The 65,286-nt window shown below is 41.0% G+C and overlaps 1 protein-coding gene and 1 pseudogene across 1 annotated transcript; both read left to right on the top strand.

Moving 5' to 3' along the window:
- Positions 1-11,045: 11,045 nt before the first annotated feature.
- LOC113621266 (52 kDa repressor of the inhibitor of the protein kinase pseudogene) lies at positions 11,046-12,462 on the top strand (annotated as a pseudogene).
- Positions 12,463-17,356: 4,894 nt separating this feature from the next.
- On the top strand, positions 17,357-35,352 carry IL26 (interleukin 26). Its single transcript, XM_027108243.1, has 5 exons — positions 17,357-17,562; positions 17,648-17,704; positions 17,874-18,008; positions 34,813-34,878; positions 34,966-35,352. The coding sequence occupies exons 1-5, from the start codon at positions 17,392-17,394 to the stop codon at positions 35,047-35,049; spliced, it is 513 nt and encodes a 170-aa protein (XP_026964044.1). The 5' UTR covers positions 17,357-17,391; the 3' UTR covers positions 35,050-35,352.
- Positions 35,353-65,286: the final 29,934 nt, after the last annotated feature.

Below are 65,286 nucleotides of genomic sequence, written 5' to 3'. Positions count from 1 at the left end.
ACAGGCTTCTTGGTGGCGGTAGCAGCGGACTTAGCGTCTCATGTCTGTCTCTGGGGTCCGCGCTTTTAGCCGCGGCTCGCGCCCGTCTCTGGAGCTCCTTCAAGCAGCGTTCTTAATCCCCTCTCCTCGCGCACCAGGAAATAAAGAGGGAAGAAAAAGTCTCTTGCCTCTTTGGCAGCTCCAGACTTTTTCCCGGACTCCTTCCCGGCTAGCTGCGGCGCACTAACGCCCTGCAGGCTGTTTTCATGCCGCCAACCCCAGTCCTCCCCCGGTGCTCCGACTGAAGCCCAAGCCTCAGCTCCCAGCCCCGCCCGCCCCGGCGGGTGAGCAGACAAGCCTCTCGGCTGGTGAGTGCCGGTCGGCTCTGATCCTCTGTGCTGGAATCTCTCCGCTTTGCCCTCCGCACCCCTCTTGCTGTACTCTCCTCCTCGGCTCCGAAGCTTTCCCCCTTCGCCACCTGCAGTCTCCGCCCGCGAAGGGGCTTCCTAGTGTGTGGACACTTTTCCTCCTTCACAGCTCCCTCCCGCTGGTGCAGGACCCGTCCCTATCCTTCCGTCTCTGTTTATTCTTTTTTCTTTTGCCCTACCCAGGTACGTGGGGGGTTTCTTGAGTTTTGGGAGGTCTGAGGTCTTCTGCCAACGTTCAGTAGGTGTTCTGTAGGAGTTGTTCCACGTGTCGATGTATTTCTGGTGTGTCTGTGGGGAGGAAGGTGATCTCTGCGTCTTACTCTTCCGCCATCTTCCCGGAAGGCCCCTATAGACTTGTTATGTTGATTCAGCATGTGATTCTGAAAGGAAAAAGGTAAGACATTGTAAAGAATCCATCTGCCTCATTAGCAGTTTGCTAAAAGGAAGGAGTAATGCTGCTGGGGGAGAAATATATGTCGCCTCTATTGCTGTAGATGAACTGCTTTTAGTTCTATGTTGAGCTTGTTAGGAAGGTCATCCTCCAGTTTTCCTGTAAGTCAGGGAGGTAAAGGGGAAGCCGACTGAGTCTGGGGAGTCTTATCTGCTAGTGGAGTTTAGCCCTGATAGAGAAGTCTGTGAGTGGAAGATGAGCAAGATATCATGAAGCACACATGAGGGGGGAAAGCTGGATGTCTTCAAGATTTGTACAGTGGTACAGAGAAGAGAGAGGAGAGATAGAGATAAAAGTTGGGCTAGTTCTGTCTAGAATAATGGACAAATGACACCAGCACTGAAGCATGTATAGGTCTTTCCATAAAAGGCGAAAGCCAGTGGTCAGCTGTCTAAAGTGTTTCCTTCTCCATAAAATCAGGAACCCTGGGACTATTCTACAGGTCACTCACCAGTTATTTGCCAAGTTCCTGCAGGATGAGGTCAAGACTGGTGATGATTAAGTTATAGAGAGCAAACAAGTGGTAACCCGTGGGGAGGGGGAAGAGGGGAGGGGCAATGTAGGTGTAAGGGAGTAAGAGGTGCAGACTGTTAGGTATAAAATAAGCTACAAGGATATATTGTACAACATGGGAAACAGTGAATATTTTATAATAACTATAAATGGAGTATAACCTTTAAAAATCATGAATCACTAGATTGTACATCTGTAATTTATATAATATTGCACAGCAACTATCCATCAATTAAAAAAGACTGGTGGTGATTGTGAGCACAAATGTAAATTGCACATTCACTCGTGGATAAAGCGGAGTTAATACTTTTGGGTATGGGCTCCAAATGCTTAAAGGTACCAAAGCTAAGCTTCAGGGTTGATGGGATGAGAATTCTTTCTGGGATAAGCTGAGGTTTAGGATTCTTTCCTCTCTTCTTCCAAATGAGTCTCAGTGTAATGATTTGAGAAGAATTTGGTATCGTACTTATTTTTGACCAGTCTTCTAGAAATCGAGCCATAAATGGAAGAATACCTTTAAAATTGGATTCCCAAATGCTTCCGTCCTAGGACAAGGAGTCTGAAATAAAGAGATTTAAAAGTTCCGAATGCCAATGGACAGAAGTCATAAGGTGCCAGGATCCTCTTCAGGTCTGGAGGGAAGTGCTGATCAATTTGGCAGCGACATGAAATAGTTCAAATTCCTCACAGGGAGTCTTGACGTAATCACTGGCAGCTGCTCTGGCATCCGTGGCAGTGGCTAGCATTTGGCTGGCACTGTCAGCACTGCTCTTGTTCTTGGCATTGGCAGAAGCCTTGGATGCCTCCTCCCCCAGCGCCAGATGGTAACACCCAGGTATTTCAGAAGACTAATTTGTGAGCTTGTGTGAGACTCAAGCCCCCTGAGACACAAACCAGCATTTAGGACTGAAGAGAAGCCATTGAAGGGTTTCAAGTGTGGGAAAGACTTGATATGACTCATGTTCCATAAATATCACTCTGGCTGCTGGGTGGAGAATAGGTCTATAGACGGGGTAAGAACAGAAGCAAGGCCAATGCAATCGTCCAAGGAGAAAGTGGTGATTGTACTGAAGTAGATGGGGGTAGAGCCAGAGAAAACTCGTTGTGACTGTGACACTCGGCTTGGTTGCCTGGGACATATGAGCTACGTATGGATCCGATTCACTAACAGGAAAAGTGTTAGTTTTTCTTCTGGTTTTTCGTTTATACTATAGTATTCATTCATATACAGTGCTTCATATAGGAATGAAAGTAAAGACAGTGATTTTGCCCTGAAAGCAGGTTAAAATGTTAAGATTTGAGTGCAGACAGTTAAACGAGGAGAATGCAGTGATACCAAGGGTTGAAAGCTGAGGTCCTATGTCCCAGAGGCAACCATCAATATAGTGACTTTATCTTTAAAATCGACTTCAAGGAAGTTTATTGTTGAAAAAAACAGGTAGGCAAGGCTGGGATGACTGATCCTAATTGCCAAGAGAAAACTGTATTACTGCTACACCCTGAGGGCTAGGTAGACTGTAACTGGACCAAAGGGGTTCATTGGATTGTCTTGTCAACTTGCTCAACAGTCTCATCAATGAAAAATTGCATCAACCCAAGAGAGACAGGATACTCAAGAACTCCATTTCTATAGGAATGAGGTTTAGTCATTTTCCCAGGTGAAGGACTCCATCCAGTGAAGGTGCAGGCAGGAGGTAAGAGGAAAACGGAATGGGTGGTGGAAGAAGGAATTCATGATTATTATTTTACGTCCTATGAACAGCTATAAAAATAGGAACTATAGCAGATATGGTTTCTGTTATTCATTCTTTGTCCTTGTTTCTCCTCCTCCCTCCCCTCTTACATAAAGAGTGCTAATGGGGACTGATATTTCAGTTTTCAGGTGGAACTATGACCACATTTACATCATCCCTACAGTGTAGTTGATGAGATTCTGAGTAGTTCCTGTGCTGGAAGTAAGCATTTTTCACCTGCACAAAGAAAAGAGTGGGTGCTGAGGACAGGAAGAATGGATTATGCCAATCTGGCCCTCTACATCCATCCTCTGTTCTTTCCCACTCTACTTTGTCCCCAGAGAAGCTAACATACACGAACTGCCCCCTATATGTGCTGGCTGTCTGGCTTTTGATTGCATTTGGCAAGTGAAAAGAAGTTAGCAGGAAATTGAAGGAAGAGAATAAAGTTAGAATATGTATTCCTCTGGAACCCTCTGGCCAAGTTGCCATGCAGGTTGGTTATATATTCTACCCAAAACCTCAGCTCCTTGCAGACAGCCCTCTTCCATGTAGTTCTCTTTCCTGGTTCCGGAAATTGCTCTCCACCCTGTTCACTAACAGGCTTCCATCTATTCTTAGCTTCAGGGCATCCCATTACTTCTTTATAGGGTTCCTTAAACTTTTTCCACACCTTAAAAAAAGCCAATCCCTTATTAAACCTTTTCAAATGCAATATTGTAAATCAACTATACTTTAATAAAAAAAAATTTTAAACATAAGTTGGTGCAACCACTATAGAAAACAGTATGAGGTTCCTTACAAAACTTAAAATAGAGCTACCATATGATCCAGCAATCCCACTCCTCGACATTTACCCAGAAGTGATGAAAACTCTAATTTGAAAAGATACATGCACCCCAATATTCATAGCAGCATTACTTACAATAGCCAAGACATGGAAACAACCCAAGTCCCCATCAACAGACGACTGGTTTAAGAAGATGCAGTATATACATACAATGGAATGTTACTCAGCCATAAAGAGAGTGAAATATTGCCATTTACAGCAACATGGATGGACCTAGAGATTACCATATTAAGTGAAGTAAGTCAGGCAGAGAAAGACAAACATTATATGATATCACTTATGTGTGGGATGTAAAAAATAAAACAAATGAATCTATATACAAACCAGAATCACAGACATAGAAAACACACTTTGGGTTACCAAAGGGGAAAGGGAGGGGGAGGAGGGACAAATTAGGAGCATGGGATTAACAGGTACACACTACTATACATAAAATAGATAAGCAAAAAGGATTTACTGTATAACCCAGGGAACTGTATCCAATGTCTTATAATAACCTATAATGGAAAATAATCTGAAAAAATATATATATAACTGAATCACTTTGCTGTATACCTGAAACTAACACGATATTGTAAATCAACTATACTTCCATTAAAAAAACAACTCTTTTCCATTACCCAGTTTGAGTGTAACGTATGTTTTCTGCTGGGATTCTGACCTATATATCTCTGTTCTCTCTTCCATTCTCCTCCCAGCTCCCACCTAGTAGTAGGATGGAGTCTGCTAGTTTAGATATTGTTTATGGACAATAAATAAAGCCAGTTTTTGGCATATCTAAGTCGTGTGCAAATGTTTGACCCTGTAATGAAGCAAAATCAGTGGTATTTTGGTTTCTAAAATCAAAATAGTTTTCTTTTTGTTTGTTTGTTTGTTTTGTGGTACGCGGGCCTCTCACTGTTGTGGCCTCTCCCATTGCGGAGCACAGGCTCCGGACGTGCAGGCTCAGCGGCCATGGCTCACGGGCCTGGCCGCTCCGCGGCATGTGGGATCTTCCCGGACCGGGGCACGAACCCGTGTCCCCTGCATCAGCAGGTGGACTCTCAACCACTGTGCCACCAGGGAAGCCCTGAAATGCTTTTTTGAGTTGTTGTTTCACCTGTGACATTTTCATCTTGCCATCGCTGCAGATGCTATTTTTTGGGCACCATGAGTGCGCAGGAACTTTATGAATCTTTATGAAGCATGGCTGCTTGACTCACTGACACCCTTAAGCATTTCAATTCAATGTAGTTAATTAAGCAACGATTTAAATCATAGGGTATGCAAGATCTTCTGCTCATACAGCTTAATATCAAAAAAGCAAATAACCCAATCAAAAAATGGGCAGAAGACCTAAATAGACATTTCTCTAAAGAAGGCATACAAATGGCCAACAGGCACATGAAAAGATGCTCAATATCTCTAATTATTAGAGAAATGTAAATGAAAACTGCAGTGAGGTATCACCTCACACCAGTCAGAATGGCCATCATCAAAAAGTCTACAAATAATAAACGCTGGAGAGGGTGTGGAGAAAAGGGAACCCTCTTGCACTGTTGGTGGGAATGTAAATTGATACAACCACTATGGAGAACAGTATGGAGGTTCCTTAAAAAACTAAAAATAGAGTTGCCGTATGATCCTGCAATCCCATTCCTGGGAATATATCTGGAGAAAGCTCTAATTTGAAAAGATACATGCATACCAATATTCATAACAGCACTATTTACAATAGCCAAGACATGGAAGCAACCTAAATGTCCACCAACAGATGAATAGATAAAGAAGATGTGGTATATAAATACAGTGGAATATTACTCAACCATATAAAAGAATGAAATAATGTCATTTGTAGCAACATGGATGGACCTAGAGATTATAATACTAAGTGAAGTAAGTCAGACAGATAAAGACAAATACCATATATCACTTATATGTGGAATCTAAAAAAAAGTTACAAATGAACACATTTACGGAACAGAAACAGACTCACAGACATAGAAAACAAACTTACGGTTACCAAAAGGGATAATGGTGGAGGGGGGAGATAAATTAGGAGTTTGGGATTAACATATACACAATACTATGCATAAAACAGGTAACAAGGACCTACTGTATAGCACAGGGAACTATTCTCAACATCTTATAATAACCTATAATGGAAAAGAATCTGAAAAAATATATATAGATAGCTAGATAGCTAGATATAGATATGTATAGATATAGATATATACATATACATATATGTATGTATGTAACTGAATCAATTTGCTGTACACTTGAAACTAACACATTGTAAATTAACTATATTTCAATTTTTTAAAATGTCTTCTGTGAAATTTTCTCTTTTTCTTCCCTTTTACAACCTAGTCATAGTTAATTGCTCCATCTTCAGGACTGGCCAAGCATAATCTGCATCTCTCTCTTAGCATTTATCACACCAAAGTTTAATTATTTACGTGTCTATGTTGAGAACATTTCAAGGGCAAGAACTATTGTTCATCTTTGTATTCCAGGAACTAAAAATGCCTGGCACTTTACAGGTGCTTGGTAAATGTTTGGTGGATGAATGCATAGAGGATGAAATAGGATTCTGGGCCCAAGGACCTGGAAAAGCAAGGGGTTGGAGACATGAAAGGGGACAGAGGGCTCAGGGGAAGGTCAGAGGTCCAGTGTGGCTAGAACTCAGGTTGCGTGGGCAGATGTATGAGGCACCTGGGCTAAGGCAATTCCTTCTAGAATCTAAGCTCCGTGAGGTTAAGGGTTTTGGTTTGTTTTGCTTACCATCTGGAGTACTGCCTGGAACATAGGAGGTGCTCAATATATATAAGGTCTGCATATATGCATATATATCTCCTATCTTATTGATAAGATCTGCTATGAACAGTAGAATGGTGAGTGTGTGTGTGTGTGTGTGTGTATAATTTTGAAGGAATTAACAAATATACTGATTCAGAACAGAATCACGGAAGACATTAGCAAAACAAATCTTTAGGAAGGATAAGAGACCTCTCACTAGCTGGTTCCTGTCATCAGAGAACACCCAGGCCTGTAATACAAAAACACAGATACATTTAAAAGCAGTAAAGCGAACAGCTGGTGTGTAGGAAGTTATGAGAGAAAGGTACAGAACAAAAAGCAGTAGCCAGCACCCCCCAGCGCAGAGCTGCATGAGAGGTTCCCATCAAGCCCAGGTGCTCAGCTGATCGGATCCTCCTACGCATCTGCTTTGGTTTGAAATGAAGAGGAGAGACAGGAAACAATATCAAAGGCAGAGGAGGGGATGCCCATTGTGAGCTCTGTAGATTTCATAGGCAAAATGAGAAGATAAAGAGCTGCTTGTGGCTGCCCAACGTGGCTCAGAAGTGGGTCAAGCTCTCAAACCAGAGTTTATTATCTTTATGTCAGCACCCAAACTTCTCTCTCCTTCCTCCTTAGAGCCCTGACTGCCTTTTGGTCTTCTCTCATCTCACAGGGCATTCCATGGTGATGATGGAGGTGCAATCAGTAATCCAACAGTATTTACTGAGCACATACCATGGGCTAGTCTGTTTGGAACCGAGGCAGCAGCAATGACCAAGCAGAAAAAAATTCCTGCCCTGATAGAGCTTAGATTTTAGCAAAGGGAGATAAGCAGTAAACAAAATGCATAAGTGAAAGATATGTAAGATAATGGTAAGGAGTTTGGAAAAATATAAAACAGAAAAAGGAAACAAAGGAGCAAGGAGTAAAGTTAATTCTCATTAGGGCACTGTATTAGTCTGCAAGGGCTGCCATAACAAAGTACCACACAGGCGGAGTGACATAGTTCTGGAGGCTAGAAGTCTGACTTCAAGATGTCAGCAGGATTGTTTTTTTTTTGTTTTTTTTTTGTTTTTTTTTGCGGTACACAGGCCTCTCACTGCTGTGGCCTCTCCTGTTGCGGAGCACAGGCTCCAGACGCCCAGGCTCAGTGGCCCAGCCGCTCTGCGGCATGTGGGATCTTCCCAGACCGGGGCACGAACCCGTGTCCCCTGCATCGGCAGGTGGACTCTCAACCACTGCGCCACCAGGGAAGCCCCAGCAGGATTTGTTTCTTCTGAGGCCTCCCTCCTTGGCTTATAGATGGCCACTTTCTCTCTGGGTCCTCACATGGTTTTTCCTCTGTGTATGTCTGTGTCCTAATCTCTTCTTATGAGGGCATCAGTCACATTGAATCAGGGCCTGCCCGGATAGGTAATTAACTTGATTACCTCTTTAAAGACCTACACCTCCAAACACAGCCACATTCTGGGGCGCTGGGGGTTAGGACTTCAACATATGAATTTTGGAGAGACAACCTTCAGCCCATTAACAGGTATCCTAGGAAAGCCTAGCTGGGAAGGTTGTATTTAAGCAAAGACTTGAAAGACTTGAAAGACTTAAAAGAGCTGGCCATGCAGATATCTGGGGTGGGGTGGGGTGGGGTGGGGTGGAGTGGGAAAACATTTCAGGTAGAGGGAACAGCCAATGCAAAGGCTCTGAGCTACAGGCGTCTTAGTGAGTTTGAAGAGCAACAAGGAGGTATTGTGGCTAGAGGAGGTGAGCAAAGGGGAGAGCAGGAGGAAAAGCCAAAAGGCAAGGAGAATAGCAAAATCAGACAGGCCCTTAGGCCATTGAAAGGATTTGGCTTTTACTCTGAGTGTGACAGGAAGTCCTTAAGGGAGAAATCATGCTTCTAGTGGCTGCAAGTTCAGGTTCAAGTGCATTGCTTAGTCTGAGTAGAGTCTAACAGACACTTATGCTGACTGCCCCAGAACCACAGGGCTGAAGAGATGGACCAATGATTAATACATTTTGACAGAAAAGATACATCTATTTCTAGGACTCTTGCTATTGTGTTTTCTAAACTCTGTCTTGATTCTTGCAGTTATTACTGCCAAACTTCTTTTTGATGCACTTAGAAAATGAGGTAAAAGGCTATTTTTAAGTCACGTACTTTGATAAAATTTTGGAGGATGCTTGGATTGATGTATCCATTGTGTATCCTTTTCTTCTGTGGGGCTAAGAGTGAGGGGGACAGCAGCAGAGGTCTATTTCTGTCATCCATTGTGGTGGTTACTATGGGAAATCTGCTTCTGACTTCTTATTTTTTATTTTGAAATCATGGTTAGGGTACCATATTCTTTGCAGTTTTTAGGGATGACATGCCTTTCGTTGCCGGAGAATAAATGGCCAGTATGTACGCTACCATCATGTCAAAACTGAAAATGCTAAGATAACCCAAAATCTACAAAGCTATGAAGAAGATCGGTACTGCATAATAGCTATTGGAATGGATAATACTTTTTTTGTATTTGTGTGTTGGTTTATTCTCACACTGCCCATCAGAAGATCTTGGACTCATACATACATAATGTTTATTTATTAACCCAGAGTCAAAATGGTACAGTGGAAATACCACTGGATTTGCTGTTCGAAGACATGGGTCAAACCCAGGTGTGCTGCTTCCTGTCTTTGTGCCTTCAGACAGCCATTTAACCTCTTTCAGTCTCAGCTCTCTTACCTGTGAACTGAGAAAAACAAGACCTTCTTTACCTTTTATAGAAATGTTGGGAAGACCAAGTAAAGGAAAATCTTTATGAAGTATTACATAAAATTAGATATTCCTGTAGTGAATATGCAAGGGCTATAAAATATCACAAAAATTTCATTTTACTATTCCTTAGGTTTTTTTCTTTTTGCTCCTTTTTCCTTAAGTCTCTGTTTTCTGTGATCCCCACCACAGCCTCAGACACTCCTTGTATCCTGCTCTCCAGTGTGGAGGGAGGCTGCACAGGGAGTGGGAAACACATGGGCCTGGAGTCTTAAAAACATGGATGGAATCCTCTGCCTTTTTGAGCTGAGTGTCACTGGGCATGTGATTCAACTTCCCCGGACCTCAGATTCTTCGTCTGTAAAATGGAATAATACCAGATGCTCTAATCCTAACTACATTCTCAAGTATAATGGGAAGCATTTAGTTATACCTCGAACTTTAGGATATAAAAACATTCTCCTCCCAACAAGCTCCAGTAAGCCCGGGAGATGACAAGCACTCAGTTTAAGTACTTCGTGACTAAGTCAATTAATGATGAAGGGTGAAAACACAGAGTACCAGCCAGCCAGCACAGGGCCGGGAACATAGGCTGAGACTGTCAGTGAATTTCCACGCATGTTTCCTCTTCATGCTGCTCGTGCATCCAACCTCAATAGCTCCCTCTTTTCCCGTGCAGACCATTGACAGCACTCTTCTTTCCCTCTCTAACCTGTTCTCATCCATCCCTCTGAGGATGTAAACATGAGATAAACAGGTTTCCTGGGTGGAAGCGTTCAACAGAATGGGACCTACCATTTCTCAGGGGTCAAAAACCAAGCTATCATTGTACTGAACATATTTATCTATCTATGACTATTTCTTATCTATATCTTCTGGATCTATCCTGGGAAAAACATTGGACTTCAGTGGGTTTTGGGGGTTTTTTTTGGATGAGTGGTTTAAATAGATCCATCTGCTTCTTATTTACATCTGTGTTGATTTTAGGATTTATGATCCTGAGGAATTATACCAATCACTGAGGTCATTAAACATCGTATTTCAACAAATTTAAGATACAGTATATTGGAAGTTGCAGCATTATTTCATTTACCACTAAGAAAGGGAAAAAAAATGTTGCTGAATAAACTATGATGCAACGCTTTCTTAACATTGAGCACTTGGCTGTTGCTTTGCAAGAAAACATGTATTTTTGGTCATTCCTCCAAAGACAAATATTTGCTTCTCTAAAAGCAGATTTGCAGTCCACTGCTGTTCTGTGCCTTTCTGTGAACACATTAACTTTAGTTTCAATGCCAAATCATAGGGTGTCTTTCCAAAGGCATTTGAACAGCATGTAAACTCAACACCCCCAGTAACAACCATGCACGCAGTTCAGCGGAAGTGATGACGTCATTAGGGACCGCCCAGAATGGACTCCTGACTCGGTGATATAATTGTAAGACTCCGTGGATTATAAAACAGGCTGGGTCCCCTCCCCGGCCCCCGACGGGCTGGTGGGCTGCCCTGAGGAGGCGGGGAGGGGAGGGCTGGGCCGGCCGGCTGGCTGACGGCGATGCCGAACTTCTGCGAGGACCCCAATTGCACGTGGAAGCGCACGCAGTCGGACCTGGCTTTTTTCAGGTTCCTGCGGGCTCCAGCCAGATGCCAGAAGTGGGTGGAGAATTGTAGGAGAGCAGACTTAGAAGATAAAACCCCCAATCAACTAAATAAACATTATCGATTGTGTGCCAAACACTTTGAGACTTCTATGATCTGTAGAGCTAGTCCTTAAAGGACAGTTCTTCGAGGTAATGCAATACCAACAATATTTGATCTTACCAGCCATTTGAATAATCCACACAGTAGACACAGAAAACGAATAAAAGAATTGAGTGAAGATGAAATCAGGACATTGAAACAGAAAAAATTGATGAAACTTCTGAACAGAAACGAAAACATGAGGAAATAAACAACAGCAATGCTCAGAACCCCAGTGCAGAGGGGGGTGAAGAGCAGGAGGAAGACATTTTACCTTTAACCCTTGAAGAGAAGGAAAACAAAGAATACTTAAAATCTTTATTTGAAATTTTGATTCTTATGGGAAAACAGAACACACCTCTGGATGAACATGAAGCTGATGAAATCCCAGAAGGTCTCTTTACTCCTGATAACTTTCAAGCACTGCTGGAGTGCCAGATCATTTCTGGCGAAGAGGTTCTGAGAAAGTGCTTTGGGACAACTGCAGTGAACACATTGTTCTGTTTGAAAACACAGCAGAAACGGATGCTAGAGGTCTGTGAGAGCTGCGGTAACAGATTTTGATTTCATTGTTACCATTGTTGTTCTTAAAAATGTTCTATCTTTTACAAGAGCCTTTGGGAAAAATCTTCAGGGGCAAACTTCTGATGTCTTCTTTGCAGCCAGTAATTTGACTGCAGTGCTGCATTCACTAAATGAAGTGATGGAAAATACCGGTTTATCATGAATTTTGGTTTGAGGAACTCACAAATTTGGCAACCAAACTTTATATTCTGATAAAACTCCCAGGGAAATTTCACAGAGCTCAGCACAATAACCTGGAATCTCAGCTAACCTCTGAGAGTTACTATAAAGAAACTCTAAGTGTTCCAACAGTGGAGCACAGTATTCAGGAAGTGAAAGATATATTCTCAGAACAGCACCTTAAAGCTCTTAAATGCTTATCTCTGGTACTCTCTGTCAGGGGACAGTTCAAATTCAATACATCAGAGGAGCATAGTGCTGACATGTACAGAAGTGATTTACCTAATCCTGACACGCTCTCTGCTGAGCTGCATTGTTGCAGAATCAAGTGTAAACACAGAGGGAAAGATACAGAACTTCCATCCACTAATTATGAAGCCCTTCATCTGCCAGACAACAAGATTTTTCCTAAAGTTAATGCATTGCTGAAGGTCCTATGTATTCTTCCTGTGATGAAGGTTGAGAATGAACTCTATGAAAATGGGTGAAAGGGTCTCAAAGCATACCTGAGGAACACTTTGACAGACCAAAGGTCAAGGAACTTGGCTTCGCTTAACACAAATTTTGATATAAAACACAATTTGGATTTAATGGTGGATACATATATTAAACTCTATACAAGTAAGTCAGAGCTTCCTACAGATAATTCAGAAACCACTGAAAATACCTAAGAGACTTTTAAAATAGGCTTTCTCTTATATTTGATATTTGAAAAAATCTGTAAGAAATTTGACACTGTCTTACAGAAAAGTTATAAGGTGTACGTAGGCCACTTAATCACTGAATATCTTGACCTGTAGGCCTCCCATTGAGTACATTAGTCATTGATAATCTGCCTGTTTAAATGGCCGGTTTGAAGTCCCATGCTTTGGAGACCTAACTCTTCTTCCAGAAGATAGCGTTGAAAGTACCACGTTACTTTCTGTGTGATCTGTGTGATCTCTGCTAATGGCACTTTGGACTTGTATTAGTTAAGTCATTTTACACATAACATTTATCACTGTGGATCTAGTTGTCAGGTACTGAATTATCGGTTCTTTGAAGAAATAAATTTTGAGGAGGTATGGGAGCAAGGAATACATTTTACAAAACATTACAATGAAGCTCATGACTGACCTTTGAATAGTAGAGTTTTAAGTATGCTGTTAAAAATCTGTAAGGGACAGTTAAGAAAATTATCAGACTGTAAGAGAAACATGTGAGCTCGCCAAACAAGGATTTCAGTGTAGATTTTGTCTTTATCAAATGGAGTTAAAGGAACAAGTTATAGTTAAAGTTTGAAAGGAAGAGCCTGCCATTGTTGTTCCACATCTGGTTGTTGCTGTTTACATTCCTTTATTGAGCCTCATCTTCATAAGGTTTTTGGCAGGTATATGTTGAACGCTTCTGTTTCATGGTCAAGACAGGATCAGAGGCCATGGATACTGACAACCGGTTTGTCTGTTTTCTTCTGTCTTTTTCCATGACTGTATCTACTGCCTCATCTTGATTTACAAGCAAAACCTAGAAACTACAAAAATAAATGTTTTGTGGTTTATCTAGGAATAATGCAGAAAATATTGCCATTATTTTTGGTGAAGAAAATCAATTTGGTATAGCTTATTTCAACCTAAATAAAATGTGAATTTTGTTTTTTTTTAAAAAAAGAAACAGACTGGGATTTCAGAGATACTAACGTGTGGAAGGAATGCATCTTAGAGTCAACAAAATGGTTTAGCAAATTAAAAATCCCCAATTGTGGGCTTCCCTGGTGGCGCAGTGGTTGGGGGTCCGCCTGCCGATGCAGGGGACGCGGGTTCGTGCCCTGGACCGGGAGGATCCCGCGTGCCGCGGAGCGGCTGGGCCTGTGAGCCGTGCCCGCTGGGCCTGAGTGTCCGGAGCCTGTGCTCCTTAATGGAGGAGGCCGCGGCGGTGAGAGGCCCGTGTACCACAAAAAAAAAAAAAAAAAAAAAAAAAAATCCCCAATTGTTTTTTCCTCCAACAGAGGGGCATCTGCAAAGTTGTATCATCGAGGACTCAAAGTGAGCTGTGATTCTCTGCGTGAGCTGGTGTGCTCATTTTGCTTATTTGCACGTGCTTGACCATCAGAGAGGGCTGCTAGCATTCTTCTGGGTAGGAGGGGACTTAAATTTCAAGGGCAATGGCTGTCATGCTGGCATTTGGGAACTGGGGCAGTCAGTTGTGCTTTGGGGCAGAAAAAGCATTTGAATGTTCTCCTGTATATTACATAGGAGTCGCAGCCCTAAAATGCCCACTTAATTGGTTCTAGTCTGCCTTCTGGATGTGTGTGGGATAAATGGAGCTCCTCAAGCCCACACACTGTGACATGTCAGATCGTTGCCCGTCCTTCCCTTTTTTTGCTTTCTTCAACCATTTCCCAAAGCTTCTCAAGGATTGTAATGAACTTGAATATTATACAGGTATTACACATGCATTTTGCTATGGTCTGAATGTTTGTGTTTTTCTCTCTTGCCCCCAGTTCATATGTTGAAACCTAGACCCCAAGGTGATGGTGTTTTGGAGAGGTGATTAGGTCATGAAGGCAGAGCCCTTATGAATGGGATTCGTGCCTTTATAGAAGAGGCCCCACCATGTCAGGATGCTGTGAGAGGCTGGTGGTCTGCAACCCAGAAGAGAACCCTTCCTAGAATGTGACCATGCTGACATGTTGATCTTGGACTTTCCAGCCTGAAGAACTGTGAGAAATCAATTTCTGTTATTTGAAAGCTACCCAGTCTGGTATTTTGTTATAGCACCTAAACAGACTAAGACACATTTATTGTTTAAAGAATAAGAATGAAATAGCTACCACTTGCAGAGTGCTACTATGGCTGCCATCGTGCTAAGTGTTCTATTTATATTGCTGTATTTTTTGCTCATGACAACCCTCTGCAGTAGGTATAATTACTGTCCTGTTTAATGATGACAAAAACTGAGGCTTAGAGAGGATTAGTAACTTTCCCAAGGCCATACAACTAATGAGAAGTGGATTTGAGTTTCAAAACCAAATCTCCTTGTAATTAACAGCAATTTTTATACAGTTCTGGATAAGAAACTTGTGAAAGTGGTATAATAAAAATCGATCCAAATGAGCAGGAACTTCTCTTTTAAATTGGTGCCCGAAGGACATTATGTACTTATTCCAATAGTTCTGTTATTCAGGACACTTTTGGAACCCCCTTTTGGAATTGTCTTCAGGGCCTGCGCTTTGAGTATCCTATTCAAAAGGATAATCCCTATTCATCCTGTGAGGTGAGATTTGACAGTTTAAAGGACCCTAACGAGGCAGGTCTGCTGACTAAGGCGTAGGATGACTGTGATCAACGGGGCGACATACTCTTCAGTCATTTAAGAAAAGACCACGGTTTTCTTGAGTTGGGTGTAAACTGAAGCAGAAACATCCTTGGGATGTGTATGGTCTTCCTTGGATTATGAGGATTTGAGGGATATAAGACATTTATGGAAATGCAACTATCAGAGGTGAAAAAACAGTCAGCACCCACACTGACTTTCTTTATCAATATTAGCAATTTGAGTTGCACTTACATTTTGTTGGTACATATCAGGGGCCCCCAAATTTTAGTTGCTCAAGGCAGTATATGGCTCCTGGAAGTATTCTGTGTGGTGCTTTTATTGTACCCACACAGTGTGTTAATAGGCTGTATAATTGGGCAGATTTTAGGTTTGGTGGCCATATAAGCAGTTTAGTCTTGATTGTCCTATGTCTACCCACTCAGGGTGCTTATCTTATGTTAATCCCACGCCCACTGAAGGCATTTGGACTTTTGATTCCTGATGTTCACATTCTTTTGTCTAAAAGAACTCTGAACAGTAAGTGTTACTCTGCTCAAAACAAAACAAAACAAAAAACCTTAGGATATTTCATGTCCCAGTTCCAACACCCTTTAAGCTAATCCCAGCTAAAAATAATTCTTCCTTTTCCCGAATTTCTATAAAACTTCAGGGATCCTCACTTTGCAGTCTTGATCAGCTGTCTTCTGTCGTAGCTCTTTAGGAAGGGTTCCTGTCTTATTTCAGAGGGAGTGTCCTTTATCAGCGGAGGTGCTCCTGTGGAAATGACGCTTGGGCTTGTCAAAGAGATCCGCTTATTACCTGAAACAGCCAAAAATACTTCCATGTGTTTGGACCTTTTACTTTATACTTTCTCTTTGCTCCTTTGCCAGCCCTGGTTGCCTTGATTTAGAAATCAGTCTTGGGTTCTGATGCTTTATTGACGCTGCCTAGTTTTGATGAATCACTTACTCACAACCAGAGTCCTCGTGTTAACTTGCCTGGGATGATGTTGGCTCCATTCATTCAGCGCTTTGGTGACTTAGCTCTGCTTCTCAGTATATGATCCTGAGCTGTGTCCACGTCTTATCCTGGGGATGCTACACGAAAGGAACCATATTTATCACCATGGGAAGAATTGGGACAGAGTTGAGGATGGGAGTCCTGCTTTCGTACATAGTCCCCTGGTACCAAGCACTGTTCTTTGTAGACAGATCCTTGATAAAAATTTGTTAATGGAATAAATGAAGAAACAAAGCAGTTATAGTAGCATCTCATGATGTGGGAAGGGAAGTACAATTCATCTAGTGCTGAATATGCTTCTTCTTTACATGAGGCATCGTGGTAGGCACTGAGAATTCAAAGATGAAAAGGTAAGGAGTTGGCACTCTCCTGGAAGTCTAGAGTTAAAGGAAAAGTGTGGGTGGTCAGCTAGGACAGAGATGATAGAGAACCTATTAAATTGTAGGTCTTAATCCCGGGTCCAGGTTCAAAAAAGTCTTGAATATGTTGGGGGGGGGTTGCAATTTCCGAGCTGGAAAAATTCTTGAGGACTTGGGTCTTGATGCCAGGCTGCAGAACGATGGCTTCTGAGGGAAGAGGGGGGCAGGTGAAGGATCTGGCAAAGGTTAAATGTCAAACCCCTTTGAGGTCATGAGCAGGTTTCCCAGGGCTGCTCATTCTACCTTTTGGTCAAATTTTCCTGGGCTACTTGTTAGAAAAGGAGATTTTTTTCATATTTAAAAAAAAAAATCACATGGCATCCTGGAGAACAAGTTCTTTTACTAGCATGACATGACTTTTAAAGTACTGAAATCTGTTGTGAAGCGCAGCGGAGGTTCTGAATTCTTTTTGGGAAATGGGGCCCCAACCTTACTGGTAAATTTGTGCTTTTACTTAAGATCACAGATGATGTGGTCAGCGTTTTTTGATTATGAAGCAAGCTCTAAGAAAATAGAACAACTGAAGTGATCTTCCTCTCTCTAAACTGTAAGTTATCTTTCACAGCATCTCATTGGAGAGGCAACCTTGAGGGCTAAAGTAACTAGGTTATCCTCTCATCTAACCAACACGAGGAACTGTCTGGCTTCCGTGAGTGACATGAGCCCAGAGTGGGGTGGAGGGAAATGTGGATGTATTGCATTTTGAGGTCTGGGTTGCTGTTTGTCACTCTGTCTCTTGCCATTGCCAAGCACAAGCAATATTCCTTCGCCGCAAGTTGCTACCCAAGGGGAACACTGTCCCAAGCTGTTGATACGCTCTATGTCAAGGCAGCAAGGCTCAAAGCAACAATTCCAGTAAGTATTAGGCTCTGCTTAGAATGATGACCAAAGGGACGTTTGAAATTCTGGATAAATCTTATTTCTCTTTGTTTTATTGTAGGAAGATCGCATAAAAAAAGTACAGTTATTAAAAAAGAAAACAAAAAAGCTATTTATGGTAAGCCAGAGGGTCTTTTTCTTTCTCACGTTTCTACTTGTTGGATGCTTTTATTTCCTTGCATTTTATTTTTTCCAGATGGTCATGAAGCATCGGGGGATGCTTCAGTGTCATTTTACGAAAGCTACTCATAGTTTACCTTATGCAATTTATTCTATCTTATTTATAGAAAAACTGCAGACTCCAAGAACAACTACTGTCCTTTTTCATGGAAGATGTTTTTGGTAAACTCCAATTACAAGTTTGCAAGGAAATACACTTTGTGGAAGACTTTCACAGCCTTAGGCAGAAATTGAGCCACTGTGCAAGTATGCATAGCAAATAAGGTGAATTTGATCCCAGACATCTATCCAGAAAACAGCATGTAGGAAGTTGTCTTTACTCAAAGAGTGGGTAAAGGGGTTTTCTAATTGTTGGCTTGTAGTCCAAATGGAGAGTCCATCACCAGGGAAACAGTATCAAATAACTCTGTATAACTTGTAATGCTACTATGTATTATTTCTTAAGGAATGGCACAGAAAACATGTTGAAGAGAGCTAAAGTGACAGGAGGTGCTTCTCAAATGAATATCTGTTTTTTCAAATCATTCTCTCTTGATGTGACTCCTAACTAATTCATTCATTCATTTAACAAATATTTCTTAAGCACCAACTATGTGCCAAATGCTATTCTAGGATATTTTCTTTCTCTCTTTCTCTCTTTTTTCTCTCTTTCTCTTTCTTTCTTTCTTCCTTCCTTCCTTCCTTCCTTCCTTCCTCCCTCCCTCCCTCCCTCCCTCCCTCCCTTCCTTCCTTCCTTCCTTTCTTTCTTTCTTTCTTTCTTTCTTTCTCCTCCCTTCCTTCCTTCCTCCCTCTGTCTTTCTTTTCTTCTCTCTTCCTGTCACCTCCTCTCTTTCCCATATTGATAAGAGCTTTTAGATTGATTTTTTAATCTTATTTTCATATAAGTTTTTAGAGTTGTACCCTGTATAAGGCAAAGTCTCAATCAAAACAAAATGAAAAAAAGAAATGTGTCTTCTTTGGTACCTAAATTATTTGATGCCGCAGTGTGGTTGCTGTCACCCTAAGCAATGAGGAATTAATTAAGAAGGTAAAAGTGAACACACTTTTCTGTGAAAGCATCCACAATATTAAAGATTGGTACAGAAAAACAAAACAAAGCAAAACAACCAGGCCAGGGTCTGTGCAGTATTAGTTGGCTTGCTTGTGGGGAGTGTTGAATCTTTTCTGTGAGATTGTTTGGGCTCCAAGTATGCCTTCTCAAACCTTCTGTGGTTGTACTTGAAGGTGGTACAAACTGGGCTGTGGGCTGCTGATGACTATCACAGTCCTGGGGTTGCCAGAAGGAAACGAGCTTTCTACCCTTGGGCATCAGGGCTACAGGGACTTGAACTCTGGGCAGTTGCGAGTGGAGTTTTAGTTTTTAAGAGTTAGGGCATCATTTTCTTGTGGTCCATGAAAGTACTCAGTAACCCAAATTCCAGTCTATAGTGCAGAGGTATTTTTGTGAGGGTGAGCTGCTCAGTTAGGTAAAAAAATTCAACAAATTTATGTTCTCTTTGCTTAGTCTGTGTTTAAGTTACGTCCTTGTTTGGGACTTGGGTCGCATAGTTTTCCATGAACTCTCCTATTCCATTAAAATAACAACAAGCATAAAAATTACAAACTGGTACCTCTTGGCAGAACACGGAGAGAATGCTCTGGGCCAGTTCCCTTGCCTGAAATAATGGAAACATCACCACTTATCTTTGGTGTATTCTATACTTAACTTACAAGGTCATCTTATTAAGACAGTGAATAGTATAGTCTCTCTTTTTTTTAATAGATCTCTATCGGAGTATAATTGCTTCACGGTACTGTGTTAGTTTCTATTGCACAACAAAGCGAATCAGCCATATGCATACACATGTCCCCATATCCCCTCCCTCTTGAGCCTCCCTCCCATCCTCCCTATCCCACCCCTCTAGGTCATCACAAAGCACCGAGCTGATCTCCCTGTGCTATGCGGCTGCTTCCCACCAGCCAGCTATTTTACATTTGGCATTTGGTAGTGTATATATGTTGATGCTACTCTCACTTCGCCCCAGCTTCGCCCTCCCACCCCGTGTCCTCAAGTCCATTCTCTATATCTACCTCTTTATTCCTGCCCTGCAACTAGGTTCATCAGTACCATTTTTTTTCTTTTTAGATTCCATATATATGCGTTAGCATACGGTATTTGTTTTTCTCTTTTTGACTTCACTCTGTATGACAGACTCTAGGTCCATCCACCTCACTACAAATAACTCAATTTTGTTTCTTTTTATGGCTGAGTAATATTCCATTGTATATATGTGCCACATCTTCTTTAACCGTTCATCTGTCAGTGGACATTTAGATTGGTTCCATGTCCTGGCTATTGTAAATAATTCTGCAATGAACATTGTGGTACATGATTCTTTTTTTTTGTTTTTTGTTTGTTTGTTGTTGTTTTTTTTTTGCTACGCGGGCCTCTCACTGTTGTGGCCTCTCCCGTTGCAGAGCACAGGCTCCGGACGCGCAGGCTCAGTGGCCATGGCTCTGGGCCCAGCCGCTCCGTGGCATGTGGGATCTTCCCGGACCGGGGCACGAACCCATGTCCCCTGCATCGGCAGGCGGACTCTCAACCACTGCGCCACCAGGAAAGCCCCCCATGACTCTTTTTGAATTATGGTTTTCTCAGGGTATATGTCCAGTAGTGAGATTGCTGGGTCATTTTGTAGTTCTATTTTCAGTTTTTTAAGGAACCTCCATACTGTTCTCCGTAGTGGCTCTATCAATTTACATTCCCACCAACAGTGCAGGAGGGTTCCCTTTTCACCACACCCTTTCCAGCACTTACTGTTTCTAAATTTTTTGATAATGGCCATTCTGACCGGCGTGAGGTGATACCTCATTGCAGTTTTGATTTGCATTTCTCTAATAATTAGTGATGCTGAGCATCTTTTCATGTGCCTCTTGGCCATCTGTATGTCTTCCTTGGTGAAATGTCTGTTTAGGCCTTCCACCCATTTTTAAACTGGATTGTTTGTTTTTTTGATATTGAGCTCCATGAGCTGTTTGTATATTTTGGAGATTAATCCTTTGTCTGTTGTTTCATTGGCAAATCTTTTCTCCTATTCTGAGGACTGTCTTTTTGTCTTGTTTAGGGTTTCCTTTGCTGTGCAAAAGCTTTTAAGTTTAATTCAGTCCCATTTGTTTATTTTTGTTTTTATTTCTGTTACTCTAGGAGGTGGGTCAAAAAAGATCTTACTGTGGTTTATGTCAAAGAGTGTTCTTCTTATGTTTTCCTATGTTTAGAGTTTTATAGTGTCTGGTCTTACATTTAAGTTTTAAATCCATTTGGAGTTTATTTTTGTGTATGGTGTTAGGTAGTGTTCTAATTTCATTCTTTTACATGTAGCTGTCCAGTTTTCCCAGCACCACTTTTTGAAGAGGCTGTCTTTTCTCCATTGTATACTCTTGCCTCCGTTATCAAAGATAAGGTGACCATATATGCATAGGTTTGTCCCTGGGCATTCTATCCTGTACCATTGATCTGTATTTCTGTTTTTGTGCCAGTACCGTACTGTCTTGATTACTGCAGCTTTATGGTATAGTTTGAAGTCGGGGAGCCTGATTCCTCCAGCTCCATTTTTCTTTCTCAAGATTGCTTTGGCTATTTGGGGTCTTTTGTGTTTCCATACAAATTGTAAAATTTTTTGTTCTAATTCTGTGAAGAATGCCATTGGTAGTTTGATAGAGATTGCATTGAATCTGTAGATTGCTTTGGGTAGTATAGTCATTTTCACAATGTTGATTCTTCCAATCCAAGAACATGGTATATTTCTCCATCTGTTTATGTCATCTTTGATTTCTTTCAGCAGTGTTTTATAGTTTTCTGAGTACAAGTCTTTCGCCTCCTTAGCCAGGTTTACTCCTAGATATTTTATTCTTTTTGATGCAGTAGTAAATGGGAGTGTTTCCTTAATTTCTCTTTCTGATTTTTCATTGTTAGTGTGTAGGAATGCCAGAGATTTCTGTGCATTAATTTTGTATCCTGCAACCTTACCAAATTCATTGACTAGTTCTAGTAGTTTTCTGGTGGCATCTTTATGATTTTCTATGTATAGTATCATGTCATCAGCAAACAGTGACAGTTTTACTTCTTCTTTTCCAATTTGTATTCCTTTTATTTCTTTTTCTTCTCTGATTGCCATGGCTATCTGCACTTTTGGTTGGAATGTTCTATAAATATCAATTAGATCTATCTGGTCTGTTGTGTCATTTAAAGTTTGTGTTTCCTTATTTATCTTCTGTTTGAATGATCTTTCCATTGGTGTAAGTGGGGTATTAAAGTCCCCTATTATTAATGTGTTACTGTTGATTTCTCTTTCATGGTTGTTAACATTTGCCTTATGTATTGAGGTGCTCCTGTGTTGGGTGCCTAAGCATTTATAATTGTTATATCTTCTTCTTGGGTCGATCTTTTGATCATTATGTAGTGTCCCTCCTTATCTCTTGTAACAGTCTTTATTTTAAAGTCTATTTTATCTGATATGAGTATTGCTACTCCACAGTAGCATTTCTACTGTGGCCTGAGGTTCTCTCTTAGTCCAGTGGTTCGGCCTTGGAGCTCCCACCACAGGAGCTTGGGCCCGACCCTGGCTCATGAACCAAGATCCCACAAGCTGCGTAGGGTGTGAAAAAAAAGAAAAAGAACAATAACAAAGTAAAAAATAAAATTAGACTAGAAAACTGATGTTATATGTTAGAAAGAGTATAAAAATAAAAATATAGATGAATCAACAACTGGAAGGTACATGAGTACCACAATAGTAAAAAAGAGTAGGAGGGAAAAGAAAAAAAGGAGGGGGGGAAGGCCTTGGCTGTGGAGGGTGGGGCCTAAGCAAGGGTGAGGTTTGGGTGGTGGGCGGGGCCAATGCTCAGGACCCACAGGGCTGGAAAAGGACCTGGGGGATGTGCAGGGTGGGGCTTAGGCTCAAGGAATAGAAGGGGCCCAGGCGTGCCCCCCAGCCCTGGTCTCAGAGGGCAGGGGACCTCACCTGGGAGCCCAGCGGGCTTCCTGGGCTCGAGTGGGTGGGGCAAACACCTTCCTCTCCTCTCCTGCTCCTCTGGTCTGGGAGGGCCCCTCCCGCCCGCCTCTCCGGATCTCCCTGGCCTCCCTCCTATGCCCCCAGGACTAGTGCAGCTGGAGGGGGCTTTGTAGGGCAGGGGACTGTCCTGGGAGCTCAGCAGACTCCCCCTCCCGCTCCTCCCGGATGGCTCTTCCCGCCTGCCTCTCCGGATCTCCCTGGCCTCCCTCCTATGCCCTCAAGGACCCACGCGGCCTGGAGGGCGCTTTGGAGGGCAGGGAACCGGCCTGGGAGTCAGCAGGCTCCCGGTACCCGAATCAGTATAGTCTCTTTATTTAAGTTGAACGATTATGTAATTTTATATTTCATTTTACCACCAGCTGATTAGGTCATTATCATCCCCAATAAGAGTTTTCACTATGAAAAGACTTGAAGAGGAGAATAATCCATTGAAGGACTTGATATTGGGGTAAATAATGAGACCTATGGCAGTCACTGTAGGCCAAAATGGAGTCTTCCTAAGGAACAGTGAGCTGGTTTTGTTTCAGTATCTGGAGACGAGGATTGTCTTCAGAGACCCCACCCCCCCACTTTTTAAAGCACCTTCTGTATTTCTTTTTGCTAGTGTCCTTCGTTCCTCTGTGCAGGTGCTGTCTGTTGCACTAGCCATACAGTTTAATGTAATATTATTCTAAATGAACTTTGGTAATGATGACAAGGCACTAGAAATCCTTGCCTGATACAGTACAATATATCTGGACACCTGGAAGCAACAAAAGCCATGTCTGTTTTGACCATTGATTTGGTTCTTCAGTTCAAATAGCTAGAAAACACATAATAGTTATAACCTAAACCAAGCAATGTTCTAGATGAAAAACTTAGAAAACATAGAGCTATCTAGGAACTCTGGTTTTCCTTGATTTGTTTTGGGAGAAGTTATTTCCTGAAGGGACCTTAATCTGTCGAGAGATGCTTTTTTCAATGCCTTGGACCACAGCGCGATGGAAGCAGGCGGTACCTCTCAGGCTGGTCGTGGAGGCTTTCCAAAGCGGCTGGCTCCCCCTTGCGGCCAAATATGAGCACAACCACCCGCAGCGCCACCTAACTGGGCTTTCCTTCCTACATTCTCCCACTCCAGGACAGCCCTTGTTAGCTTCAGTTACTTTGTCTCACAAGCTAAGGCATTTATGTGCTGGAGTAAACCAACCACCTCTGTGAAACTGTAAAAAAAGAAGTCTAGGATTAGCCTGAGCTTTAGAAAGTCTCCACAGACATTGCTTTAGGGAAATAGGTTTAATTTTAATAATAGGCCTTGCATTTAATCTTTCTGCCAATTATAAGTTTATATTTTTGGCCACAGAAGCTTGTATCTGTTTAATATAAATTAACCGAGCATTTGCTCTGTGTGGAATTCTAAATTAGTGGTTGGGGCGGAGTTTAGGAGGGAGAAGTTATAAAATGTGAAGTAGGTGACATTAATTTACATGTGATATTTTCTTTTCTTCTTTTTTGACCATTTGCTTTAATTCGGGGAGACAGGGATCCAGGCAGCTTTCCTAAGCAGAAGCAGCTGTGCCTTCCACCAGATGTGTAACTGTCATATTGTTTCTCTTTTCTCTCTTCATTCCAGGGACCTCAGGCTATAATTAATTCTTGAATATGGCAATGAATCAAAGCTTTGCAAGTTGCAGAAAACTTTTCTCCCCCTTCCCAATGGTTCTGCTGGTTGCTTTAAAGCTCTCCTCTCTCATACTGTTTCTCTAACCATCTGAAACTTGGGTGGACTTTCTAGGAATGGATTCCGAGACTAAATCCATGTCTTGGTCTATAGAATTTGGAGTTGAAAAATAAAAATAAAACCAGAAATAGCATCTATAACCCAATCTGGGTCATCTCATTTTTTACTGGATGCAGACACCCCCCTAGATGTGCTGATTCTGAGTCAAGAATGACTGCACCGCAAAAGGCAAACAGGTCGCTCTCAGCAGTGGCTGTCATTTCCATTTTTTTTTTTCAACCTCTTCCCTTTGTTCCCTCCATCCTGGAGATGGTAACTGCTTCCTGCATTTACTGCCTCTATGATGTCTCTCTTTAGCCTTTTAGTTGCCTAGTTAACAACTTTATATCTAATTAACTGTTCTTTAAAAAAATGAATATAGTCATTGAATATATTTATATTCATGAAGCATGTTTCCATAAACAATATGTCAGGAAAAAATAACTTATGAAATAATTTGAAAGATGTGTCCATGAAGAGTTTTTGAAAAAGAACATTTTAATAAGAAAACACTAATGAGGAAAATATTTTAAAACGATTAATGATGAAGAAAATATTCATGAGAATGTTGCTCATCTTCCCTCTCTCTGCTGCTCTGGTTGGACTGTTTTGAGATGTGATATTTTCTTAGTCAAAAAGGGACAGTAGGGTTTCCCTGGTGGCGCAGTGGTTGAAAGTCCGCCTGCCGATTCAGGGGACATGGGTTCGTGCCCCGGTCTGGGAAGATCCCACATGCCGCGGAGTGGCTGGGCCCGTGAGCCATAGCCGCTGAGCCTGCGCGTCCGGAGCCTGTGCTCCGCAACGGGAGAGGCCACAACGGTGAGAGGCCCGCGTACCGCAAAAAAAAAAAGGGGGGACACTAAATATAGTCAATATAGAAACAGCCAATACATAGAAAATAATTAACACTTTTTGTATTTCCCCTGTTGCCCTTGCTATTTGGGGTATTGTGGGAAAAATGAGTAACACAGACTTTACCCTCTAGGAGATCTGCACTGTGTGTGTGTGTGTGTGTGTGTGTGTGTGTGTGTGTGTGTGTGTGTTGGTAGGAGGGTTCTAGGCAGAAGGAAGGGGATGGCAAGGTAACTTCACAAACAATTATAAGAGGAAGAAAGGAAAAGCACCATAATATTAGTGCTAACAAAGCCCTGGGGTTTCAGAGCAGAAATACTAGAGTCTGGATGGAGCAGGTAAGTTTTCAAGAAGGAGGGACTTTGAGAGGGGCCCCGAGTTCTGCAGGTTCTATTTCTGCAGAACCTCGACACGTTTCAAAACTGGTCCAAGGCTTCTTCCATGATCTGGAAACAGGAGGAAATGGCCCAGGCCCTGTTTCCAAGACCCAGAATTCTAGAATAATGCTTTGGTTATGTGAGGCTTTAGGATAAATAGGATTCTGAGGGGTTGATTAAAAAACCAGTGTTGCATTTATGATGTTGCTTCCAGAGCTCTAGACAGTTAACTTACATACAGAATTTTGGCATATAGTAATTTGTTTAATGTGTTCACTTACTTGGGATTTGAATTTATGCCCGCCATAAGCATTGGTGTTTGCTCTTCTGAAAACCGCCCCCCCCAAAAAAACTTGTAAATAGCAAAAAACAGCAAAATCTATGATACAAATTGCTTTCTATAACTTAGAGGATCCAACAATTATTTATTTTGTATCTTAATAATTGAAGAAAATATTAAGGAGTAAGGATTACTACAGCCTCTTTATAAATTGTATATAGTATTTTTAAAATACTCTGATTCTATGTGGATGTTTTATTTTTGGTGATACTTTTTTTTTTTTTTTTTTGCCGTACGCAGGCCTCTCACTGCTGTGGCCTCTCCCGTTGCGGAGCACAGGCTCTGGACGTGCAGGCTCAGTGGCCATGGCTCACGGGCCCAGCCACTCCGCGGCATGTGGGATCCTCCCGGACCAGGGCACGAACCCGTATCCCCTGCATAGGCAGGTGGACTCTCAACCACTGCGCCACCAGGGAAGCCCATTTGAGCACTTTTAAGGTAGGCTAAGCTAAGCTATGATGTTTGGAAGGTTAGGAGTATTAAATGCATTTTTGACTTAACAATATTTTCAACTAACAATAAGTTTATCGGGACTTAACCCAATCGTAAATTGAGGAAAATCTGTGTATGTGTTACACTCTTTAATGTCTGACTTCTTCCACCCAGCATAATTATTTTGAGATTCATTCACGTTATTGAGTGTATCAATTACTTCTCCCTTTTCACTGCCAAGTAGTATTCCATTGTAATGATATACCACAATTTATCTATTCATCTATTGATGTCTATTTAGTTGTTTTTCCCCAGTTTTTCACTATCACAAATAAAGCTGCTATTAATATTTATATACAAGTCTTTGTTTGGAGAGATATTTTCATTTCTCTTGGGTGAACACCTAGGAGTGGAATGGCTGGATCATAGGTTCGGTGTAGGTTTAACTATGTAAGAAACAGCTAAACTGTTTTCCAAAGTGGTTGAATCATTTTACATTTCTACCCGTAGTGTGTGGGAGTTAAAATTGCTCAGTATCCTTGCTATCACTTCATATGGTCAGTGTTTAAAAATGTTAGCCAGTCTAGCTGGAGTGTAGTGGTATTACATTGTGTTTTCAATTTGCACTTCCCCAATCATTAATGAGGTTGACCATCTCTTGATTTACCTATTTACCATCTATATATTGTCTTTGGTGAAGCGTCTGTTCAAATATTTTGCCCATTAAAAAAAAATGGATTGTTTCTATGTCTTGGTTATTGTGAATAGTGCTGCTATGAACATAGGGGTGCATGTAGCTTTTCAAATTAGCGTTTTCTCCAGATATATGCCCAGGAGTGGGATTGCTGGATCGTATGGTAACTCTATTTTTAGTTTTTTGAGGAACCTCCATACTGTTCTCTGTAGTGGCTGCACCAATTTACATTCCCACCAGCAGTGTAGGAGGGTTCCCTTTTCTCCACATCCTCTCCAGCATTTGTCCTTTAACAGATCTTGTAGTACAGTTCTACTGGTGATGAATACATTCAGTTTTTTATGGCAGAAAAAAGCCTTTATTTCCTCTTTCTTTTTTAAATATATTTTTTCTGAATATAGAATTTGGGGTTGATAGGTTTTTTCCCCAATACTTTAATGGTGTTGCTCCAATGTCTCCAGGCTTGTTTCTGACAAGAAATCTTCTCCCATTCTTATCTTTGTTCTTATGTCATATATTTTTTTCTCTGGCTTTCTTTCTTTTTAAAGAGTTTCTCTTTATTACTTGTTTAAAGCAATTTAATGATAATGTGCATTGGTTTGTTTTCTTCATGCTTTTTGTGCTTGGAGTCAATTGAAATTCTTCCGTCTGTGAGTTTATAGTTTTCATCAAATTTGGAAGTTTCGGGCCATTATTTTTTCAGAAAAAAAATTTTTTCTGTACCTCCTTCTATCTCTTCTATTCTTGAAATTCTAATTTTCATATACATTAGGCCATTGGCAATTGTCCCACAGCTCTCTGATTCTGTGTTGTTTTCCGTGTTTTTCTGTGTTTCATTGTGGATAGCTTCTATTGCTACATCATCAAGTTTATAAACCTTTTATTCTGTAGTATCTAATCTGCTTTAGTCCCATTCAGTATATTTTTCAACTTAGCCATTGTAGTTTTTATCTCTAGAAATCTGAATTTGGTCTTTTTAATATTTTCCCTTTTCCTACATAACATGATCAATCTTTCTTTTAGCTTCTAGAATGCACTATATGGCCTCTATTTCTATGTTAGCAGTCATTGATAATTATTGTTTTGATCTATTAATTCATAAAACTGAAAAATGATGCTTTTAAGATTCTATTACGCCTACTTTATTTATAAGTGGGGATAATTCTGTAAAGAGAACTTACCCCTTACTATTTGGCTGTCCTGAGGAACTTATCATATAAGACAGGCAGAATAAACATGTAATTCTTTTTCTTTATTTCCCACTTTTGAATATAAGGAATTGATTTTCTAACATTCTTCCAGGGTGATCAATGAGTTGTTATTTTCTCTTAGTTTCATTATTAACTCATGGATTTAAATTATTTTTTATTTTTGAGAAGTCTTTCTGATTCTATAAGCTACCTGCCTTTGGGATTTCTTTAAAAGTCCACTAAGACTGGCATCTTTTCGAGCTACTCTTAAGACACAAAACTACAGTGATTTTCGTGATAGACCCCAAGGTCTGGAATCCCAGTACCACTGTATTTGAATGTCATCTTATTGTTTCTGAGAACATTCTAAGAATTTTGCAGCACCTAATAAAATATTACATATTTCCACACTCCTAATGCAGGGTGCACAGGTTCGATCTCTGATCGGGGAACTAAGATCCCACATGCCACAGGCAGGGTGCAGCCAAAAAAATAAATATATAAAGTCACACAGATCTGTGCTTAGATGCTGAAAAAAAAAAAGAATAAAATGGATAACCTGTATAGCACAGGGAACTCTGCTCAATATTCTGTAACAACCTAATTGGGAAAAGAATTTGAAAAAGAATAGATACATGTATAAGTGAATCACTTTGTTGTACACCTGAAACTAACACAACATTGTTAATCAACTATACTCCAATATTAAAAGAAAAATTAAAAAAAATATTAGTCTGATTTGGGTAATTCAGGTGTATAACTGTTTAAAGAAAAAAGTTATGGATAACATAAATATATTTATTTTTAATCTTTGTTAACCACGGTATTTGCCCTAATGGTATTTGGAAAGTTGGTATATGTTAGAAGACATTTTAAAGATTCTTATAGAACTCAAGACTCTCAGACTTGAAAGGGAACTTAATAGTTGCTTAGTTGAATTCATAAAATAATTGGCCTAATTGCTAGTGATCAAAGTTGAAACTGAAAAAAATTACATTAGCTTTCAAGATTTCATCATTTACTTTAATTAACATTTTAAGAGCCTGAATAGTAATTGGTAATTAAAGAGCTCCATTTCTTTACATTAATTGTATGTAATTAATTTTAAAGTCCAGTAAGTCTTGGCAAATAGAATATTTGTGTCTCCAATTCCTGTAGGATGTTTGATAAGTAATTTGTATCCTCAGTTGCAACTAGCTTATCAAGCTGTGAAGCACTGCCAATTATTTCGCCTTATAATTTCATATCTTTTAAAAATTGCAATTGCTTGAACTGATAAACAGAAGTAGGAAGTGAGACAAACTCTGTTTTATTCTTTCATTAAGTGCAAAGTCCTAAACCTGTTTTCAACAATACCAATAATCTCATCTTGTTGTTGTTAGAAGAATTAAGTAAGGTAATATATCAAAGCACCTAACAAGTAGTAGTTCTGTAAAATTGTTACTGTCTTTTCTTATTGCTTTCCATACACAGAACACTAATTTTCTTCCAATTACATTTTCTCAACAATTTTCAACGGAGTGGTTCTCTTAAACAATCAAATACATTTTTAGTGCCTAATGTCAGAGTTTTATTTACAGTATTACTTTAACTGAAAGATAAAGAGATCATTTATGAATCATTGGTTTTAATCTTGGTAAGTATATTTTCTAATTATAATATTATAGAATCTCTTTTCTGACAAATTCATTCCTTGGTTAATGATATATAACTTTTCTGTCAAAATTATGGGGCATAGCTCTACCATTTCATGTGAAAAATTGCATGGATTCATTCTGTTTTTAAATTGAGGTATAACTGACATATAAGGTTGGGGTTGGGGTATAATTGACATATGAGGTTGGGGACCATATCATAGATAATTGAACCTGAGGATTTCAGCTGAGACCCAAAGGGTGTGTAAATCATCTCTGCTCTCTCCAGCCTTGGAACATCGTGCCTCCTCTGCCTACTTGTCCCTTCTTTCTGCTTCTCCCACTCCATCTTAGTCACCCTTCAAGATGCAACTCACTTGTTTTCTCCTGGAAGTCTTCTGGCATCCCACAGTTGGGTTGCCTCTGCTCCGTCGCCAGAGCAGTTTGTTTCTTTGTTTTAAATCACAGTATTTATCACTTAGTATTGTAATTTTGCTTCACTGTCAGTAGATTATGAGCCATCCCTTGTGCCCCAAGGCAATTTTCACCATGAAAGTTACTTTTATAAATTAAATAAATCTCTGCTATGTGGGCAGAGACAGTATTTCATGCCTAGCGTATAGTAAGCATGCAATAAAAACGTATTGACTTAATGATGAATGATTAGCCTGTTGCCTTGTGTTTGTTATTCCATGACTATCTCACACTTTTTTTTTTATTTTTTTGAACCTGTCTCTGGTTATTCCAGCCCTACTAATAAATTGCCTCTAGTCTAGATCGTGTCTGCTTTGGTTGAGTTTGTCAAATCATTCAGCCATTCTTAGAAAAAAACTGCTGCCCTTTGGTTGTGCCTCCTGCTTTCAGCAAATGGAACTATATACGCTGAAATATAAGGTAAAGGAAATCATTCTTTCGTAAATTCCTCCTTCCAAGCAAAGCCATCTAGATTACAGCAGTAGAATCAGGCTGTCCTACTGGGTCTGTAGACATATTTACAAAAGTGAGGAAAATGAAAACCTCTTGCATCAGATCTTTACTAGGGGTCAAGGTGCTAGAAAGCATCCCATAAACCCATGGAACTCTGGTGGCAACACTGGCACTGTTAAGTGATTTTTTTGTTGTTTTGATTTTTGTTTGTTTGTTTTTTTGCCCGACCTTGTTTTTCTCCTTTTCTACTCTCCTTGCTCTTCTTGGGGTAGCTTGTACCTTAGATGAAGTCAGAAGCCTTTCTTGTATTTCCCACCATGCTATGGGAGACGCTGCAGACCCAAGTTCTCTGGGCAGAGGGCCTAGTCAGCAGGAATGCCTTCATGATATTCAGCTTCTGTAACGTCCAGAATTTGGGTGGCTTCTTTGGTATCCCATTCTCCGTGTGAAATCTTTAAAGCTCGACACAAGCGTATCTGATGTTGTGCCCTGTGACTTGCTTATTTGGTGCTTTGTGATGGATCTTCGCATCTAAGAACTTTGATCGAGTGTATTGGAGTCAGCAGATATTGATTCTCTTTGTGAAGTCCTCTTTGTTTTCCCAGTTGCAAGATTTGGGCCAATTACTTTTTTTTTTTTAGTATTTGACAGTTTATTAAAATAAACCTTTTTCCTCCATACGGATTTTTTTTTTTTTTTACATCTTTGTTGGAGTATAATTGCTTTACAATGGTGTGTTGGTTTCTGCTTTATAACAAAGTGAATCAGTTATACATATACATATGTTCCCATATCTCTTCCCTCTTGTGTCTCCCTCCCTCCCACCCTCCCTATCCCACCCCTCCAGGCCATCACAAAGCACCGAGCTGATCTCCCTGTGCTATGCAGCTGCTCCCCACTAGCTATCTACCTTACGTTTGGTAGTGTATATATGTCCATGCCAATTACTTTTATATTAGATAATTTCTGACTAGAAGGATTTAGCGTCTAATCAAACTCTCCATTTAAAACATAGGGCAGAATTCTCTAAATTTTTTCCATAGCTACTCTACTTGGTTGGAACTAGACTTGGTATTTCTAGAATTTGCTTTTGCAGTTCCAATCTGAAAAACAAATGAACAAAGGGAAACACATGCGCACACACAAACGCACAGAGGATTTCTTCTTTTGTTTATTATCACATTGTCCATTTTCAGGTTGAAATCTCTCTCTCTCTCTCTCTCTCTCTCTCTGCCAATCAGCTTAGTCTTTTAGAGGCATTTCCAACATTTCCCCTGGACTCTGGAGTCAGAATACTTCAGATCTCAGCTCTGCCACTTACTATGTGAAAATAGGCAGAATTTTAACTTCTATGCTTCGCTTTCCTAATCTATAAAATGAGGATAAAAATAGTACTTACCTCATAGGGTTGTTGTGAGGACTGAATGAGTTAATATCACTAAAGCCTTCAGATCAGTGCCTGATACATAATACTAACAAAATACATGTTGACTGCTATTATTTTTATCTAACAATCTTCTTAGTAGTTCTGTCCTCACATGAAGGGGAATTGGGATAAAAAGGAAAGCTCCTGGAACTGCTGGATTTTTTATCTTCTAATATGGATCTTGTATTTTGTTGATTTTCCTGTCCACCACTATTCTATTCACTAACTCTGTTTTGCTCGTTGTTATGTCTTGAGTGCCTAGCACACGATCGGACACTTAGTAGACACTTCATGAATGCTTGTTTAATGAAGGAATGAATTCCTTCTGAAAGTATGCTCTGACACTGGCTGCCTGCATTGTTTTTGCCTCACAGGATCTGGTGTGGGAGGAAGTGTCCTCTTAATTCCCGACTCTTCATAAAAAGGAACGAAACTGAGTGATTTGTAGTGAGGCGGATGGACCTAGAGTCTGTTGTACAGAGCTAAGAAAGTCAGAAAGAGAAAAACAAATACCGTATGCTAACGCGTATATATGGAATCTAAAAAAAAAATGGTTCTGAAGAACCTAGGGGAAGGACAGGAATAAAGATGCAGATGTAGAGAATGGACTTGAGGACCCGGGGACGGGGTAGGGGAAGCTGGGACGAAATGAGAGAGTGGCGTGGACATACATATACTACTACATGTGAAATGGATGGCTAGTGGGAAGCAGCCACATAGCACAGGGAGATCAGCTCGGTGCTTTGTGACCACCTGGAGGGGTGGGATAGGGAGGGTGGGAGGGAGGCACAAGAGGGAGGGGATCTGGGGATACATGTATACATATAACTAATTCACTTCGTTATACAGCAGAAACTAACACACCATTGTAAAGCAATTATACTCCAATAAAGATGTTAAAAAAAAATCCACGGCTCTTATCACAGGGAGGTCCAGCACTTGTGAGTCCTGCAGACTAAGCCTTCACCCGAGTATTCTGTGTCTGCAGCTCTTCTGTGCCTCATCATGAAAGCCCCTTTCACAGGAAGAATCTCTTCCTACGCGGGGTCTGACCTGAAGGTAGAGTCTCCACTTGGGCAGAGTCATGACAACATCACCACCTTCAGGCCCCTGCAACAGCATTCAGGAGATAACTGTCAAATCGTTTCAGTTATTTTCTCTTGATAAGAGAAAGACCTGAATGTTGCCCCTCCCCTGTCCCCTCTTCTCTTCTGTGTTCTGGTCTAAAGGGACCTGTGGGTTGATGTTGGCCGTGTTTTATTTGTTTTAATAGGTGTTGTCATTTAGCTGCTTCCATTTCTCGAGTTTTGATTACGTATTATCTTTATTGATGCACCGACACTATTTCATCACGAGGTCAGGACATCCTGGGACACCTTGGGCCTTGGTTTCCTTTTATGTAAATTGAGAACAATTGAACCATATAATGTCCTTGGTCAATTCCAGCGCTAAGGTTTTATGAGTAAAAGCTAAGTAGATAAATTAGACACTTTCACCTTTTTCTTCCCTTCCCTTTTCTCTATTTAACCTTATGGAAATTTGTGGAGTAAAAAGGATGATGAAGAATTTCCTCCTACCTGACTCCTAAGCAATTCTTGTGCTCAGATGGGGTTTGAAAATTCACCTCCTCAAAGGCGACTGGCAGTTCCCCCCCTGCCGAGGTACAAGCCATCTTCTCAAGACATTAGTTTGCTCCTCCTCCTAATTTAGAAACTAATATTAATTTCCTGTTGCTTTCTCCTGGCAATCAACACCTGAATATTGTACTGTGCAACGTATATAACAGCCAGGGTGATTTTTCAAAAAATAATTTTTTTTCTTGTCATTCTCACATCTCCTATGCTTCCCATATCTCTCTTGCTGCAGCCATGCTTTCTTTCTTTCAGTTTCTGGAAAGCACTAGGTCTTTCCTGCCTCAGGACATTTGCACACTTTTCACTCAGGTTACCTGAGTTATTCTCTCCTTTGCATCCTCCCCAAACCCCTATTTTCTTTCTTCACTTCCTCATATAGCTGGCTCCTTCTCCTTTTCCAGATCTTAATTTAAATGTCATTCCTTGAAAGAACCATCTCTGACCACCCAATTGAAAGCAGCTGTAAATTCCTATCAGATTTTATGCATTACAAACACAGCTTTAATTGTAATTTGGAAATTTAAATTTTTCATTTGTTTTCTTATTTATCATCTCTCTCCCCCATGAAACTATAAGCTCTGTGAGGACAGAGACAAGGTACTATATATTTGCCAGTGTATATCATGCCCAGTACATTATACCTGCTCAAAAAATGTTGGTTGAGTGAATGGAAGAGTGAGTATTATTAGCCCTTTTTCAACAATATTTTCTGTATTTACTTCTGATTTCTTAGATTTCCTGTGCTTCATCAGCTAGAGAAATGAAATCCATTACCAGGATGAAAAGAAAATTTTATGAGGTAAGTATTCCAAATTCTTGTCTTTGAATGCTTTGTTTCTTAAAATGTGAAATATTTCTGCTTCTAATATTTCCACTTTATCCGCAGATTGGAAAGAAAGGAATCTACAAAGCCGTCAGTGAACTGGCTATTCTTTCCTGGATTAAACAATTTCTGGAAAGCATTAAGTAATGCAAGAAGCCAAGTGGATTGATTTGACTGTTATTTTGAAATATAATGAGAACAACCAGAAATCAATTTAAAGCAGTGTATTTCCTTTTTAAAATTTTGTACATAGTACTAACAGCAAATTAGATGATTCAGAATAGAGGACTTTAATGTAATAAAATTTTGGAGGTAAGTTGTCACTAATATGCACATTTTCTGTAGTTTCAAAGAATGTTTTCAGCCTGAACATGTTTTGTCATTCCCAAGTGCATTGCATGAGTTTAATCTAAAGGCGTATAACCAGAATTAAATCATGTAATATTTGTGCATAGAAAATGACAGATTTCTGGGATACAATATAATGTTATTGAGACTTACATAGCTGCCGTGTATATGATTACTGTCTACTTAAGGGTTTGGTGATTATTAATTATGCCCAGTGTGAACTTAGCCCCTAATAGATTTTGATTTTAATGAAATAAGCTGTGTTTCTTTCTCCTGGATGTCCTTTTTAGGACAGTATGCTAGAATTTCATTGAGTACAATGGGTAACTACCAGATCAGATCAAACAGGACACACATGTAAACTAACTGCTTGGAATGGTTTACTAGAAACACCTTTGACAGATAACCCAAGCTACACAGACTACAATGAACCAGGTTGAAGTGATGCCGAAGCTGATTATGTTCCTTCCGGGCACCATACAATTAAGAAAGTTGGTAGAGGCCAAATAGAAGTCTGAATGGCCGCTCAGTGTTCACCACAGGAAACTTCCCTTACTATCTAAAACCCTTACCCACACAGCTAGCCCTTCAGCTGAATGAGTCATATTGCCTGACCATTGTTTTGCATTAAACGGATCCTGCCTCGGCATTGTAGGCACGGGCAGTTTCAGACAGCAATTTGTGTGATGGCCAGTTTGCTTCCACAAAGCACCCATTGTGCCTCTGCTGCACACAGACAACACCAGGACTTGGTGTTTTGTGATATGAGTAGGCGGGGCTTCCCGAAGGCCTTTGTGGATTTCATCCTTGGAAGCTCCTCTCTACTTTGCTTTCCCACCATCCAGTTCTTTTCAATCACATGGTCATTAGTCTGTTCACCTGGGACTATCGTCTCCTGGTTTATCTCATAGTCCAAAATTACCTCTTTGTTCTCTGCCCCTTCTCCATTCTGCCTTCCCCAGCAACGCTCCGCGGCTCCATGTCTTATCCTACTGGGGACCTCATTATTACACAAATCCACAGGCAGGGAAATGTGTGGTGAGTGGAGGGGATTGGCAGTGGGGAGACTGGGGGACTCTGTCTTCTTTTCGTGCTGTTGATTTAGGGCTTCCCAGTGCAGGCTCCTAGGCCATCAGTAATGGGGCAGCCTTCTTTGTTGAGAAACATTTGGAAGAGCTGGCATCTTGGGGATCAGGAATCTACCCCCTGGCTCTCCCCTGGACCTGAGAGGAAGTGGTGCACCCACGGCCTCTCATTGCCCCACTTTCAGGGCCCTCGGTGGTTTCCAGGATCAGGCGCCCTCACAGCTGAGTTTGTGCTGTACTTCCACAGAGCTGGGAGTCTCCATCTTGGTTACAAAGCATTCTTACGTGTTCCATTACTGAGGGACGCCGGATATTAGAGGGGCTGTGAAATGTTCATTTGCCAACTTTAGGTCCTTAAGGATAAAATTTTATCTGTGTTCCACAGTACTCTGGGGTGATTGGATTCAATGTTTTTATTTGTTGGATTGTTTCCCAAATTCTTCCGTTTGCCCAGAAGAGTCAAAAGGCTGCTGAAGCACAATAGGAATTTAAACATCATCACTGAGCAGAAAACCAACATCCACGTGCTGGTGCCTCTTCACAAACGTTTTTCAGATACCAAAGGAAAAAGCGTGGTCTTAGTGTGTTTGAGTAAAGACTGGTATTCTGAAAAGGCAGTTAAGGAGGGAGAAGCTGTTGTCCTTGTGCACAGGGAGGAAACCGTGTTTGGTGGGATCACCGTGGGCTCAGGGTGAAAGCTTCCCTCTGATTACAGGTCCCACTCTGGACCTTACCAGAGCCAGAGATGGCTGCATTTTGGGAAATGGCGGCATACCCCCAAACACCCACGAGGTGCTCTATAATCCCCAAGCCCTTCAGCATTCATAGGAGGAGATTCCTTCTAGCAGATCCCTCCTGGGTCATACCTAGGAGACTATGTTTCCCATTAAAATGTTTTGTCTGACAGCATATAATTAGAGTTAAGGGCATCGAATCTGCTCTTAACACAGGGAGAGCAGAACGAGCCTGAGTACCTGTGAGTAGACTGGAGTGGTGGACACAGCCCTCAGTGTGGTCCAGAGACCCGCTTAGTCCCAACTCCCTACAGGTCATCCATACAAAACATCAACCTCCGCCCTCATCACTTTTCTCTGAAACACTTCTCCCGCACTGGCGTGCTGGTACTGACTTGTTTGTTGACTGTCTCCGCCATGTCAGAATAGAGGCTCTGCGAGGCAGGACTTTTGTCTGTTCTGTTCTCTGGAGGGTCCCCAGCACCCAGATCAGGGTCTGAACGCGGGGCACTACATCAGCACATGGTGAACGTGTGAGCTCTTGAGGGCATGGACCGAGGCTTTGGCCCTGCTGCTCTTAGGGTGTGTGACCAACGTCAGGCTAGTTCACTTCCTGGGCCTCCGTTTCTGGATGGATCCTGATTGAAACTAGCTACCACGGGTGATCTGTACAGATATCTGCAGAGTGGGGGACTGAGGTCTTTCTTTACTCCAGACACGTGCCCTCAAAGGACCTCACACACTCTCTTCTCTCCCACCACCTGCCCCTACTACCCCGAGCCCTGCTCTGCCTGCTTCATTTCTCCTGAACCTTTATGATTTTATTGAAACATCATCCTGTTGTTAATGGTCTCATACACTCTTTACTTCTTCACAGAACCTGTCATAATTATAATTCTTCTGTAGATTTAATATCTGTTTCTCCCTCTAGGCTGTCCCTCTCGGATTCACTGCAGTTCTGCTCCTCATACATGGTAAGTGCCCCCAAAATATTTGTTAAGTGAATAAAGTAGTAAACTGGACTGGATAGCCTCCAAGGTTTCTTTCAGCTCTGGCATTTCTGCTGCCATAATCTTTACTGGTTGGCATGAAACTTGAAGACTGTGATATAACAATGTTTTCCAACCCAAGTCCTCTAAGAACATCTATGTTATTATTTACATTAACAAAGAATTTAAATCAGCATACTTTTTTACTTGCCCCAAATAAGAGGTAACTGTAAATACATATATGACTATTCAAATAGGTCATTCAACTTAAACAAATACGTTCTCAACTAAAACATGTTCACAAGTGTACCATGTAGAATCATCTTGCAAAACCCAGGTGGAGTGTGCTTCAGACATTGGGAAACACTGCATAGTAATGAATTTCCACTGCCTCACTCTGGTCCAACTTAGAGAAATAGTTGGAAATTCGAACTTGATCGTTTTAACCTACCCACAGAGACCAGTTTAGAAGAAGTCAAGCCACGATGTTTAGGTTTCAAACAGGTTTCAGAGCCCCTGTCATTGTTTCCAGAGATGGAGGTATGAAAGCACGCTCACCCAGTCAGTCATTCCATGGGGCCGATGACTATGGCTCCCCACAGGGGATGCTGGGATGGCAGTACAGCCCTGCTCCTGTCCTGTCAGCCCACCCTGTCCAGGTAGCCATGGCCCACGCGGCTTCCCAGGGAGGGAAGCTATGGGAGTCATGGTTAAGGAGGCTTCTCGAGAAGTTACACACGCTGGATGGAACAAAAAGCGAAAGCTCAGTCAGGCTGACGGGAAGGAACAGCAGAAACTCTCAAAAGCAGATGCGGAACTGTGCTGTGGATTACCACACACCCTAAGAAGTCAGGAGGATCGATTCCTTCACTAGGACTAAGAGTTGTTCACTAAAAACTAAAATGAAAACCAATCAATTCTGTAAACATTTACTGAATGCTTCCTATCTGCTAGTCGTGTGGTCATGGCTGAGGTCATAATTATCAATAAAACTCATAGTTTCTTTTAGCAATTTAGGATCTAGGAAGGGAGATAGGAAGGTAAACAATCACACGGTAGAATATAAGCAGTAATGGAGCTATGTAGAAGGTGCAGTGGGGTGGAGGTCGGACACACTGCACTAAGGAGGTGAAGTTTGAGGTAATTTAGCCTTGAAGACTCTGCTCAGGTGTTGCCTCTTCCAGGAAGCCTTCCTTGATCTCTCCTCCCAGCCCCGACTCCCAGGCTGTGTTCTATGTCTCTTGCATAGCATAACGTTTACCACATCGTACTGTAACTTTCTATTTGCTTCCTTATCTCTTCCTCGAAGACACAGACTAAGTCTTATTCAGCATCATGTCCTCAGTGCTTAGCATGGTGCTGTCCTATAGCAAGCATTCAGGAAGTATTTTTGGAATGGAATGATGGACAAAAAACAGTGGCTGTGAGGCTGGACAAGGGAAATGGATTTGGGAGATACTGAGGAGGTAAAACTGATAAAACTCAGTGAACAACTGGTTGAGGAGGGATTGGTGCTGAGGAAATAGCCTAGGATGACTGTAGGGTTTTACATTTTCTACGGATTTGTACTAAACCAGGACTCAGAAAAATAAACTTCAGTGAGATTCTAGTATCTCCTTTGGGCCAACAGAAATGCCTTGAAATTTGGACTTCATAGGAGCATACAATCGCACAATTTGAAAGGACCAGTGAGAGCGCATTGTCAACTTTGCGTGTTATACTGGCACCTTCTTTATAACACTGTTCCCATCTAGCATATGCTTGACCCCTTACAATTAAGGAAGACCACCTCCTGGAAAAGCCCCCTCTCTCTCCAAATAATCTTGCCTATCAGACAATTATTTATATTGATCTGAAATCTACCCTCCTGAAATTTGTCATATATTTTTCCTAGTTCCAAAACTTGGGGTTTAGAGTAATTGTGACCCATCTTCCATAGGACAGGTGGGTTACTTAGGAGGTATGTTGGGGGAGGGGAGACTCAAAGGTTCAAGCTGGAAGTTACATACACCCTGTGTGTGCACAGACCAGGGCCAGAACTTAGAGTCACACCCAACTGCAAAGAAGGTGGAAAATGCAGCCTTTATTTGGGGTAGCCATGCATCCAGCTAAAAACTGAGGGTTCCATACTGTGAATGGGGGGAGAATGGATATCAGGTGATGCAGCCACACATTAAATATTTGCAGACATCCATCATTTCCTTTTGTTTCCATCTCAGCTTCATCATCTCCTCCCACCTAATCTCTTCTCCAGTAAACAGCTTCGTTTTCCCACCTGTTCTCAAATGGCATGGTTTTGTGTGCTTACAATAGTTAAAACTTACTATCTTCCAGTTGAATCCGCAATTATTCATAATGAATCCTTGTTGAGTTCTTGGGGCCATGTTTTCTCGGCGTCATCCCCTTGCTTCTCTCTTTTATACTTTATTAGGGTTTTTAAAAATTATAAAAATAGGGGCTGGAAGAAACTGCTGCTGCAGGAGGCCTGGGTTTAGGAAGAGCAGCGTTAAGTACATCATGGAAATTTTATCCCATGAAACAAAAACCTTGGTCTGAGTTCCTGTTAAGAGGAATTCCACAGAGAAGAAATTCCAGGAGCATTTTTTCAGAACAATGGTAACAGCCTCATTTTTATTGCAGAGGAAAGCCTTGGGTCATCCATTAAAAAAAGTCACACGGGCTTCCTTGGTGGCGCAGTGGTTGAGAGTCTGCCTGCCGATGCAGGGGACATGGGTTTGTGCCCCGGTACGGGAAGGTCCCACATGCCGCGGAGCGGCTGGGCCCGTGAGCCATGGCCGCTGAGCCTGCGTGTCCGGAGCGTATGCTCCGCAACGGGAGAGGCTGCAGCAGTGAGAGGCCCGCGTACCGCAAAAAAAAAAAAAAAAAAAAGCCACACAACTATGACATGGGAGTATCCCACTTCCTGGAAACAGTCAATAAAATCAATTTGCAGGAAAAATTAAATTCAAGGTGAAGAGTACAGAGCGGCCAAGATGGCAGAGTAGAAAGACCCTGAGCTCATCCCCTCTCACGAGCACACCAAAAGCACACCTATCTGCAGAACCACTATGGATGAAAAAGATTGGAACCTACCAGAAAAGATCTCCTGCAACTAAAGACATAAAGAAGGAACCACAATGAGATGGGTAGGAGGGGCAGACTCGTGATATAATCAAATCCCATACCCACCCCCAAGGTGGGCAACCCACAAACTGGAGAATAATTATATTGCAGAGGTTCTCCCACAAGAATGAGAGTTCTGAGCCCCATGTCAGGCTCCCCAGCCTGGGGTTCCGGCACCAGGAAGATAAGCCCCCAGAGCATTTGGCTTTGAAGGCCAGTGGGCCTTAATTGCAGGAGCCCCATAGGACTGGGGGAAATAGAAACTTTGCTCTCAAAGGGCACACACAAAGCCTCATGCACACAAGGACACAGGGCAAAAGCAGCAATTTGATAGGAGCCTGGGCTAGACCTGCCTGCTGGTCTTGGAGATTCTCCTGGAGAGGCAGAGGAGTGGCTGCAGTTCACCGTGGGGACATAGACACTGGTGGCAGACGTACTGGGGAACATTCAGCCCTGTGAACACTGCTGCTGCTGGTGGCTGGGATCTTGGCTCATTACTGAAACACTATCAAGGCATATAAAGAAAAAACAATTATATGGTTCTACCTCTGTATCACCACCTTGCCAAGTGAGCCAATGGTGATGGTTTCCTAGAGCTCTTCCCACAATTTTTCTATTTTCATCAGCAACAACAATAATACATATTATGTACACACACACACACACACACACATCTTCCCCTTTTTTAGAAATAAAAATGGTATCACACCATTTATTCTACATTTTAACTAGGTCTTTCCACTTAACACATCAGGGATGTCTTTCCACGTATGTATATATTATATATAAGTTCATTTTAATTAGCTACAAAATCTTCCATGGAATGAGTACAGCATAATTTATTCAACCATTCCAGTTTGTTGTTTCATTTTTTTGTCCATATAAAACAGGCTGTGACAAGCATCCTTGTATGTATATCCTGGTCTGTGCTTTTATTTTTATAGGAATACTTTCTAAAAGCAAGATTGCGGGGTTAGAATATACGCTAAATACTGGCAAATTTTCCCCAGAATATATGCTAAATACCAGCAAATTTTCCCCACAGCTCTTCCATTGTTAATTTCTCCCACATTTTTGCTAGCACCGGATATCATCAATACTTTTCCATTTTTGTCAGCTGATGGTTGAAAGTGGCATCACGTGGTTTTAGTTTGCATGCCTCTGACAACTTGTTCAATAGATCATCTTTTCCTATATACACTCCAACATTTTCTTTTTCTGAGATACATACCCCCAAAATGTCAGGCCATTTATTCAATAATAAGTTTGAAGTCTTACCCAAACCTAACTAAAAATAATACATTTTGATTGGTTTTAACATTTCAAATAATTTAGTAGACACATGCCCTGGATAATACATTGTGCTTCCTCTCTACCCTGACAAAGTCCGCATTGTCAGCAAGAGACTGCAATGTGGATGGCTTCTGCCTGTGTGCCCCAGCTGAGACTGGGGAGTGCATCACCCCATCCCTCTGCTGCTCTGGGTGTGCAAGGGAGAGGGAAAAGCCCAGCCTAAATGTAGGTGTCTGCATTTGCTGTGGGAGGGTAGAGGTGGGGACTCAGAGTCCTCCAGGGGTAAGGAAATCCCCCAGCTTGCTTTTTCAGCTCCTGTCCAAAGCTTCGCCCAATTCCATCTGCTCCCCACCCCCCAAAACAAGACAGCCCATCGTGCCAGCCAATTTGGGATGAGTCATGCTGGCTCCACTTTCCCAAGAACGAACTCTGATCCCTGCACTCCCAGAAGCCTTTGAAAACCAGGGCTGGTAAACTGGGGTCCTCCAGGGCCCCATGCCTCCCCCTCCATGAAATGTCTTCATGCCTCACTGGTTTTATGTTTTTAATGATTAGGAAAAAATTCTTCCTAAGTAAAGGTAGTTGGTACAGAAAAAAAGTGTCTAAGAGAGGTGGCCAGCCTCTTTAAATTTCACACCTCCTACCATAGCCCTCCACATCCGTTTTTCCCCTCTCCATGGTACACTCTTATATAACTTACTTACATATTATTTTTACTTAGTGTCACCTGTCTCCCTCTACTAGAATTTAAGTTTCATGACAGGAGGGATTTTTGCATGATTCATTTACTGTTGTGTCTCCGGTACTTAAGTGGTGCCTTATCCAAGTAGGTGCTCGATAAACTGTCGTTGAATGAATAAGTAAGTGAGAGAGTGAACGGTGCATTCAGAGAGAAAGGGAAGAAAACTGAAAACCCTTGTTGCCAAGGATGTTGAAAATCCTAACCATGGCTCGTTCCTAACCTCACTTTCTATGACAGAAACTCTTCTATGATAGAAACTCTTGCAAGAGAGTGGGTGAAATGGCTTCCCAACCATGTGGTTACATTTCCTTTAAATAGAACTGTTTGCAAAGCAGTTGACATGAAATGAGGCTCTGGTGATTTTCTATTTTCCATTTACCCATATTATTTATGGTTGAGTCCTGCCCACTTGAGATCAGGCTTAGAGCGGCATAGACTGAGAAGGCATATTTGAGGGTTTGATATGGGCAACCATGAGTGTAGGCAGCCTTCGTATGGTAAAAAAATCTTTTGAGATTCTTTGGAACAGGTGAGAAAGAATTCTCTTCATAGAAATCAGGTCCCTCTAATACTTTACATCCATGGTAATTTTCAAAATTCTGGTGATAGTTTCATGCAAATTACAAGCTACAGTGGATGATGGAATCCCAGCTTTTCATCCGTATATCATGAATGGGACCCTACCTTCAAGCTCCCTAGTTGCAGTGATTGGTGTAGAATTGAGAAATGGGCCCATGATTTAAGAAGGTCCAGTCAGACAGAACCCCAGGACTTGCTTCCTGGGAAGAGTTTCTCTTTCCTTTGAGTATTAAGCTTGAAAGGCTATAGGCTGAACCACTGCATCCATGTTGCCACCATGAGGACAGAGCTTGGCTGAGAACAAGCCAATACTTTAATCTCTCAGTTTCTGGGAATCCGTGTTCCTCTGAGTTTCTTTCTACCTTGTTTGAATGCTGCTTCTCAGTCATTCAAGTGAGTTTCTATCTGAAAACTACAAATTAGAGGACCCCAGGACTTGGTTTGGGGGTTCTTCTAAACTGTATTGGAGATTGCTATTAGATATATCCAATTCAACCCCATGGCTTTTAGTACTATCTGTGTGCTGATGACTCCATTAATATCTCCAGCTTGACCTGTCCCCTGGCTTCCGTACTCACCCATCCAACTCTGTACCTGACATTTCCATGTAAGGCATCTACAACATAATATGTCAGAAACAGAAATTTTGTTTCACCTTCTAAAATCCATCCAACCTCTAGTCTTCAGCAACTTGGAAATACAAGATAGAATAATGTCATGGTTAAGCACACAAATTCTGGAATGAGTAGAGCCTGGGTTCAAACATAGGCTGAAATTTAAAAGCTTAATCTCTCTTCCTCCCTTCCCTTATCTGTATAATAGGGGTGATGGTAATAGTATCTATTTTGTAGTGTTGTTTGTAAGAATTAAATGAGGTAATATATGTAGAGTGGTTAGAGCTGTGACGGGCATAATAAAAACAATAAAGCATGAATTATTATTATGATAAGATAAATTAGCACATACTGAACTGCTAAAGCCAACAATCTAGGTTTATCTTTGATTTATTCTCTTCTCCCATACCCAAACCAAATTCACCAGCATGTCCTTTCAGTTCTGTCTCCCAAATACATCCGCAATCCTTCTGCTTCTCCTTCCCCTATTGGTATACACTGGCGTCTCTGCAAAAGCCTCACATCTTACTGGTCTCAATGTCTCCACCCACTTCCTGCCCCTGAATCTAGCCCCAACATAGCTTCCAGAGAGAACTTAAAAACTGTAAGTCAAAGCATATCCCTTCCTGTTTGATACTTTTTAGTGGCTTCCCTTGCACTGAGAATAAACCTTATTATCTGGTGTAGAAAGTCCCACGTGAACTCATTGACCTCATCTCTTTGCTGATCCTTCTGTTTCTGAAACATCCAAGTTCACTGTCTGGGGCCTTTGCACTTGCTACTTCCTCTCCCTGGAATGTTCTTCTCCAGTTCTTTGCACAGCCGATTCCTCTTATTCAGGTCTTAACTCAAGTGTCCCTTCCTTCCAGATGACATGCCTGACCATCCTCATGAGAACAGAGGTCTTCTCCAAATAGTTTGTGAGCTTACCCATCTATCTCATATTCTTACTCCCATCCCTAGCCTTGTTAGATTCCTCCCCTGGATTCTTCTTGCTGCCACAATACCTGCCAAATACAATATGTCCCTTATCACAGCAGACTGCAACCTTTGACTCCCTTGTCTAACTCTCTCACCGAATCAAAACTCATTAAGAGGTGGGGTTATGCCTCATTGTTCTTGGTTCTGCCAACCTTTAATGAGAGCCCAGCACATAGTAGGGGCTCAAAAATCACAGGGCTGAATTAATGAGGCATTTTCCATTACATGTAGCAAAGGTTTTGACAAGTTTGTCAGAATGAAAGAGGCATGATCAGTTCTTTGAGGATAAAAGTAATGAGATGTTTTGAGAAAAACGATTCTTGCTGTTAAACTGGTTAATTTGCGGCAGAAGAGTGCATTGAGGCACACGATGTAGGTTTGCTTTTTCTCTATTTTTCTAGTAGATGTTGGATCTTATAGACAGCGATCAGTTTCCTTTAGTCACTTGTAATTTTCCACCCAACAATTTTAAATGAGGTAACAGAAGAATGTTTTATTAGTTTCAGAACAGTTTTTTTTAGAGGTCTGGATCCATTCTGGGAAAGACTGAGTTTATCACTTAATTCTAGCAGTTTCTGTTCTTAAAGCGTGAAACAGGTCTGTTGATTGATGGTGCTTAATCTGTTTTATGGCTTTTCTACTTTCCCCACAACCATGCTTTCTAAATTCTGAAATACCATATGATCTTCAGAAATATACTGTCTATGACCACCTGGTTAAATGTATGGTCTAACATGAGGTTTTCACTACTTCAATCTCCAGCTGGGTAACAATAGAGACGTATATCATCATAGAATGTAATGGCTTACAGAGCACCCTGAGTACACTATTTTGTTAACCTTGAAAATAACAATAACCCCATGGGATAGCACAAGCATCTTCCAAATTGTTAGTCTGATGTTCAAAGAGTCCATCATCAGGCCCTCAACTATCACCAGTCCTCACTCAAATCCAGCATGTCGTAGGTACTCAATAGGCATCTGTTGACTAAGTGACTGAATGAGTTTACAAATCCATCTCTCACTAGTCCTTGAAATGTATTCTTCCCTTGAAGGCTAGTCCATTTTTTAAAAAGCCCCCCCTGTAAGGCAAGCTTATTCTGCTTTCATGATCTTGTATATGCTGCTTTGTCCAGCTGCAATGCCCTCTTTATTCTTCCATTTCCCACCCAACTCTATATTTTTTTCATGATCCCCTCGGGTCTAGGGATTCTTCTGTGGCCACAGTAGCCCACAATGACTATTTCCTATCAGTTAGTTTCCCAGTGTTATCAATGATTGGCTATAAATATATACTGAACTTTCATATGTACCTGATTTCATTGATATTGCAGTTGACCCTTGAACAACATAGGGGTGGGGGTGGGGTTAAGGGTGCTGACCCTCCTGCAGAATGGAAAATCCCCCTATTATATTGTAGTTGGCCCTCCAAATTTGCTGTATCTCCGTAACCACAGTTCCTTGGTATATGCAGTTTCACATCTGCAGATTCAACCAAGTGTGGGATCCTGTAGTACTTCAGTATTTACTACTGAAAGAAAACCACATGTAAGCAGACTCATGCAATTCAAACCTGTGTTGGTCAAAGGTCAACTGTATTTCCAATTCTGCTGATTGAATCTAATATCACTTTCCAAGTGTTTCCATAAATTTGATCACTTAAAAATTTTATTTAGCCAACAAAGATTGATTTGTTTTACTTGTTATGTGTCAGGGTCTGTTTTAAAGGTTAAATAGATGAAAATATCATTCTAGTTGGGGGGATATGAACAATAAACAAATAAAGAAGTAAATATAAAGGCAACCTATTGAATGGGAGAAAACATTTGCAAGGCATATATCTGATAAGAGGTTAATTTCCAAAATATATAAAGAACTCACACAACTCAATAGCAAAAAAACCCAAATAATTTGATTAAAAAATGGGCAAAGAACTTGAATAGATGTTTCTCCAAAGAAGACATACAAATGGGCAATAGATACTTGAAAAGGTGCTCAACATTGCCGATCATCAGGAAATGCAGATCAAAATCACAGTGAGATATCACCTTGTACCTGTTAGGATGGCTATTATCAACAAAACAAAACAAAGCGAAACAAGAGATAACAAGTGCTGGTGAGGATGTGGAGAAATTGGAAGGTTTGTACCCTTTTGGTGGGAGTGCAAAATGGTGTAGTCACTTTGGAAAACAGTATGGAAATTCCTCAAAAAATTAAAAATAGAACTACCATATGATGCAGTCATCCCATTTCTGGGTATGTATTCCAAAGAACTTAAATCGGGATCTCAAACGGGTGGCACTCTTATGTTCACTGCAGCATTATTAATCATAGCCAAGATATGGAAACAATATGTGTCCATTGATAGACGAATGTATAAAGGAAATGTGGTATACATATACAATGGAACATTATTCATCCATGAGAAAGAAGGAAATACCGTCATATGCAACCTCATGGATGATCCGGAGGACACCACGCTGAATGAAACAAGCCAGTCACAGAAGAACAAATACTGCGTGATTCCACTTATCTGAAATGTCTAATAATAGCCCAGCTCTTAGAAGTGGAAAGTAGAGTGGTGGTTTCCGGGGGTTGAGTGGGGAGGGGGAATAAGGAGTTGCTATTCCATGGGTGTAAAGTTTCAGTTACACAAGGTGAATTAATTCTAGAGATCTGTACAACAGTGTGCCTAAGGTTAACAATACTGTATTGTACACGAAACATTTGTTGAGGGTAGATCTCATGTCAAATATTCTTACCAGAAAAAAATAATGTCAGATGATGACAAGCATTAAAAAGAGCAATCAAGCTGGGAGGGGGTTTAGGGCCAGGGGTCAGGGCAGGGGATGGTTCACTCTTTAAAGGTTATGGTCAGGAAAAGGCTCACTGATGAGGTAGCATTTTTGCACAGATCTGAAGGATCCTCACGATGACTGAGAAGTAGCGAAGGTAGTATTATTTTTGTTATTAATTTTGTTTTAATTTTTATTTTTTAATTATAGTTGATTTACAATGCTGTATTAGCTTTAGGTGAGCAAAGGTCTTACTGATTTTGTGTTTTCTGTGGCTATAGAAACTGGGGCTTGGGGATGTTAAATATTTTCAGTAATATCACATAGTTATTAGGAAACAGACGAAAACCATCACCTACAAAGTTTTACACTTCTCTGAGCTGCCTTTTGTGCCTTACTTTCTCTCATCTCAGTTATATGATGACTTTTACTAAACAGCAGAAACAATTTCTTAACTGTTGAAAACCATGTTCTCTTGACTGACCAAACTATTTTTTTAAATACATGTAGTGAATGTGTTTTCTGAATCAAAAATTGGGCAACAAATTCAGAAACATTTCTAAAGTACTTAGAGGGACAATGGACCAAGTAATTGAAGTTGACATCAAGTCAAGAATATGTGGCCACCATAATAATACAGATCCTTTGGACCTGACAGAAAGCATTAAACACAAACTAGGGTGTACCTTGCTCCTAAGGAAAAAACAAATATGTGACTAAAACCAGAATTTCTCACTCTGTTCCATGGAATATTAGCATTTCCTCAATATAGTAGTAGTTTTTTTTAACTTACAAAAGTGTTTTCTTATTTAACAAGTTTGGGAAAGTGATGTAAACTATATTTTCTACCTCGGGAATTATATTACACATTGGAATATTAAAGGCTTGGAGAAGTTCTGCTTTAAAATAAATCTTTAATTTTGTTTAACCTGTTTTCGGAAGTTGTTTGACCATGAACATGTTAGCTTTATCACTTAGCAACATCTGTGTCTTTCTTTCACAGAAAATAGTTTTGGAAACACTGGTCCACACAAGTGATAATCTTTTTTTTTTTTTTTTTTTGCGGTATGCGGGCCTCTCGCTGCCGTGGCCTCTCCCGTTGAGGAGCACAGGCTTCGGACGCGCAGGCTCAGCGGCCATGGCTCATGGGCCCAGCCGCTCTGCGGCATGTGGGATCTTCCCGGACCGGGGCACGAACCCATGTCCCCTGCATCGGCAGGTGGACTCTCAACCACTGTGCCACCAGGGAAGCCCACAAATGATAATCTTTAGATGAAGCAGAGCTAGAAAAGATTTAGTATTTCTGACCTAACTCTAGATGTCACTCAAGGAAAATACGATAAGGATTAAAATTGCCTTGCCTTGTTTCTTGAAATAAGAGACGGAAGCCAATTTGTTCCTCCGGTTACATTACATTAGGATTGTGCAGTACATACTTCAAACTCTCCCCTCTCTGGGTCTTTTTCCTCAGCATATAAATGTGTAGAAAACTCTCTTCTTACAGAAAGAAACCTTGCCTCAAGTTCACCTTCAGTCTCTAGCCCCAGCCTTATTGTTCTTCTTCCATTTAGAGCTAACATTCCTGCAAGAGCAGTCTATGCCTCTGCTTCCTCAATAGCCATTTACCACTCACACTACTACAGATCACCCATCCATCCATCCATTCATCCAACAAATAGTTATTTATGTCAGGCACAGTTCTGGGCACAGGGAACAAAACAAAGTGTCTACCCCCATGGGACTTACATTATTCTAATGGCAAATAGGCAACATATAAACAAACACAAGTATATAATAAGCTAAATGATCGACCTATAGAGTAAAAATAAAGCAAGGTAAAAAGGATAAGGAGTGGGGAAAGATGAGGATAGAATTGTTCAATGTCTTTGCCACAACGAATGGTTCAGTCAACACAGGACCAGTGGAATTAACCTGGCCATGGAGATTTATTCAGAGGGAGCCCAGTCATTTTGAGGTTTATAAATTTGGATCAATAATTGAAAGAAGGAGTACTATCTCTTCCTGATATGAATGAGAAAGATTGGAACACCAGTTACTATTGTGGGCCTCTCATTACCAGTATGAAATTTAGCCTAAGAATGAAGCCAGTACAAGGAGACCAAAGTTTAGAGAATCACCAAGAAGTGGAGCTGTATTTTAAATTAAACTGTGCCCCAAATCTTCCCTATGTTTTAGTCAGGTGGAATAATTAATCATTGTTTTAGGCCAAATTGAATAGAATTTTTTGTTATTTGTAACCCAAATCCTCCTAACTCTAGAGTTTAGATTTCCACCCACACAGACATGGTACAATTGTTGTGATTCTGAGTTGTTCCTAGAGCTTCCTTTGTTGTTCCTATTTCCACATCATCGCCCTCTTTTTCTGACAGTTATGGTGTCCCATCAATGTCCAGGTGCTGGGACCAGGTTTCAGAGGTTCTCTAGCTGCCCAGGCTTAGGTGCTGGGGTGCTGTGTACGCATGGATCCTGGGCTACATAAGTCCAAGGAGAGAGCTTTTAAAGTCTGAGTGGGCTGTGAGAGCTGGCTGGGGGCCACTGAAGCATACTTGGGCAAGTTTTCCCAGAATCCTCTGGAGCAGTGAATGATCAGGCTTCCCAACCAGGCACTTGCTTCCTATATAAGCACCATCAGCTGTCCACACTGGATCTTCTCGGCTAGCATCTTCCTTGTCTGGATAGCCAGGGAGAACTTTGCAAAGCACAAATACTATCATGACATCCACCTCCGTCACCCTTCAAAACATGGCTTTTCACTGTCCCTATCATAGAGAGCAAAAGCTCCATGAACTGATCTCCGGCAGGGCTGGCACTGGGGTGAGGCCAGTGGGGCACCTGGTGTGCACACTTTAAGCAGGCGCTCACTGTCAGCATTGTGCAAATGGAACTTACCTGACGCTGATAGTGAGAGGCTCCTTACATTTTACGCTCTAGTCACCTAACTCTCCTCACCTTCAGTCCGGCCCTGGCTTCCAGGGTACTATGTGTCCTCATTCAACCTCATCTTGCAACACCCTTACCCTAATTGTCCTTCCTCTTTGAAATCTAGACCCCTAGTCTTTTCATTTCCTCTTGTTGGAAACCTTTGCAAGGGTCAGAGTTGAAACGTGGAACATGGGCTTCATCTGATCAGAATGGATACCCAACCACTCAGAATGGATGGTGGCTTGAAAACAGGTGGCAGGATGCTATGGGTGTGTGCGAGCATCGGCCCTGCGAGCCTGCACATTCTGTTCCCTCCCTGGGGAACATGTTTTCTCCCCCACTTTGAACATTAAAAAAAAAAGGCCTTCCATGGTGCATATTATGGGCTGGACACTATTTTGAACACCTTACAAATATTAACCTATATAATCCACATAATAATACCATTATTATAAGTGGTTTAGGTGAAGTACACCAGTTCACACGGTGGCCGACCAGCGTTTCATATTAGCATCTTGGCATTCCAGCTCCAGGGTCCGCGCTCGTAGGCACCATACGGCCTTTGCAACAACTCCCAGTTTAATCAGATTTGTTTGTTATATGCTCTCAAACAGCTGTTCTCTTTCCTTCCTAGAATTTTATTATCAATCAATCAATCACCCATCTAACTAATCATCTAACATTTCCCTACCCACATTAGAATTAATCTCCGAAATGCAGGAACTTTTGCCTGACTCGTTCATACTACATCCCCAGCACGCTGAGTCAGACCTAGCACTAGGAGGTATTCTGTAAATACTAGTTAAATATCGACTGAATTACATTCAGTAGTACATTTGATGACTATCTCAACTCTCTCTCCCCAGACTGTAAGGTCCTTGACAGCAGGAACTTTGCTCATGGTTGTATCATCAGCCTGGGCACGGTGCCTGGGACATGGTAGGTTCTCAACATTTAGGTGCTTAATTAATGAACCCAAAATATGGGAGGATTTCCTGGGATGGGGGCTCCTCTGTTACCCCTTGGTCTCCTTCTGGAGTAGGCATCTTCTGACTTCCTGAAACTCAGAGGATGTTAAAGTCCAAATAATGGCTGAAAGAATGCAATTTGCCTCACACGGAGTCACTGGGATTGTGGGGCTGGTCTTGATTTTTCTAGATTTGGTGATTTGAGCACATGCTTGACAAAGGTATTTTCTTCCCTCTGAGATGCTCTTGATGACCCATGTTTCTCCTTCTCCCATGACATTGGTGGCCTCTACTGGAGCAGCTTTTCAGGGATTTTTTTTTCTTAAATGGTGGCAGGAGCCAGGATGCTGCCGAGTTGCTGAGAAAGAGTAGACCAGACTGTTAACCTTCTAGATAAGGCCTTGGTCCTTCAAGAAGTTGTGTTACTAGAAAGGCCAAAACAGAAATATAAAGGATGAAAAGGGAAATCTGCGTAATTTCACAAGTAACTAGGTATTTTTATTTGTTCTCAGGGCTTCTAAGTCAAAATTTCCAGCACCTAACCTTGTACTCTATCAATATCTTAGCTGAGTAGGATGTGACCCATGAATTCCACCACTGTGTCCTCAAATACAAAACCTAAGAAATATAGATACTCCCAAAGAAGAATTTCTCTCCCCTTAATTGTAATAACAGCAACGCACAAAGGCATAACCGTAGAAAACGTTCCAAATTTATACGAAGGAATTGAATATGTAAATAAATATGTTCCAGTCAAAATAGAGGTATTTAATTGATCTTAGGTTGATGACCAATTTTGCAAATACCAAAATAATAGGCAACACCATTAAGAATAGACCAATGTGTCTTATTATATCAAATTAAAAAAAATCATATGTGAAGAACAACTTTTAGCACATTTAAAAGATAAAAACCATGTTGGAAAAAGATTCTTTTAAAAATTATCACAAAGGTTTAATATCTTTAATGCTTAAATAGATCTTATCAATAAGTAGGTATAAAAAGTGGTGTAGATAAATGACATGAGAATTTTCTTTTTGAAAAATGCAAGTAGGGATGTCTACCAGTTTTTATGATCACAAAATTCTGTGTAACAGACATCCACCAAATCTCAGCGTCAGACACAAGCAGTCTTTTGGCTCTCAACTCTGCATGCCATTGGGGTCCATTTGCCAAGGTTTGACTTATCTGGATGGCATTGCTTATCCTGGCTTGGCTCTGCTTCCAGTTGTGCTCTCCTCCTTTGAGGACCTAAGGTGGTGGGTGTAAAAATGTAAGGTCTCTTAAGATCTAAGCTCAGAACTGCCAAATTGGCATGTCCTCCTTATTGGATTGGCCAATGCAAGTCAAATTCAGAGACAAGTGGCAAGGACATATTTCTGCCCCTTTAGTGGGAGGAATTGTAAAGTCCCATGACAAAGGGTGTCGATGAAAGGTAGGGTGAAGAATTAGGGCCAGTAACATAATCAACAATAGGAAGTAATAGCTTGGAAGCTGCTTCTGAGAAGTAAACTGTGAACTTGGAGTAGGATCAGTGGCTTGGCTCCATTTGCAAGGGCTGCAGGAGCAGTGGGCTGGAGGAGACCACTACAGAACAGAGATGGCATGAGGGTTTTACATTTTGAGTCAAATTTGACATGGATACAAAGCATCAACTTACTAGAAGGTTAAAAACAGCTTGAATGCAACATTGCTTTGAAGTTATTGGAATATCAGTGAGAATTTGCTGTGAGGCCATCAAAAATATTCTTGATCAGGTGAATTAGGGATAGTGTAGGTTAATTTTCCAGATCTTTTCCTCATGTGAAAACAGTAGTAACTCCCAAAGGAAAAGGACATAGTTCTCTTTTGACAGAGTTTTATAGCCTGCATTACTTTGTATAATTGGGGAATTTTCATTGGGTCATCAGACCATGGGCTGCTGATGTGACTGAAACTTCCTCAATTGAGAAAACAACAAAGACCAGTTCATTAATGAAGACGACAGAAGGAATCATTTCACTGAGCTTTGATTTTTGAAGTTCTGTGTGAGGATGAATATGTTCTGTGATAATGCCGTATAACAGATAACCCCCAAATCTCAGTGTCTTAAGACTGCCTTGTTCCTGGGTATCTGGGTCAGCTGGGGCTGTTCTGGTGCAGCCTTCAGGCTGTTGGTCTAGATTCAGGTATACTCTACACATCTTTCATTCTGTAACCTAGGGCATGTCCTTCTCATGCAGATGGCAGAAGTGCAAGATGCCAAGCCAAATCATGCAAGCATGTTGTAAGCTTCTGTTTTCGTAACGTCTGTTAAGATTCCGTTGGCCAAATTCAGTTAGATGGCCAATGCCAATGTCACTGGGGTGGGAAAATAAACTCTGTCTAATCTAGTGGTTGTGATATGGCAAAGAGGCATGGATGAGTAGTTCTAATATAAAGATAAAGTGAAGAATTGAAGCAATAATCTAATCTACTTTAAGGGCCTCATTGAGTTTATATCCACTCAACTAGAGTTTATGTCCACTCACTTCCATATTATCTGATGGGACTGACCTGCGATGTGTAAACCTTTGGTGACTTGGGTGATAGTTTTGACTCCGATTTACTGTGCTAGCACCATCTGTGAACCTTGCCAAGGTTGTCCTGCCTGACATAAGTGTGCCAGAGCTGTCCAGCCAGCTTGTGATCTTGGCAAAGGCATTCTTAGAGCAGGGAGCCAGAAAACTATTGTCTTATCAGGACTGTGCCCTGTCATCATTCTCAAGTGAGGAACCCGGGCCCCAGGTAAGAAGACATTCTCAAATTTAGAACTGAGACCAGTTTTTTTGGAATAAATCAATAAGAAGCTTTTGATGTGGGTCACCTTAACCCTAAATATCACCCAGTAGTATTTGTAGGGATAAAAAGAACAGGAGTTATTGCTGTGTTAATGTAATGATGCTTTCTCTTGCTCCGTCCTCTCCTGATGTACCAGTTTGCTTTGAGGAGTTCAGGTGTCCATGTGTCTTGATCTCTTGGAGACCTGAAATTTCACGCACATTTAAGAGGGGTGAGGTTGGGGAGAGACAAGTGATGCAAGTTCCGTCATGCTCTGCCTCCTGAAGCACCTTGTGAACTGCTGAAGCGACCGGGCAAGTATTTATATATTTAGATACCATCTACTAGCCTCATGATGACCCCCCTACTCTGGAAATTCTGGATTTCGTTAGACAACAGTCATCTCTGAGCCAAATGAGAGGAACAGTTTTGAATACTCTGAGGCAGTGTTCCTGCCTCATTTCAATCCAGGAAATCTGAGTCATACTCCACTTCTGACTGTCTAGGTGTTTAGTTTCAAACAGGACTCAATTGATTAGCTAATTCAAGCTCTCTGATATCAGTTCTTTGTCCTGGTTGTTTGTTCATTTTTAATACACTATTTGTTTATTCAACATATATTTATTGAGTGCTTATTGCATGCTAGGTGCTGTTCTCATACCGGGGAACAGCCATGAAAAGAGACTACACCCCTGCCTTTAAGGTTCTTACAATCTAACGGGGAAGCAGAAAGCAAAGAGCCATACAACAGCAATGACAACAAAACCGATAATTTCAGAATGTGGCAAGTGCTATGAAGGAAATTACTGGGGTAATAGGATAAAAAAACAATTAGCTGGGGTGGGTGGGTGAGTAGGTGGAGGGTTATTTTAGCTAGGGTGCTCAGGGCAGATTTCTGAGATGAAATGATATTGATATTTAAGCTGAGACTTGAAAGATCAAAGTTGAGACAGCTATGTGAGTTGCTGGAGAAAGAGCATCTGAGGCAGAGGAAACAGCAAGTGCAAAGACCCTCAAGTGGGAAAGACCTTGGAGTATTCAAGAAACAGAAAAGGAGTCAGTGTAGCCCTAGCACAATAAGCAGTGAGAATGGGACAAGATAGGGTAGGAGAAGCACGCAGGAACTAGATGATGTAGGACTAGGAGGACAGGGCAAGGAGTTTGAATTTTATTCTGAGAGTAAAAGGACATCTTTCTATTAATATCTTCATCTTTTTACTATAAAATCTTGAAACTTACAAAAAGGTAGAGAGGCTATTATTTAAAAAATAAATAAATAAAACAGACAGACCCTAATATACTCAGCATTCAGCTTAAAAAATTCTTAACATCTGGCAATCTTGATTCACCTGTACCTCCTACTCCTCCAGCCCAGATTATTTTAAAGAAAATTCCAAGTTTTATCCATAAATACTTCAGAATGTCTAAGAAATAAAGACTTAAAAAACCCATCACCATTGAAATATTGTCATGACATGTGAGTTGACATAATTTATTAATATAAAATTAAACATCTCACAAATATCTTTTTTATAGTTGGTTTGGTTGAATCAGAATACAAAACAAATGGGTAGATATATTTCTTAGATCTATAACAGTACCCACATCCTTCTCTTTCCCTCTCTCTCTCAGTCTTAATATTTATTGGTTGGAGAAACCAGATTACTTGTCCTATAAGATTTTCCAACTTTGCATTTTGCTGTTGGTATCCCCACAGTGACACTTAACATGCCCCTCTCATCCATAGAATTTCCTGTAAATTGGTTATTAGATGCAGAGGCATGGTCAGGTTCAGTTTTGATTTTTTGGCAAGAAATCTTCACAGTGGTGCTATGCATTGCCTATTGCATCACTTCAGACAGTACATAATGCCTGATTGTTTCTCTTTTCTTGATGTTAAGATAGATCAGTGGTTTCAGATGTTGTCAGCCAGATAAAATCATTATAATCAGGGGAGTGGCGAGCCATGATTTATATGGTAAAGATCACTCTGGCTAGTACGTGGCCAAAAAAAGTTGTGGGCAGGGATGGTAATAAAAATATTTAACAAACTGTATGACATGGGTTTTGACCAACCACAGGGAAAGCAAACTTACTCATGGATTCTCATCCCTCATTGTAGGAGTGGGAGCTTGGGAAGCAGTTAAAGGGCACTTGCAGCGGCACATGTGACAGATGGTGGCAACTTAGACCAGGGAGGAGGTAGCAGAGGTGGAGAATGGTGGATTCAAGGAAGCTTTGGAAAGGTCCAGAGGTGCTCAGTGTGCGGGTTTTCCAAACTGGAGTTGTCATTTCTGTCTAAAAACCACGTATCATGAGGCTCCTTATTTGAAGGCCACCCAACTTATTATTGTTAGGTTCTCCTATGATAGCCCTAGAACAAACCCTGGTTCTAGAAACAACGATGTTAGTTCTCATTGTTCTTTGAGACACCAACTGAGTAGGAAACTAGAAGAATCGATGTACCATTGATGGAGCAGAAAAAAAATCTGTTGGACTTCTTTTCAAAGAAAAAAGAGAAACATTTAAGAAAGCAAAACATTAATATGGTATGTGTTGTTGTGAGGCGATTCAAGGGAGAAAGGTTAATAAGTATATAGAAATAATTTTTATATTTGCTATTTGTATTAGTAAAACAAAGTGAATCACGTAAGTGTCAAATTCACTGATGATACATCTCATGTTGCTGCTTCCTGCGTAACTCATCTCTTAATGAAAAAATGGGGTCACCACAGTTATTTACCTTTAACCACAAGTGAAGAACTAAGTTTTATTTCCTAGACAAAAATGTAAGAAGCCAATATTATTCACTTTTTTTTCTGTTCAGGTGTAACATCTTGGGGATGACCAATGACACTTTCCTACTGAGAAAGAAAATTTTCATGGTAGTGGTAACCACAGGTTTGGTTGATTACTCACATTACTACATGAGTAACATCTTTTACTCTATACTCCACACAAGGAAAAAAGTGCTGAATGCGAAACCACAACCTCAGCTGTTGGTGGAAATGATAGTTAACGGCACCTTGCTGCTGCATCAGTGGGCCAATTCTCAGTAAAGAGGATTAGTTTGAATATGGTTTCCAAACCAATGGATAAGAGTGAGTTGTGGCAAAAGTTAAATGATCCATGGAAGTAACCTAAGTGTCCATCGACAGATGAATGGATAAAGAAGATGTGGCACATGTATACAATGGAATACTACTCAGCCATAAAGAGAAAGGAAATTGAGTTATTTGTAGTGAGGTGGATGGACCTAGAGTCTGTCATACAGAGTGAAGTAAGTCAGCAAGAGGAAAACAAATACCATATGCTAACACATATATATGGAATCTAAAAAAAAAAAAAAAAAAGTTCTGACAAACCTAGGGGCAGGACAGGAATAAAGACGTAGACATAGAGAATGGACTTGAGGACACAGGGAGGGAGAAGGGTAAGCTGGGACGAAGTGAGAGTGACATGGACGTATATACACTACCAAATGTAAAACAGATAGCTGGTGGGAAGCAGCCGCATAGCACAGGGAGATCAGCTCAGTGCTTTGTGACCACCTAGAGGGGTGGGATAGGGAGGGTGGGAGGGAGACGCAAGAGGGAGGAGATATGGGGATATATGTATAGCTGATTCACTTTGTTATACAGCAGAAACTAACACACCATTGTAAGCAATTATACTCCAATAAAGATGTTAAAAAAAAACCCAAACATATGTCAGATCGTTTCACTGTCTTGCTCAAAACCCAATGGAGACTACGCATTTGTTTACTAGAATAAAATCCACTTTTTGTTTTCCTATGGCTGAATGAGCTGGTCCCTGGCTATTTCTCTAACCCCAATACCTGCTCCTCAGGTCCAGCCACACCAGCTTTCTTGCTCTAACCCAGCCCCAGCTCACGATGCTCCCATGTTTGATGTTTCTATTTTGTTATTTTCTCTGCCTGGTCACTCTCCTCCCAGCCATGACCCTGACCCCCTCCTTCCCTTCAGTCAGGTCTCTGCTCAAATGTTCTTTCTTCAGAAAAGCTTTCTTTGACCCATCTGTTTAAAGTAGCACTGTCCCTTGTTCACTGCAGCATTAGTCACAATAGCCAAGACATGGAAACAATCTAAATGTTCGTCAGTGGATGAATGGATGAAGAACATGTGATATATGTAGATAGATATGTAATTATCTACATATAATGAAATATTATTCAGCTTTTAAAAAAAGGAAATCCTGCCATCTGTGATAACATAGATGACCTTGGAGGACATTATGTCACAAGTGAAATAAGCCAGATGTAAGACAAATATTGCATGATCTCACTTACGTGTGAAATTTAAAAAAAAAAGGTCAAACTCATAGTAACAGTAGAGTGTTGGTTAACTGAAGCTGGGATATGGAAAGGGGAAGTTTCAAAAAAAAAAGGAAAGTAGAATGGAGGTTGCCAGGGCCTAGAGGGAGGGGGTCATGGAGAGACATTGTTTAATGGGTACAGAATTTCAGTTTTGTAAGATGAAAAGAGTTCTGTAGGTGGATGGTGGTGATGTTTGCACAACCATATGGATGTACTTCATACTACTGAACTGTACACTTAAAACTGGTTAAGATAGTAAGTTTTATGTTATGTTTATTTTACCACAATAAAAAAAAAGGTACCAGCCCCTTCTCCTACTTACTTTTTCATACAATAGTCCCTTCCTGACATTATATTACATAACTGTTTGTTTCCGTATTGTCAGTTTCTTCCTCCAGAATGTAAGATCCATGGGGACAGGGGTTTTGTCTCTTTTTAAAATTATTGCTGTATCCCCAGTGCTTAAAAGGATGTCTAGCACATCAACAAGTATTTAATGAATTAGTACAATATTTCAAACTGGAATTGAAAAGAATGTTAGTCTATCTCTGGGGGCAAAAATCTCTGAAATATGAAGCTTTGGAGGAATGTTTTGACAGCTAAGTTTCCTTCCAAGTGGAGGATGCTGCTCTGTGGTAGGTGAGATTGAAATTGTCTCACCAAGAGAAGCAGAGATGAGAGCCAGGGAGACGAGTCCTTGTCAACGGGGGTCCCTGGTTCCAGATGTCCCTGAGGTTCTCCCTCTGTTACCCGCGATTTCTCAGATTGCTTCCAATAAACACTCCTCTTTGATTAAAATAGTGTAGCTGGGATTTCCATAACTTGCTGCCCAGAGAGTCCTGACAAATGCAACTTGTCAGTGTACTGTTATTATGACTGAAAAATAAAAAGAGTATAATAAAAATGGGAAAAATTATTAGGGAATAATTAACAGAGTGGTAACAGAATTGACCACAGTAAATGCTGCTGGTGTCTTGCCCTTATCTTTCCAGCAGCCTCCTTTTCTGTCCTTACCCACTGCGTTAAACGTTAAAGGGTAACAACTTTCTGTTCCTTGGCCTGAGGGTTTCTCTCTGTCTGCGTGTGGGGAAGGCCAGAAGTGCTAGGAGGTTCGTGTCCCTGGGAGCAGCCCTCAGACAATGATGAAGAGAGTCAGAGGATAAATAGCCCAGCTTCCTCGCCCCTTGTGTAGCATGTCTTTTAGGTATGATCTATACCCTCGCGCAGAGGTCTTCTGTGGGTGGAGTCCCAGTTGCATTCGGTGGTTCCTGTCTGTCAACCTCCCTCTATGGACCTTCTCTCTCCCTTGAGTCACCTCATTGCTTCCTGCCTGTGCTTCCGGGCATCATCACCCAAATGATCCTTGGCTTCTGTTGTAACCCAACATAAGGCAGTTTCTCTACATAAAAGTTTCCATTGATGTGAACAAATAAATTAAAAATGAGGAAATGCATAAATATAAGTTTTGTAAATCAGTTTACAAATAAAAAAAGATGAAAATGAAATAAAAATAGTGAACATGTTTAGGGCTTACAATATGCCAAGCGTTGTTTCCACAAGGTTCATTTGTTTGATTCTCACAAAACCCCTGTGAAGTAGTTGCCATGATTAGCAGCTAAATTCAGAGTTTACGAAACCCTCCTAGGTTCACATGGCCGGAGACAGAAATCAAACTCAGTCTGGCTTCTTTGTCTGTGCTATTAACCGTGATAGTATGTTGAAGAAATAATTTAAAAAATTAATTTTTATTAATCCTATGCCATCAAGCAAGTACTGTATACAATTAAATTGTTTGTATATATAGTATATATGAATAACATAGAAAACTAAGGACATTTGAGATGACTGTATTCTCAAGGAAGAGAGGGTCACCATATAAAGAGGAGTTGTTATGACACGAACACTCTTTTAAATCCCACATTAGTCAGTCATCGTTCATGAGAGTGGTTTGTTAACAATATGTAATAGTGAAAGACCATTAGCAGCAGCTTCTGTGATTGGCGGTAACACAGCTCTTAGGAAAATAGAGGGTGGGTAGAGAGTAAAGCTAAAATCAGCAGGTATACTGAGGTATCACCCTATTCCCTGTATGGATTTGGCACTAAACTGCAGCTAAAAAATTGACGTCTCTTTGAGCTTGCAGCCCTGGTCAAGTGGCCTTGACGGCTTCGTCCTCCAGACTGGTGGTCAAGAGTTATAGGACATTACTGGACACCCATGCAAAGTTGGCACTTTGAGAGAGATAAAGGAGACTCAGATACAGTGTACTCCCTCTAGGACCTTAAAATCTAATGCGTGAGACAGGCATGTGAGGATAACTTGGATTTTTTCTTTTATGAGCAAAACTTCCAGTGAGGTTATTTAGAGCATTGCACTTCATATGGATTTAGACACTTTTGCCCAGTTTCTACTCCTCGGCTTCAGTTGTTGCAGCTGTAATAGTGGGTGTGGTTACCTCAGCAGGGGGAAGATGCAAAACCAACTGTTGCAGCCCTGTGAGCTCTGTAGGTGGTTTTCTTATAGTTCTTCAAATAAGAGGAAGTCAGCCTCATGACTCTGCTACAGAGAACACTGCCGAACAACGCTGTCACCAAAAGCCTTTGTCCTCTTGCAGAGCCTGAAATATCTGAGAGCACCAAGATGCTGTGCCAGAGAAGGAAGTGTGACATCAAGCCAGGTGGGGAGATAAGAGCAATTTCCTTCTTTCCCAGCGTGACCCACAGGAAGGAGAAGGGAAGTCAAGTTAAATTGGCTTGACACCTCTGTCCTGGGAAATCCTATCAGGTGACTGAAAAGAAAACTTAACTAGCCAAGTCACTGCTTATTGCCAAGAGATGGAAGGCAGCTTGGGGGAAACCCCCGACCGCAGGCCAATAGAAGAGAGTGGAGCTAGTCCTGCTGAGAAAGCAGACTAGAAAAGTACTTCTTCAAATTACATCTGGAGTGACAAGAAATATTTCCGTCTCGAGTCTTTTCTCTTTCCTAATGGAAGCATAGACTGAACGCTTTGTAATATGTCATTTAGATTTCCCCTCTTGAGATTGACTTATTTTTTCTTCTTTGAAAGAAGATGATCTGAGAGGATGCAGGGCGTGCTTTTTTTTGGTGTGGGTTTAATAAATTTCCCAATGAAATCAGAAGTGTGACCAGAATATAAGTCTTGATCAATGATTCTAAGTAGCAAATGATGTTTCTAATTTTCAAAAAGGGCATATCATACATCATCAAGTTTGAGGATGCTGAATCTTAATTAAAGACAGTGACATATGCTCAGCGTTGTCTGGAGTAATAAATCTGCTATAATTGGAAAGAAGCAAGACTACTTGAAGAAAAAAGATGAGAACTTTAGTTTTCTGACTTGGCAGTGTGGTACCCATTGCCTTTCAAAATGATAAGAATCGGCAGAACCTTTAAATGTCAGTCACCTCAAATCCTTTGTGGAACTAGGAAAATTCTGTTAAAACAAGCAAGCAATCAAACAAAAACAGGAAAAAAAGAAAAAATATCAGAATGTGAAAAAACAAAATTAGAAAGTGTGTTGAGTAACAGATGAACAGAATGGCCTGATAGGCTTCTCAAATTGAAAAAGTCCTAGAAGATATTCCTAAGAGGAAAGTATATTAGCAAATATCTTTCAGCATTACTATAAATATGAAGAGAATGGTTTTTAAGAGCCAAACAAGTCTGAACAGGCAGTAAGTGTTTGCTTTAAAGCCTTTAAAACACATTAAAATGTTTATTTTAAAGGATGAAATACACATTCCTTTATTTAGGTAAAAGCTGTAGTCAAGATACAGGGCTTCAGAAGCTATATTAGTTGAGGTAATGCGAATGCCTACCAAATGTATGATGGCTAAAACCTAAGAGAAGTTTATTTCTTACTCATGTAAATACCAAAATGTATGTATCAGAGCAGCAGGTATCTTTCTTCTTGCAGGACTGGGATCCTTTCATTCTGTGACTCTGCCGTCTTCAGTATTTGGACTGTGAGATCACTGTGTGCATTTGTGTCGGGCTGGCAAACAGAGAAGGATAATGGAGGACTGAACATGGAGGGTGGAAAACATCACTTTTACTCATATTCTATGGGCTAGAATTCAGTCATATGTCCACACACAACTGAAAGGAAAGCTTGGAAATGTAGGTGAGCTCTGCACCAGGAAGAAGAAACAGGTGTGGTGTTTGTCAAGTCAGTCTTAGCTCCAGAAGCCTTCCCAGGTGGAATGTACATAAGCTGATTCAGTATCTGAGCAGCCACTGCAATGATGAGCTTCTTTGCTGTTGCTTATTCAAGTGCTAAAAGTTTCAAGGATTGTCCTAGAATGTCAAAAAGAAAGATAGTTCATAAATTCCACTGAAGGTTTTGCCATTCCATGAGGTCCTCTGAAAATCCCCGTAGAGGTCATTTTTCCCCTTTTGACAATCAAATATCTTCTCTCTTCCTAATGGCGATTTTGCTTTCTTTTGGAGAATCTCATCATCCTCAATATGTGTAGTCAGGCTGGTAAATCTGGGTTTCTTGCACTCCCACCATGAAATGCAAAGGAGTACCTGGAAGATCCTTCTACCATATTTCTTTTTTTTCCTCATGACTAAGGATTGACTACCAAAGGACAGTCAGCTGACACAAGATCAATCAATTTGACTCACTCCCTCTGGGTTTGATTCTGGAGCAGGAATGCCAAGATGGGAACAGAAGCATTAGAGTTTCCAGATTCATTCCTTCATGGTGCCATGCAAAAGTATTGAGTAGTTTCTGGGGCTGAGACCTGGGGTTGCCAGGTACAGCTTACCTGTTTTGAACATGGTTCTTCAGCTTTGTCATCCATCCATGAACTCCTCCTTTTACCTTCAATAAGTGTTATCTTTTAACATATTAGTCAGAGTTGTTTTTTAATACATATGAACAAACAACCCTAAATGATATAATTTTTTTTTTGCGGTATGCGGGCTTCTCACTGTTGTGGCCTCTCCTGTTGCAGAGCACAGGCTCCGAATGCACAGGCTCAGTGGCCATGGCTCACGGGCCCAGCCGCTCCACGGCATGTGGGATCTTCCTGGACCGGGGCACGAACCCGTGTCCCCTGCATCGGCAGGTGGACTTTCAACCACTGCACCACCAGGGAAGCCCAAAATGATATAATATTGAATGCCTCAAGCTCTCAGGACCAAATTAGAGATTAGTAGACATTCCATGATCAATTTCTAGCTTCATTGGAGCAGGATGGTTAAGAGCCCCAGCAGTGGATTCAGCCACAACTGGCTTTGTCACTTATTAACTCTGTGACTTTGGACTAGAAAAGCTTCACTTTTCTCTTCTATAGAATGAAAATAAATTTATCTTTCTTAAATGGTTGTCATAATTAAAGGAGTTGATGTACATAAAGCACTTACTGTGGGTAGCTCTTACTTACTATTAGGTACCATTATTTTTACTCACAGAAATATTTGGCTGTACAAAGTTTTATCTCTAAGGTCCATTTCCCTGAGGCTAAATACAGATTTGTTGAGATTTTCTTGGACTTTGCAGTCTTCACATTGAGGCTAGAAGCCTTCAATTTACATACTCTTCTGCTTATAATGACCTCAGCTAAATTGGGAAATTATAACATATATGTGAGGCTCACCCTTAATAACCACAACAAAGTAGCAATAATGACTACATCTATCATTTAAAGAATAGTTTTTAAAATGATTTTACTTTTATCAAAATAAGACATGTAAAGGTATTGCTGCTTTAACACTTTATATTTTCTTGAAAAACCTCACGTTCTAAAAAATCTCAAATGAAAAATAACGGGGCCTTTGGGGACAATAAGGTTTGGGACAGTCCATTCAATACTTACTGAACTTTATAATCAGAGTATCAACAAAGCAAATAAAAATTCTAATTAAAATACAAGCATTGTTAAGTCTCTGGGGAAGTTTCCATCTATCATCACAGTGAATCAATCCTTTGTAACCTTACAACTTGGGCTGCAGCTTCCTCCTTTGAGACGTGGGACATTTGCCTTTGATAGAGAACATTTTCATCCCAATTCGAAATGCTATCTGGG

The sequence above is a fragment of the Aethalodelphis obliquidens genome, unplaced genomic scaffold (genome assembly GCF_003676395.1).
Source record: "Aethalodelphis obliquidens isolate GAN/ISIS:26980383/991018 unplaced genomic scaffold, ASM367639v1 scaffold8, whole genome shotgun sequence".
NCBI classification, from domain to species: Eukaryota; Metazoa; Chordata; class Mammalia; order Artiodactyla; family Delphinidae; genus Aethalodelphis; species Aethalodelphis obliquidens.
Note: the sequence above shows the minus strand (reverse complement) of the source record. Positions and strands in the feature narration are given on the sequence as shown.

Bases quoted from the DNA above. Each gene is read 5' to 3' on its own strand.
- IL26 (XM_027108243.1), top strand. From the start codon at position 17,392: ATGTGGATGTATTGCATTTTGAGGTCTGGGTTGCTGTTTGTCACTCTG. The intron at 17,563-17,647 runs GTAAGTATTAGG...GTTTTATTGTAG, and splicing joins GGCTCAAAGCAACAATTCCA to GAAGATCGCATAAAAAAAGT. The intron at 34,879-34,965 runs GTAAGTATTCCA...CTTTATCCGCAG, and splicing joins TGAAAAGAAAATTTTATGAG to ATTGGAAAGAAAGGAATCTA.